The sequence below is a fragment of the Phalacrocorax aristotelis genome, chromosome 8 (genome assembly GCF_949628215.1).
Source record: "Phalacrocorax aristotelis chromosome 8, bGulAri2.1, whole genome shotgun sequence".
Taxonomy (NCBI): domain Eukaryota; kingdom Metazoa; phylum Chordata; class Aves; order Suliformes; family Phalacrocoracidae; genus Phalacrocorax; species Phalacrocorax aristotelis.
This window is the reverse complement of record NC_134283.1, coordinates 33,818,368-33,879,315: the sequence shown is the minus strand read 5'-3', so window position 1 is coordinate 33,879,315 and position 60,948 is coordinate 33,818,368. Positions and strand designations below refer to the sequence as shown.

Below are 60,948 nucleotides of genomic sequence, written 5' to 3'. Positions count from 1 at the left end.
CCAAGTCCTGATTTGGGTGACATTTGCCATGTAACCTTTGGACACATCATGTCCCACTTCTGCGCAGCCCCAAGCCTTGCTGGATGAAAGAAGCAGCACCGTGCAGCTCTTCACCCTCCTGTTAGTCTTGGGACAGGCTGTGACTCCCCATTGCCTTTGGTCCCCCAGCGTATCTCCTCCAACAGCTCCTGGAGTGTGGTAAGAGGGGCAGGAATGGGCAGAGAGCACCTGATGCCCTGGAAGGGATATGCGTGGGAGGTCATGAAGGGTGAGGATCCCTGGGGAAACCAGCCACGTAGAAAAGAGAGATAGGAGGTCTTTGGGTTCCCAAAGCAACCCCGTCCCCCTGCCTGGCTCTCCTCAGCATCTGTGAGCTGGTGAGCTCTGTTCATGAAGAAGGTGACCTGGGGTTGGCACACCAGCATCTGCATTATAAGAAGGATGCAGCTTTTGGGCCTCCTGCTGCCACGCTCTGAGCTGGGGTGCAGAGCAACAGTGTGGCCAAACCTCAGGGTGTGCTCAGTGCAGCTGATCCACACTAGGCATCACTGTCACAGTCTGCTCTCCAGGTCCCTCGGAAAGGAGCTGCAGGTTTGCACAGTGCTGCCCTGTGCAGGGGGATGTTTTACTGCTCCATTGTCTGTGATGCTCTGCATCTGCTGAGACACTGCTAGCTCTGAGTCATGGCAGCCTTGTAGTTTCTTGTGGTGATTTCTTGTTCAACATGCCCCTTGATTCCCATAATTGTGTTCTATATTTGGAGGCAGCTACACTACTTCAATTTTCTCTCCAATTGCCTCTTAAGAAAGCCTATATCTCTCTCCTTTTCCCTGGCTGGCTTATTTTTAGACCCCTCATATCCAGCCATGTGCATTCTTAGGTTTGGCCATAAATATTTTACAGCAGTTTTCACAGGTGGGATGGAGCTGCCAAAGTGTCCTGCCAGCTCTGCTCCACATGTATGATGCCTTTGCCACCCTTCCCAGAGGGGATGAAATTGCTCTGCTGACACACATGTCACGGTGACACAAACAGGAGAGGAGCATCAGATCCCAGCTTTGGGATTGCAAAGCCTCTCCCCAAAAGAGTCACTCTAAAATGAATTTGGTGTCAGGTTGTGTCCAGGAGAAGGGGCCTGGCAGGAAGGCCAGGCTGAACCAGCACTGTCAGGGGATGCTGTCTGAGACCCAGAGCAGCCGTGCTGCCTGCTGGATGGCTTGGCACAGGCTGGGGCTGTGCCAGAAAGTGCATTTGGGTACCTCCAGGAGGAGAAGAAGATGTGGCTACATAATTCCTCTGAGAGGCTGCTCTTCTCTCTTAGTGGTGGGTGGCTGAATCCTTCACCTCCAGGGAGGGAGAGGGTGAAAAAAAGAATTTTCTTCCTGGTCACAAGCTGAGGCTGTGCATTGGTCAAACAAAGCATTTTTGGGTGTTCTCAATGCCCTCTTGTAGGTAAGATGCTCACCACATCTGCACCCAGATCAGTACTTGCACATCAGGGCAAACTGCTGGTTGTCAATACATGCAAGTTTAACCCTCTTAGTTGTCTTGCCAAGGGCTGTTTAATGCCAGCTGCCGCCCCTTTCCACATCCATTGGGTGGTGAGTCTTGTGGCTCTGAGGCCCTTCCCTGGTGCCCAGAGAAGACTTTGTAAGATCCTGGTTTTTCCTGCAGATTACTCCTGGTTGAGGATGGCAGGCTGGCACCTTCAACATGGGGGACTGAACTCCTCTTGGTGGCTTCCTCAAATGCACTGGAGATGTCACTGTCTGCTGGAGGGGAGAGTCAGAAAGGACAGGCTGAGGTACAAAATATTACCTGGGATTTTGGAGAGCAAAAGTCAGGCCTGGCTTTCCCCTGGGCTTCCACTTTGTGAGTCTGGACACCAGGTGTTTCATGTGAGTAGCAGTATCTTGGAGGTCTTCAGTGCAAGGTATGTCTTTACAGTACCTGACACAGCAAAGAATGTGATGCCTTGGCGAAACAGCAGTGAAACTCAGTGGAGCCATGGACTCCTCTAAGACCAGTTCCCAGAACATCTCCAAGCACCACTGCAGATGGTGGTATCTTTCTCCTCCCACATGCCTCTGGGCCGCACGTGGACAGACAGACCTGGGATGCACCAGATGAAGGTAAATGTTACCTGAATGTGTTCCCAGAGCAGCCCATCTGTCCACACCTGCTCCATGGGCGAGTCATCCATTCAAAGCATGGGCAGGCCACTGCTTTCAGCACCAAGAAGGATGGGTGGGCTAGTACCCCAGTCGTGGAAAGGCACTGCAATTTTCTGGTGCTGTCTGCCCACAGGAACCTGGCTTTCATGCAGCAGGTGCTGGTGGAGATCTGTGTCAGCCTGGCTATCTAGTGCTGTGAAGTCTGGGACGAATCCAGCACACAGTGGAACTGTACTTCAGACTAATTCTCTTTACCAACAGATTCAGCTTTATTGTTAATCTTTTTTTACATGATTCTTAGTGCATCATTTCAAATAAACTATCAAACTGTACAAAGAAACAGAGATAAAAGAAGAGGTGACAAAGTTGGGCAGAGGTTTTTAGTGTCATGAACTGTCATGGAAAACAGTAGTCCATAGGCTCTCAAAACATTGAAGGTCCAAATAAATCTTATTTTGTTTGTTTAAAAAATGCTGCAAAATATAAACAATAAATGAATGTAATTAGCAGCTACAAGATCCTTCAAAACTGGAACTTGATTACTGTGTATTCACCTAGGGGAAAGAAAAGCAATCTGATATAAAGGACCAAAACAAATTGTGAAATAAATAAATAAAGTGTGGGAGGACAGTCGTGGCATTGAAATGCAGAGTAATCACTTCTAGCACAACAGTAAATCATTGGACCACAGGCAGCAGAAAGGAACAGAAACACAATTCCCCACTTAAAAGAGTATAGCATGTGCACCACAAAATGGAGGAAGTACAACACTGATGAGCAGGTGGAATCATTCCTGCACACAAAGGTTCAGCTGAATCTGAAGCATGGCTCCAGTTGTGCCTTGAACCCAAAGTGGCGGATGCCATGGATGCTAAATAAGCAGCAAAGCAAGGCCACAGGAAAGCCAGGTGGGATTTCCATTCAAGTGAAAAAAGGAGAAAAGAAAATACATAGGCTACTGCATTTTTTAAAACATCCTGGTGGGCTGGTCAGACCCTCCATGGTCCTTAGTGCCTTCCCCAGGCAGCTTGCCTTCACTTGCACACTGAGGTTAAAAACCCACATTAAAGTTTCCTTATATATATTTATTTATATATATTCATATGTATATATATATATATAAAAAGGATAAGGTGACAGAGGGCTCTCCTGCCATGGGCAGATGACACTCCCACATGCTGTGCTGGAGACGCTTCTCACTCCGTCAGTGACTAGCTCATGACACCCTTCCTATCATGAAGTGCTGAACGGTGCTCCTCTCAGGGGAGGGATGTGCTCCCTATTACTCTGTGCCCTTCTTTGGGAGAGCTGGTGGTGCCACAGACCATCATCTCGACTGAGTTTCCTGCACTGCTGGTAACTGTGGCCATGAACCGGTGGGGACTCCAGGGAGAGAAGGAGGAGGAAAAAGAGGGCTGGTGGAGAAAAGAGCAGCCTGGCCCTTGGAGAACCAGCATATCCCTTTGTTGTGCAGGCTGTGATACGAGGGAAAGGAAAGCCACTGGTGCTGTTGGCAATGAAGAAGAGATGGCATGTCTATGATGCTGAAATGCCAGAGCGTTGCCAGAGAGTGTCAACTAAAGCTGCTTTGATTTCTTTCACTAGAGCAATCACCGTGTCATACACGTCTACAGTTCTGCTCATGTAATTTCCTAGGTAAAATTGTGCTCATTGGTCTAGTCCAGGAGCGCAAAGCATCGCTGGTTCGTCCTCCCTGTGCATGCATTCCTTGTTAAGTGTTCTGCTCTAAAATGTCCTTTTCTGCCTTGCAGCTGATAGACATGTGCCCTTGGCTCAAGGAAGGGCTTGAATGTGTCTTCCGCAAAGCAATGTCATCAGCTTCCACCTTGAAGAAACTGGTTTCAATTCTCTCCAGGTCATCTGTCCCGACTTTTATCTTCATGCACAGCAGGTTGATGTACGTCTCATAGCGACTCTTCTGCAGGGAAAGAGGGAACAGAGAGCCTGGGAACAGGGACATGCCATGGCATGCATGGAAAGCAGAGGAAATGCCATCTGCTACTGCAGGAAAACCCATCCTGTATCATCAGAATCCCACTAATCACATCCAACAAGTACTGTTTGACAACAGCACAATGCCTGGTCTATGCAAAACCTGCAAAGGAGAAAGGGGAGGGTTGTACAAGACTCTCCAGTTGCTCTTACAGGTCTTGACTGCCACTCTGATTGTGTAAGGCAGATACTGGAGGCAAAAACAGATCAATAGCTCCTTCTTGATTTAGGAGTTCCCCTCAATTGGTTCAAATACTTCTGCTTGCCATTGTTTCCACCCAATGATTCACTTTTTACTGCTGAGTTGTGGCCCCATTGCTCCTCACAGAGCACAGCATAAGGGGAGGCATCTCCTCTCTGCCTGGCACCTTTATTCCAAGGCTAGATGGGTCCTCTTTTTACAGACTTGTGTAATACTTGTCCTTTCCCCTAACATCTCAGAGGCAGCCTATACTTGTTTCTTTGTCAGCACAGAGAAAGAAGCATTTCTGGAGCACATGTCATAAGACAAATGAGATGAATTATGCTCTGGAAGTGCCAGCTTCTCCTTGCAGACAGAAAAGGCAGCTTAGAGAAAATGCTCAGGTGGAGACTTCTCTGCAGGCATCCAAAACAAGATGTCTGGAAAACAGGAGGCAGAAACAAGAAACTATTTGAAGGGTTGGTACAAAGACAGGGGAACCAGCAGCCAGAAACTGTGGCTTTGGAGAGTCAGGCTGGGCATCACGCAAAAGTGTGGTGCAGCCCTGGTATGGGGGAGGTGGGACATTTCCATCCTTGGACATTTCTGAGACTTGATCACAAAATGACACACTCAGTCTGGGCTAATACTGGGAATAATCCAAGCTCCTGCTCAAAGCAGGACTAGGTGCCTCCAGCAGTCCCTTCCCACTGACACCTATGTGGCAGGAATCACATCTTCTGCTCAGCTCTTACTGGAACAAAATAACCCATTTCTCCCACAATTAAATGCTTCTTAGACTTTGGAGAGAGTTTAAACTTAGCTACATGCATCCTCAAAAAGTCTGTAATCAGCTGTGATGCTGGTTTTGACTATATTTACAGAAACAGTTGCAGGAAAACAAGATTAATTCTCCCAGGGATTACCTTAGCTTTTTATTAATGTTGCTGAAAAAGACATGCACACAGAACTGAACCACTTTCTTACTTGGGACCTGAGGAATTGTCAAGTTTTGGTATGGTAAAGGAAGATTTTATTTCTCTCATCAGTTTTCCCCTTCTCTGGTTAGGAATCACAGAGGGGAGGAAATGTCTGCTATTTCTTTTTTTAGCTTCAGTTGAAAACAGTGAGGCTTGCTTCTGCCCCAAGACACCCATCCAGCTTGTGATCCCTCATCCTCCTCTCTCCTTTCATGCTCTCCTAGGCTCACAGCGTCCACTCCAGAGTTCTTAGTTCTCCTCAATCAGCCAAGGTATCATTTATCACAGAAAAGATGAAAGTTCCTTTACCTCAAATATTAGGTAATGTTCTTTGAGTCTGTATTCCTCAGCCTCTTTTGACTTGAGGCTCTTCTCTACAGGATGTAATTTATGCTCTGCTAATTCATCTGCAATCTGCTTCATTTTATTTTCATGAGACTTCAGCTGTTCCTCCTGCCGAGAGAAGTGTGTCAGGTATTAAAATGTAGGAGCGCAACACCCAAGTGCACCACCTGCCTGTTGATGTGGGATCTGTCTCTGCAAGGATGTAAGAGTAGCTACTGTGCTGGAGCCAAAGGTGTGAGTACATTTGCAAATTAATCTGATAAGGAGCAGCTGAAACACAGGTATTTGAATAAGAACAAAACTCACGTGTCACAAGTGCCAAGAGTGGATTTCTCTGGCACCTGAGCTTCTTTAGCATCATAAACATGAAATGCTCTGCATCTTTTAACAGCCAGGCAGAACAACCAGTGACCCAAGAGCTGCTCATCCTGCTCTTTTTTGAGATAAAATTACCCTCCCCACCTGGGCTCTGAGAAAGGTGACATCTGGCCACATCTGGTTCAGCAGATAGGAGCTTTATCTCTGCCCTGACATTTCAGGCTGTCCTTCCATTTGCTGGGGACCAGTGGCCGTGTGTTCCTACTTTTTGGAGGTGCTAAGACATGTTAGGCTTTCCTTGGACAGTGCAAACAAAAACTACTCTTTGTATGGCAGCTTCCCATTGCTCTTGGTTAACTGAGCCTTATTCAGCCATGGTCTGGTTCATCGTGTCCCCTTGCTTCCAGAAAACCTTCCCCACTGAGTGGGACTCAGGCTTCCACTTCGTCTTTGGCTTTTCAGCTAGAGAAACAACAGGGTGCCACCTCTGAGTGCCAAGTTATAAAATAAACCAGGGCTGTAGCCAGCTGTTGGGGTCAGTAGCATCAGCTGTTTCAACGCTGCCAACAGAAAGGTTCTGGGATGTGATGGGCAAAGAGCAATAAACAAGCGAGAATCAACAGCCATACAGCCAGGTGTGTGTGCATGGGGTTGCTTTATAGCCATTGCAAAGGAAGCATTGGCTGGACACTAGGATTTGGTCTGTACAAGTCACCCACTCCACTCCCCTGTTCCTGCCCTGAGCACCTGAATGTGATGGGTTTAGCCTGAGCTATGTGCTGATGGGCTGGCTGTGCCAGGCACCCCTCCATTGCATCTTCTCTCACACGTTACCTGGCACAGCTTAGTCATGGATGAAGGCAGAAGTGGGCGGCAGAACTTCTTCATGGAGCAGATTGCAGCTGGGAAGGCTGGGGCAGAGAAAATGGCAGCAACAAGGTTGATTCGCAGGATCCAGGAGAGCATTTCTTCCTTACTTCTGTTATGGAGGAGGGGAGAAGAGACAGGGTGTCTGTAAATGCTCCTGACCCAGGACCAGTCAGCTGAGAACAGCCCTGGAGCTACCTACTCTCAAGAGGGCCATCGGTGGCCTTGCTTTGAAGCCATTTCTGTGCCACTCTGGGTTCTGAACAGCGGAAAACACTGTCTTATTGGCTCCTCCACAGTGCCTTAATTATTTCAGGGCTGTTGTCTGCCTCTTGAAGCCCTGGAAGTCCTGCCTTCCCCATCAGCTGTGATTGCATTCTCTGAGTAGCATGGTGGCAAGGGCCAATGATGCCCGGCTCTTTGGAGAGTGGAAGCCATACAGCAGAGGTCACATGGAGCAGGGTGGACCCTCATTTGTGTCATTCATGGGACACTGCCCAGGGTCCCTCATCAGATCTGTTCAGGCGCTGCTCCCTCCAGTCTGCAAGTGGGTTTTCACTGCACAAATTCAGGTGTCAAGTTTTAGCTTGACATTAGTACCCTAGCCCAACTTACAGACAACGTCAGCTCCCTCAGCAGGAGACAAGAAAAACATCAGCCAGAAGTTGACTCTATCACACTTGACACTCAGTAGCAGAGCAACCTTCCTCTGCAATGGACTAAGGAAGAAAGAAGATATAGCCTGACTGGGGGGACTTCTTTAATGAGCTTTAGACAATTTCCCCATCAAAAGCTGATGAGGGGAACCATCAGCTCCTTAGTTCAATGCACCATACAGATTTTCTCCCTTCCACAGTCTGACAATAGAAGTTAGTAAGGGAAGCCCTTTAGTCAGCCCTTTATATCCCAGCCCATCCTGCTCAGCCCATGTTGGTGACAGATGAGAAAAGAACCTCCAGGACTGACACACAGTCACCAACAGTGACAGAAACTGTGACCCCATGACCAAGTACTTTGCATAGCCCTACAGACCTCACCCTCAGCCCTCCCACTCAGTACCTTCTTCCCTCCCCAGGTTTGTCCCCTAATGTACATGTTGATCTGTCCAGGTCAGAGGAAGTCTAGCGGTGGCTGGAGGTCAAGCTGCCAGTCCAGCCTTTGTGGGAAGAGCTGGTACTTACGGGGCCTGAAAGAGGAAGACTCTCCAGTCAGCTGTCTTCAGCTTGAGCACATTGGACTTCTTGCTGTAGTCTGAGGCTTTCGTGGCTAAGGCGTGGTGCACACGGATGGCGTTTTTCAGATCCACTTCAGAGAGGTCTTTGTCAGGTTTATATTCATCCTGTGAAGAGGAATGTTAATTGGATAATGACAACACTAACATTTACGGGCTACTTTAATGAACCTGCCTTTCTCTCTGTGCTATAATCACAGAGTGCTGAGACTAGGAAAAGCACTGCTTTGTACAGTAAATGCTAGGAGCTGATAATGATAATAATTAACATCTGGCAACTTCTTCCACCATTAAGTTCACTGGGAAGATGTGAAGGAGGAGATGAAAGTTTTATACATAATTATCAATAGTTATCTCTAACATGGCACACACCTGAGGCTTTGGGAACAGGCACAAGGTAGGGCCAGGTTTCTGCAGAGCTTCACCCACAGTGCAGAGCTTAAGCCAAGATGCAACTCCCAGTCATTAGCAGGTATCAGCAAGCGCCTGCCCTGGTGCTGCAGCTTTGTGTGGCAGAGGATCTGGGCTTGGGTTTTGCATCGTCTCAGGCAGCCCTGGAACAGCAGCATTCCTGCAGCCAGTGCACCTCTGTGCAGGTGCAGGGCTTGCTGGGCAGTTGTCAGACTGAGCATGGCCCACCTGAACCATGTTTGGCCTCTCTTTAGTACATGTGCCCCTTTGGCATGGTCTCTCATGTAATTCATTAGACTGGCCCTTGCAAATTGCAGCAGCATTCCCTGTATTCCTTCTTTACTTTCTCCACTGAAGGACAATTTCACACAAGCAGGAAATGTAGCAATAACTATATATGCATATATTTTATAAACAGATAGAAAACACCAAACATGGGATTCTGAAAGTATGACCTTGGCACAGCACTGTGTAGGGAAAAAAGGAGTTCAATCAATCCTGTGTTTACCCTTTGCTTTTCCAGTCACAGAGCTCCCAGCCACTTAAAGCGATGCCCTCCCTCCCACTCTGCACCCTTGCCAGCTCAAAAGCTGGTCTAGACGGGTGGTAGGATGGAAGGATGGACAGGTGGATAGATGCATGCACACATGGATAGGTGGATGTAAGAAAACCTGGCCCTGGCTAAAACAATCAATCACCCTACCACCCCGACCATGTCAGAGGCCATGTCAGGACAGGGTGTCCCTGGAAGGGCCTGCCTTGCCCTACCGATTACAGTGCAAACCTACAGGACTAATTCACTCTTATGTTTTGCTTTCCTTGACTGTCCTTGGCTGTCAGCACAGGGGCAGCTCAGTCTGATGGTGGTGGTCTATGTGTCCCAGACCTTCCTCAGGTTTTAAGCTAGGGCTTGGTCTGTTCTGCAGATTTGCAAAAAGTTGTTGTTTTCCTATGTCATGGTAGTACAAATCCAGCTGTTCACAGAAAAGCCATGCTACAGTCTCCTGGTTGCTAATCCTGGTCAGTAAGGCTGTTCTCTGGTGTAGGGTCAGAAAAGTCTCCCCTCAGTCGCTCTTCAGAGCAGCAGGGACCGGCATTCCCCAGCCCAGGGATGTGGCTCACCCACACCCTTGCTCCTGATGGGAAATACGCTTCTGAAGCCTCTCCTTGCCTCCTTTTTCAAATCATTCATCCCATCCAGGTGTGTGGTTACCATACTGTGTTCACTAGCATGTGATACTTGGCCTTGCTGAAAGGAATGCCATGGGGGCCAGAGCCCAGAAATGTGTGCCATGGGCTCCTGGCTTATGTAACTGCCTTCTTAAGGGTAAACCCCAAAGAAAAGCCCTGGCTTTCCAGTAGGAGAAAGGCTGCGTGCTTCAGGCACCCTGCATTCAGGCTGACATTCAGATGGGCTGTGCTGCAGGGCGGTATAGATAACCTTTCCACAGTTGAGATTTCAATAGGCAGAGGAACGGGCTGTTAGCCTTTTAACAAAGAAAAACAAACGCTTTGCTTTATGAGGACCTAATATATTACTCTACTTGGAGAGAAATAGTTGCTTGAGGAAGACATTGCTGCTCAGGCCTCATATATTGTAGAGAGGCTTCCAGTTCTGGATGTTTTCCCAAGGCTGAAGCTTTTTGGATCTGAATAAGTCTGACTGTGATGCCCGTGATCTCTTATTTCAAGATAAGCTTACTGAAAATACAGTGCAAATAGCTAGGCTTAATGGTATATGACAATGAGAAACTGCCACGGCTACAAACTGGTTTGACTAATGTAGATCTTCACCTCGAATGGTATCATCATGTATTGCCTCTACTGGTTTCAGGCTCACAGGCCTGAATGTAGGTGTACGGAAAAGCCAAATCTTCGTGTTTTTCTAACACTGGGCCCAGTAATCATGCAGGTTGAATCAAGCAGGTTCTCTCTACCTTCTGCCTCCCTGCTGGTGGAAACAGGCTACATTTGCAGGAGTGCATGGTGCTGGAGGCTCACTTCTGCACAGGCCAGACCTGCCAAGAAGTTCATCTTAATGCCCATGCTGCGGTAGTTATGATGATATGTGTGACTGCTGATGCTGGGAGACCTCTGTGTGCTCTTAAATAGGCACCCTCCACAAACAGTGCGAAGGCTGTATGATGCCACGCACACACAGTGGAGCCTTCACAGTGCCCAGCACTTACACCATAGTGTAGGTTATACTGTGTAGCCTTTCCCTGGAGAATAAACTCATTGCCCTTTAGTGAAGCATGTCAGCTCTGCTCCAAAGCCTCCAGCAGCTTCTCTACATTTTGCCTCACTCTGTTTCTGAGCTTTGAGTGTGTGCATAAACTGCTGTTGAGGAAGACACGTATCCAAAAACATAATAGTAGCACAGAGGCTTTTAGTGAAGGGATTCTGGTTTAAATCTCAAAGAAATGGATTGGTACTAAAACATAAGCAGTATTATATTTGGAGGAACTTCAGGCAGTGTTTTGTCCACCCTATAGTACCTCTAACCTCACTCTCACCTTTTTCATGGTGTTACCCTGCCATATATTTCCTGTCAAAGGGGTTAATCTGGTATCACAGGGCTGTTGAATTTTTGCCTTATGTGACCTGCACTGGTCGCACAGGTACTTTCATGTATGCTGTGCTACACCATTCCAGCTAACCTTAGCCCCCAGCCCTTGAATGATGACATGTTTGTTTTTCCCTTGCTCCTTCAGGTGTAGGATGGTGGGGGTCAACAATTTTCAGGGTCTACTTTAGGGATATCTTCTGCAGGAATTGAGCCCAGGTGTGGATGCTTTGTTTCAGAATCCCTCTAAATTAATTTCTTTCACTTTCAGCTTTTAATGTTGATGGTGTAGACAGACTCCCCATTCATGTGCCTCTCCTGCCTGCACAAAGGCTCTGCTTAAACATGCACAACTACCCCCTTGCCTGGGATATTTCTGCCATGGCAGTGCTCCACGGTGTCTTTGGTTTACTCTTCTGATGCCATCTCTCCCCTATAGCCCACCCCTGTAAGCCGGCGGTGGGCGATCACAACTAATATAAGCTCCCCAGCTCAAAGCTTGTTTTGTCAAGAAAAGCCATCTACCTCTTGTGCCTGCCTTCACAAGGCACCTGGATGGGGTGAGAGAGCCCAGTGTCCTGCTGCCCTCTCCTCTGGACTCAATGCCAGCCCTGAGCAATAATGTGAATATGGACGTGGAGCTACAGAGATTTCTCATGCTCTGGCCTGTGAGTGGGTTTTCCTCTTTTTCCTTTTCTTCAGCTTACATCTATCAGCCTAAACAAACCATTTAATGAAAAAAACTAACCACAGTGCCCTTTTCAGTCTGCTCATGAACTTGGCATTCCAAATAGCACTACCATGGCAAAGGCCTGCCTGCAAGTGACAGCATTCGTGGCTTGGGGCTGCACTGGGAACTCCTTCATGGTTGGGGGCTACAACAGAAGACCCTGCAGGAAGACCTGAACCTTTTCCAGTACTTCCATATAAAATCACCTCATGCTTTATAGCTCTCCATCATTCCTCTCAACACCCCTTTATGTGTGATGACTAAGGGTTATTATCCCCATTTCACAGAGGTGAAGTATGTTGCCAAAGCCTATGGAGTGAGTCAGTGCCCAGTGCAGATTAGAGTACAGGAGAGGTGCGCCTTGCTCCCAAGCCTACATTTCTTCCTCAAGACTGTGGTGCATCCCTTTAGGGGATCAAGAAATTCCTTCAGCAGACTATGCTAGAACATGCTAAGCCAGCAATTAACACTGGCAAGTCACTGACATGTGACATCTCTACATCAGCAGGTTTATGGCTGCTGCCTGAATTGCTTCTAACAGACTTACTTCTAACTGTCCACCAACCCACTTTTCTGCCTATCTTATGTACACCTCTCTCCGTATCTGGCCGCTCCTCCTTTCTAGACGTCTATGTCCTCTGGCCCTCCTTCCCCCACTCCTTCCTTATTTCTCTCACCCTTTTTTCTACTCAACTTGCTCCCAAAACCCAATTTGAGCCCAATTTCTTATTAAACATATGGGAATTCCCTATTAAAGCCTAGATCCTTGGTTTGGTCTGAGCAAAAAACTGGAACAAGCTGAACCTGTGCTCCATGGCATCAGGTGTGTCTGGAAGCAGGTACTTTCTCCTCTATCTTCACATCAGAAAATCTTTTCCCAGCAATTTGTGCTCAAGCCAGGCTCTACATTATGTTTATCTGCAGGCACCTTCCACTGGCACACCATTTCCTTCCTGTACTGTGCAATTCTCTTGCTCTGCAAACCACCCCATAGGCATGAAATTGCACTAAGAATTGACAGGGCAGGTGGATGTTTATCGACTTTCTGTTGTGGTGCTGGGAATGTTTGGAAGTGGCAGGGCAAGGACTTTGTCTTCATGGTCTCGTCCTTCTGTCCTGTCTCTGCAGGCCTGATAGACACTGTCTACAGCCAAGCCCAGCCCAAGGAATCCTCTGAAGAGTACAATATACAGTCTGGCAGCAGCTCATGACTAAGAAAATCCTCTGCCGAAATCAGTTGCCTGAACACTCCTCAGGTCAATTTTTGTTGATGTTCCAAATGCTACTTCCTTGGGACACCCTTGAAAATTCCAGACCCTCCTACTAATTACACATCAGTCATGGCTGTTATTTACCAGACACTTTCATTACCTAGCCAAATCTTGGGCATCTTGCTTCTTCAGTCCTTGTCCATAAAGAGAGCCCTCAGTCTCTTAACCTTTTGCTCCTGAATGTCATCTAGATAAGGACATTGGTTTTCTAACTGCCATGTCAATCTCATCCTCACTCTATTTTTAAATTCTAAACACTTAGTACTACCATAACAAACTATGTTGATATAACAGTCTGGACTGTTACTGCTGCTAGACTAGTACAGCAAAGAAAACCCAACCCCTCTGCCCCATCAGCAGCAATGACACTCAGTTTTGGCTTCAAGGCTCCTTCTAATGCTTCCAAGCAGTAAAGAAAATCTTCAGTAAGCTGGATTTTGGTCCAACATGGGAAGAAAATTCTGTCCTGAAAAGTGTATTTCATTCCAAACATATACCCCCTCAACAGACTCATGCCAAGAGACATGCCCTAGAAGTCCTTGGTGAAAAATTAATTTAAATCCAAATGGTTCCTGTGATTTTGATATTTCTTTTTTTTTTTTCATAGGAAAACTGTAATAAAATTAAATGTTTGTGGTAGCTCCGTACAAGTTAAATACTCATGCATCACCTATTGTCAGCATGAAGACCTCTTTGGTGGACTTCTTGTGGAAACTTCTAACAAGACAAGAGACTGAGATGTAAGAAGCATGCCACTGACTTGAAGAATGCCACATACACAGGACTGAAGAAGATCTGGGCTCTCCTATATGCTGCAGCTTCCCTCAGCTGCAGGAGAGTGTGGCAAGGCTGTAAAAATACCACTTGGCTAAGAACAATCCATACTGTAAATTATGATCGGCTGCCAGATTTCTGTTGGCTTTGTGACATATGCCATAGGATCTGGCAAAACACAAGAATCATTGGGGTGTGCTAAGCGCTATGAGTCATAATTCCATGCTGCCCTGAGGATCTTTCTGCCTTTCTTATATAATCCAATGTTTGTTTGCTCTCATCACTTTGGAGATAATACTGCAATACATAAGAACATCTACCCACAGGGAGTGCTGTTCCAGCAAGGTGAGTTCAATGGGTTACCGCACAACATGTACTACTAAGGTAGTTCAGACCTAGTTCAGTGGGTTATGCTGTTGCATGATGAACAGACGTTTGGCATCCCTGGCTGGCTCACCCTGACATTCAAGTGAGCCCCTATCCAGGCTCCTTGGATTTTCCCATGGAAAAGACTATCCATGGAAATCCTCCTAGCATCCAAGTGTCTTGAAAGGCAGAAACCTGAATGCTATAGCATGCAGGGAAGATCTTCCATAGTGACTTTGCCTCCCATAAGGACCTGGGATTTATACTTGTGTTGACTAGGGGTGGCTACAGAATGAACAGAGCTGAAGAGAGGCAGAAAGCGTCACTTGGCAACCCATGGCAAGACCCAGCTCAGCAGGGTCCTGAAGGAGAAGAGAAACTTTAAGCATGGTCCATACCAGACTCAGTGAAGCTGCCCATAATCAGATCTATGCCAGCAAATAAAACAATAGGCAGGTTAAGACTGGTCTGATGTTCTGCCTCTTCAGGTTCCTATTGCATGTCTCACCAACATCCTACTTCACCTATTCCATATCATGTGTTTATTCGTCCTCTGCTGGGACACTTTTGCAGAGATCTTGCCTCAGTGTTCCCTCTTTCATACTTCCAGTACGGCCCTCTTTTGAGGCTGTGAATAGTGCCCTTAGCAGGAACACCACCACCAAAGATGACAGCATCCTCCAGTCCTGTATACTGGTCTCTGGAGGAGCTCTGTGGATGTCTATGCATGCATTAGGATATGGATTCACCTCTACTTGCATCTATGGGTCTCCTGCTTAGGACAGCATGACTCCTTTGGAGACAGCGTGAAACAGCAAATGGGATAGTCCACCATGGTTACCTTTTGTAAATAAAGGATGGTCCCTTTAAGCACGGCATAAAATTTCTTCCAACCTCTTCTTCCTCTGGGAGCTAAAAAAGGAAGAACATTTAATTATACATGTCGTCTTCTGCCAGTGCTGCTTGACCTTCACATTTCTGGCAAAACCAACCCTTCTCCTGACCCACCACAGGCATGCACTGATGCCCAGACCTCATACACCTCCAACCTATTGCTTATGAGTGGCTTGTCTGCAGGGACATGTGTGTGAGAGGCATGGGCTGAGAGATGCAGCCTCCCAGCAGGAACACAAACAGGTCAAAAACAGAGATGAGCTGGTATAGGGGTACTGGTAGACACATGCTGGAAGTCTGCTTCTCCAAACCCAGGTTCCTTGAACAAAATGCTTAAGAAGCAGAAATATTCCCTGAGCTCCTCTGCTTCAGATGAGTTAGGCAGACATACCCTGAGTAAGGCAGCTTCTGTTCCACTGAGGAGGGAGCATTACCACCAGCCATCTTGATGGACTTGGGGAGAGAGAGCTTGCAGGAAGCTGAAAAGGGGCAGGAGGTGAGGAGAGCCATCTACATCACCACGAAACAGCTGATCCTCCAAGCATGGGCTATTAAGAACGTGCTGGAAGCAAGGGAGGCCTTTGGTGGTAATCTCTACTGAAGACTTTTAACTGGCTGCAATGACTGGGCCAATCATATCAATTAGCAAAAGTTTCATTAATCTCTGCTTATTAATAGTTCCCAGATACATTTTCCTTTACCTTTCCTGTTACCCCATATGCTGACAGCAGAGCTATGAGGCATCCTGTTGCCCAGCCAGCACATGGCAGCTTTTTCCAGCACATGGCAGAATACGGACAGGAACAAAGCTCTGAAGACCAGACTGTCCCCAAGGTCAGGGCTGGAGTTGACAACTGCTGTGGAACCAACCTCACCCCATTGCTTAGTGTGTGGGATTCAGGATTATGTCCATGAACAGGATGGAAGACCAGGTCTGTCTGTGTGGGACAGGCATTGTTAGGTTCCTTGACAGTAAAAAGGGAAGAATGAGGCCTCCTGAAAACATTCATGTCTACAAATGGCTCAGAACACCCTCTTTTCCCTGTGCCCTGGCACTTATGGGTATGGGGATCTCTCTTGTGTTCCCTGGGACACAACGAGGAAATGCTTTCAGCAGGAGGGCCAGGCAGAAGGCTAGGGCAAGGCCCTGGTACTGCCTGGGCACATCTCCTGTCCCGTTAACACGTACTTCTTTTCCCATCCATGTCTGCATGGGTTTTACGCGTGAGGACACCGTGCTTGTAGGTGACTGCATTCAGCGCTTGAGGGATGTCCAGGAAGGGGTTGCTGCTGTCAACAATTCTTGTCACTTTCTTCGCACTGGCTCCAAATTTGTCATCTACCAGCTCCGAGAGTGATTTCCTCAACTCGTCCTCATCACTTGGAAGCAAAGTCAGAGAAGAGATTGAGTGGAGAACATGTGGGTTGGGTCACAGTGTGCCCTACCTTCTTTGGTTTTAAAGAAAGTTATTTATTACAAGCTAGTCAGAGAAAGAAAATGAGATGCAGGGATTGTAGCACGCAGAGTGTGCCTATGGTGGTGGTCTGGACATAGCTGCGAGGAGGGCGGGTGGCACGTAACTGTCCCAGTGGTCCCACTGTGAGGTTACTCAAAACAGGTAAGGGAATAGGTGCTTGTCTAAACACCAGGAAACTGCAGACACACCATTGCTGATGACTACAAGCTTTTCACAGGGACAGTCTCCAATTCTGTGCCCTAAAATCAGAGCTTAAATGAGGTCTTTTGCTGAGGACCAGGTATCACCAGGGTTTCTCAACCTCTGAGAGGCAGCCCATAGGCCTTCTAGATACTGAAGGAGCTTGAGGAATGTCCTCTGCATCTCTGAGGAAAAAAAAACTCTACAGACATTAGGGAGATGGGCCACTTGATCAAAAAAACCTGAAACCCTGGAATAGTTATACATCAGCTCCCTATTTGTGTCTTCAGGATGGGCCAGCAGAGAGTAAGAAATGCTGGTCATTTCCATAAAAAATGCTTTACCTCACAGATCTCCTGGTCCTGGACCCTGGACAGCAAAGGTTGAGCAGCTTAGGGAAGTGTCCACTGACTCCACCAAGCCGGCCTCTTTGGAGCAAAACCTACTCTGGAGCATAGAAACTAGAACTTGTATGGGAAGTAGTATTTCCCAGTGTCCCTGGGGCATTAGGGAGGGAGAGCAAACAGGGAATTCCTGCCCTGTGTGATACATGTCAATGTGCAAATGATATAAGTGGTCACCTAAGGTTGCAGATTAGATTGGGACCAAACCTCGGGTAAGAAGTGACCCAGGGATGAATCCACTAGCTGGGATGTGAGCAGTAAAATACCACACTTCCCCATCTGCAGCAAGTAGACAGCCAAAACATCAGACACCTCTTGGAAGAGAAGGATGATTTCTCAGCCCTCAGCACCAACAGGAGTCCTGGGGCTTATGCAGAGCTCAAACACTATGCCTGGATGGGGATTTAGTGGGGCTCAGTTCTCTCAGCTGCACTAGAAGGACCTCTCTGAGCTCCTGTTTGTTGCTGGGATGATGGTCACATACCTGCCTGTCTGGTTGGGGTTTGTGAACAAGGGCATTTCATTCCCTGGTATGGACAAGGACAGAAGGCAGAGCAAGCAGGGAGAAGAGGGTCTTGCCTGTGCAAGGTTACGACTCAGTGCCACTTCTCTGAAAGACAACCGGGTACCCCACATCAGGGATCATCTGTCCCACAGCAGAGGATCTGAGAGGTCTCTTGTGTGGCAGCCTGACCATCTGCAACCAAGCAGGACACCCTGCAGCAAGGCAGGTTCCAGGCCAGTGTGGGGTGAGTAAGGGGGTGCAAGTATACCAGCGAGGTGGGTGGAGGAGGGCAGGAGGGGGACTAGATGCTGCTGACTGCAACTGCACAACTGCAACGGGACCGTAGAGGGCTGACAGCCCTCGGATGTGCCTGAGCCAGGGAGCGTGTGCTGGCAGGCATTGTGTAACCACTGCCCACATCCAGCAGGCAGATGCACTTCTGCTGAACTCATACATAAACCATCCCACCGGCACCTTCTGTGGAACTACAGAGCTCCCTCTTGCGACTATGTTCACCCGCCAGCCCGGCCTCTGCTGCAGAGCAGTCATTGCTGCTTTTCTCTCACACAGATGCCACGCAAGATTATTTTTAAAGTGAAATCAATGCTGCATGATCCACTAAGACACCACTGCTCTTCTAGGGCCACCGGCTGGCTGTGTCCCTCACAAGGGAGACACTGGCCCACAGCAAGCACTGCTGCCATTGGGCCATGACTGACAAAGGAGGCTCCTGCTCTGTAAAGCTTGACCCAAGTAGTTGGGGAGGGATGGGTAGGATCAAACCATCTCCCAACACTTTTCTGGCCAGGACAATATGAGAGGAAGAGCAGGTGATAGAGGTAATGTTCCAGAAGATTCTGCTCAGTCCCATGACCCTCTGGAGATAAGAGAGGTCTAAGGCCAAGGGGAGAAGAGAAGAGAAGAGAAGAGAAGAGAAGAGAAGAGAAGAGAAGAGAAGAGAAGAGAAGAGAAGAGAAGAGAAGAGAAGAGAAGAGAAGAGAAGAGAAGAGAAGAAGAGAAGAGAAGAGAAGAGAAGAGAAGAGAAGAGAAGAAGGAAGAAAGAAATGTCCATAGTGTTAGCTTAAGGCCCCAGGTCTTCCCTGCAGCAAAGTTGGGGAGGCATTGGGACTGGGGATCACAGCGCACCCCTCACTGAGGGTCCTGGCCTGTGCTCTGGGCAGGGGATTGGTAGAAGAGCAGGGGAAGAAGGGCTTGAGGAAGGTGATGCATGAATATGTCGTGGAGACCACAATGCTAGCTGTTCCCAGACTTGTTTCAGGGTAACAAAGGATGATCTAGAGGAGGAGACAGACTGCATCTCATCGGCTTTGGGGATGACATAAACATGAGAGATACAGGGCCGCCGTTCAGAGAGACAGGAGCCTCACTAAATGCAGCACCCCAGTACTGCACTGGGGTGGAGGGGTCTTGCAGAAGGGTCGGTCAGCAGGGGCTGACTGGCTGAGGAGTAGCTCTGCAGAAAAGGCCCTGGGGCTTATGGTGAACAGCAGGATGAACAGGGGCCAGCCAGTGTGACCTGGCAGAAACAGAGGCACAGTCAGGAGGCTAAGAGAACTGATCATCCTCCTCTACTTTGCACTCACTACATCATATCTTGATACAGCAAACAGTATTGGGCCCCCAATACAGGAAAAGGCATCAACAAGGTGGAGAGGTTCAGCAGAGGCCACCAAGATGCCTTAGGACTGGAGCACTTGCAATGTAAGCAGTGACAAAGGGAACTGGACTTGTTCAACCTAAAGAAGAGATGGCTTTGGGGGACCTTATGGCAGCCTTCCAATATGCATAAGGAGGTTATTAAGGGGACAAAGCCAGGGTCTTCACTATGGTGCATGGCAGGAGGACAAGAGACAATGGGCATAAGTCAAAACAACAGTGGTTTTGAATGGATAAGAAAAAAATGTCTCTCTCAGAATAATTAAGGATTGGTTCATGGATCCAGAGGGACTATGGGTTCTCTGTCCTTGGAGGTTTTCAGGATCAAACTGAACAAAGCCCTGAGCATTCTGGTCTGAATTCAATGTTGGCCATACTTTGAGGAGGAAGCTGGACTGGAGATCTTGCAATGTCCCTTCCTGCCTGAGTTATTCTCTGATACTATTTCCAGAAGAAACTCTGGAAAGTCTCAATTACCAGAATAACCCCGGATCTTGAGCTCCTTGTGCAGAGACTTCTGAAGCACCTGGTGAGGGACTAGCATTTTACAGGTGTAATAGTAAGAAAAGAGGCCATTTCCTTCCTTTAGATCATGCCTGTGGACCCTATGTCCACAGTCTACCATCAACTTCCCTGTCTGCTTTTGTGTCTAAGCCATAAATAAACCCAGCTTGCCTACAGGAGGGACTTCAGTGCTTAAGAGCTTGGCAGGAAATGTTCTGGGAGCTTCTGGGGCTAAAAACATGACTCAAGGCCTGTCAGCTAATTTGAAAGACACACTACCTCTCAGATGTTTAACATATACTTACATGGCCCACTCCAGCTTCTCATTCTTGATGGAGTTATATAGTGTCTGAAACAAGAACATGGTATTAGCTGTGTCTCTCATGGAAGACATGCCAGGGTTGTTACCATCTCCTCCATGCCCTGTCTGTGTTCTTGGAGAGATACCTTCCTTGCTGAACTGTCCTGGAGAACTATTCACCAGTGAGCAGGACAATTGCAGTCCTGCTTAGACCCTTTTTTGTCTATGTACCATCCTATGTTTTGGACTGGACACATCAGTAGCAGAGGGACCTGGCAGCCAGTCTTGCTCAGGAGCATGTATATGACACTTTTGACTAATTTTCGGTGCTATGTCTAGTCCTGAGTGAATCCTGGCCTACACAAAGACAGTAGAGGACTCTGGTTTATGCCAAGACACCTCCAGTGTCTTGACTAGGGGAAAGGGACAGTGGAGGCTTGAACACTGCCCTGAGAAGCAGGGGAGGGATGAATGACCTTTGGGATCAGCTTTTCCAGCTCCTTTTGTGCAAAATTCCAGTGGCTTCCTTATGGCACTGGCAGAGAAACAGGAATGGGCTAGGAAAGCAGAATGTGGAGGCAACCCTGACCATACTGAGGTGTGGAGTAAAGTGAGGTCTGCTGGGAGGCAGGGGTGTTGCCTAAAGCACCACATGACACCTATGCTGTGGCACTGGTCATTTCAACCTCCTCCCATACAGAAAAATCCATGTCAGGTTGTTGGACCTGCAGCAGGTACAGAAAACGGTCATGGTATTAAACCATGTGGAAGGAGAAAATACTCACTTTGGGGTGTTTACCCGATAGTCCATTGTACTGAACTAGTTGTGTTGGAGCACTACATATAATTAGATGGACATGAAGGCAGAGAAAAGTATTAGTGCCAGATGGTCATATTTGGGGGTGGGGACATACTTTGTTCTGTGCATTGTCTGGTGCATCACTGAGCTACCATGGGGGAGAGGGACCCCTGGTATGCTCTGAGGGCAGATATGCCACAAATCTGGATAAAACGCCACCAGGGAACAGAAGTCTGGTGGCTCACTGCAAGTTAGCAGAAGCTATCCATGTGGGTTAAAATTCTTCTAATGAAATAACTGTGCACTGGAAAATGCTGATTCAAGGGCTCAGAGTGGCAGAACTAGGTGGCACTACAAAAATAATCACAGTATCCCACTGTCTATTTATATCACGTTACCTTCAGCAAATCCTTTGCAAAGTCCTTCCCATCGTTCAGCCCATCCAGGTTTGCTATGAACTGTTGACACGACATCTTTTTGCCAATATTCTGTAAGTTAAAGAAGCAGCTCATTAAACTTCTGGAGAGCTTTGACTTTAATCAGTGTCTGTTTGTGCTGGTTTTGGCTGGGACAGAGCTAATTTTATCATAGTATCTAGTATGGGTCTATGTTTTGGATTTGTGTTGAAAACAGTGTTGATAATACAGAGATGTTTTAGTTACCGCTGAGCAGTGCTTACACAGTGTCAAGGCCTTTTCTGTTTCTCACACCACCCCATCAGTGAGTAGGCTGGGGGTGCACAAAAATTTGGGAGGGGCACAGCTGGGACAGCTGATCCAAACTGACCAAAGGGATATTCCATACCATATGACCTCACGTTCAGTATATAAATCTGGGGGAAGAAGAAGGAAGGGGGGGACATTCAGAGTGATGGCGTTTGGCTTCCCAAGTTACTGTTACGCGTGATGGAGCCCTGCTTTCTTGGACATGGTTGAACACCTGCCTGCTGATGGGAAGGAGTGAATGAATTCTGTGTTTTGCTTTGCTTGTGTGCATGGCGTTTGATTTACCTGTTAAACTGTCTTTACTCAACCCACGAGTTTTCTCATTTTTACCCTTCCGATTCTCTCCCCCCATCCTGCTGGGGCAGGGAGTCAGTGAGTGGCTGCGTGGTGCTTGGTTTGTGGCTAGGGTTAAGCCACAACAGTTTTTCAGACCAATTTTATATGTAGTGGTGAAGCCTGGTTTTGCCCCAGGAGCTCAAAGCTGAAAGGTCTTCTGCTGTGATTTTCTATTGGACTCTTCGCTTCATTTGCTCATGCTGGGACCTAAACATTTCAAATTACCTGGTTTTTAATGGTGGAAATAAAACACCTGAAAATAACCTCTCCAGCTCTCGCTCCAAACTTTCTAAGTGATGTCACTTCTGGTCTCCAGGTTGGTCCTGGTACAGGGTCTGTGTCTCAAAACTCAAGACAAACACTCAGAATGCCTTGAAACCAATGCCTTGGTTGGGTCTCCAAGCCTGCCACGTGTGAAATTGTGTAAGCATGCAGTGTCAGCATCTGAAGACAGCCAGCATTAGACAATGACTCGTCCTTCACGGAAAATCTTATTTTTGATTGCCATTATGAAGACAGATGATCCAGCTACTGGTACTCTGTGAACTTGAGTGCTGTGGCAAGTGAGGGCAATACACATACACTTGGAGAATCTTGCAACCTGGAACACACTTATCACCAACTAATGCCAAGACTATTTGGTGCTGATGCTGATCTGGCATCCCTGATACCAATCTGTGGCATCTGTCTTCCCAAACCCTTTACCCCTCACAATAGCCAGGTGAATCACTTTCTCAGCCTGCAAGAGTTGAGGGGCTGGAGGCAGGCAGCCTTTTTCCAAGCCTTCCCTTGCAATCTTACCTCTCCAAAGGACTGGTGCAGAGGTGTGGAGTAGTCAGTGGGAATTGTAGGGTTCAGAAAAAGGAGTCTGATACCACAAAGGAAAGATAGGTGTCGCCAGTGCCATGTCATATTGCAGCCTTCACACCCTGGAGTGATGTCCCCAAGGATAGACCCAATGGTGACATCACATGGAGTGGACAATGGAGTTAGTGAGAGAACATGAGCTGCCACCAGTGGTCCTAAGGATCCCAATAGCATCCTGACACTGGGTGAGCTTTGCATCAAGGTATAGACACGATGGCCATCCAGGAGGATGGCCAAGAACAGCAGAGCCAGGACCCTGCTTAGCAACTCAGTGAGGAAGGAGGGCCTCACTGGGTCACCGGGAGGGGATGAAGCTGCAGCAGATGACATAGGAGATGCCCTGCAGGGCAAGCGTGTCCTCTGTTCAAGAAAATAACCTCTTGAAAGAGACTGACACCAGAAACACCTGCCCACAAACATGCACAACAGATGACCTGGAGGTTTCTCCCCGAGTGAAAGCATCAGCAAAGAGTGAGGCCTCGGGATTAGCCCACAATGCCGCCCCCCACCCCCACCCCCATCTGTGTGTGCAGACATACTCTTTGTCTACACAGGGAGCCAGCACTGGTTTTGAGCAGCTCTGTCTGATGCTCTTAATTATGTTGGTGCAAGTTCCAGAAGAGCTGCCACCCATGAGAGATCAAGAAAAAGAGGAATAAAGCAGTGTTACAAATCTGCGGTGCCTGGGGACATGGTGCAGCACAACACAAGGCTCAGCCATCTTTGCTTTTGCAAAGGGAAGCCCCACAGCTGATGCCCATAGCTGCACCCCATAGCTAGAGGCTACTGCCAGCTAGTGCTCAGTGGATACACTAGCTGCAGAAGAGCTACAGGGAAACCTGCAGACATGATAGGCTTTTTCAGCAGAGGGAAGAGAGATTTGTGTACTTGCTGGCCAGTGAATTGCAGGGGGAAAAAAAAAGAAGCCTGAAGCACAATGGCATGTGGATGGATAAAGAAAGGAGGGTGAGAGAGAGCATTAAAATACAGTAATGAACCTCCACGGGGGAAGAAGTTTGGAGGTGAGGTAGGTATGTTGCCTAAGACCTTGATGCACAAAATTACTTTGCACAGAGAGAAGGTGACTACTTCTGCCCCTGCCTTGAGGCAGGAAAGTAGAGTACACAGCACAGGTCTTTCTGCCTGCAGAGACCTTGTTGCAGTGATCCAGCAATGAATGCGGCCAGCAACACATTTTAGGAAGTGAGTGGATACAGTGAGACAAGTGGCACAAGTTACCAGCCCTGAAGGCCCTTCTTTGGGTTTCTCATGTATTGCGTCCACGACATATATTGAACCCAGGGGATGGCTTCTTTTTTATTCTGTGATCTCTCTCTTTCTCTTGCACAAGAAGATATCTGAGCTCAAACTGAGACAGCAGCCACACGGTAGAAAAGCAGCCAATTGCTGAGCAATTGAGAAGGATTTTTCTGATGACCAGAAGAGGTGATGAGAAAGCTCCAGCAAGGATGTTAATACTGTGAATCAACTTGTTGGACAAGGCTGTCGAAACACTGCAGAGTCAGGGGCAGGATTCAGGCTGGCTGTCAGTAGGATTGAGCACAGGATGCTGGCATGGCTCAGATGCAATGCAACCTAAGTCAACAATATCTTAACACTTCAGCTTACTGCCTTGAGAAATGGGCTGGAGCCAGCCACTCAATTACAAAGCCCTGCAAGTTGTCCAAATCAACACCAGATGAATAAAGAAAACAAAAAACCACTTCAGGACATGGACTTTTCAGCTTCACTTGATCAATACTGCAAAGAAACATTTCTGTGATCACAGGTGCCTCATTATCAATGGCACCAGCACCAGGGACTGCCTGAGCTTTCACACACTGCAACAGTAGTTAACAAGTATGGGGAATCCCAGGAACATCTCTGGAAAAGGCCACTATGATGGTGCACTGGGGTACCTTCTTACACAGTAGACCATCTTGCTGAGTCAGCAAGGCCATCACATGTGGATATTATCTTCAGGGGAATGTACCTGCACACCTCAAAGCGCAGTGTTCAAGATGTCCCTTGCTGAACTGGGGCCTCTGGGTAGGGAGGTACATCTTAACTTCTGGCCAGCCACACAGATGGGGCCAGATGTTTTTTGTAGTGCATCAGTCACTTACCAGCAACAGAACAAGGCGGCAAGACTACTTCACAGCCACACATGGCTATTATTCCTGATACGTCCCCCTGGCTTGCTCCAGACGATGCAGCAAAGCATGAGGAATCACTGTCAGACAATCAGCTAGTACCATGGTGTGCTTGGATGAAGAGTGAGTGAGCAAACAGTGGATTAAATAGATGAGAAGGGGTGGATAGTTAGACGAATGGGTAGAGGCAGTATGGGAATGGATGGATGGAGGAGGATGGGTGCAGACAGAGTATGAGAATGGAGAGTTGTGGAGACAAGGTGCACAATGGTGGTTAGAGTGCATAAGAATAAATTAGGAAGGATGAGATTGATCTTATCATGGGTAGACAGGGCTGATCCTCTCATCCCATTGTTTCAACCCAGCCATCCGCTGCTGAGCTGACTCACCCAAGATGATCGCAGACCATCTCCTGAAGTGTCCAGGGTGGTTCTACCCACCTCCAGAAGACTCTGGGCTGTAGCCTGGAATCCCTTGGCTGTTGCCAAGTCCCAGAGTTAGGAGGCTGGGCAGGTGAGTATGGAGCTGGGTGCTGAGTGGGAAAAGCAGGTGCCATGTGAAAGCCCCAGGAGGAGAAGCAATTTCCTGGGGGCCAGAGGCTGTGAAGGGTGGCTATCTAGGGTGCTGTCCCCAGTAATCCCTCTGTGAGGTGTTAAACCACTTGAGGTTCTGGGCTGGAGCCCCAGGCATCAAACATCTCAGCTGCCAAGTGGTGAGTGGAGTACATCACCTGTGAGCTCCCCAGCATGAGCATCACACCCCAGAAGGCCCTGCTTTTACTCAGGCTCTTTTGACCTCTCCCAGAGAGTCATCCTCAGGGGAAGAACCCAAACAACTACATTTATGCTTCAGCATTAAGAAAGGGTCATTGCTCTGATTGGACCAAGGAATCTGGTAGGGAATGTGTTCTAGGCTGCAGAAAAAAGATCACCCCGCTGCAGGGGTGATACTTTAGATATCAGTGACCCCTGGACCACACAAAGCTGCTGTGAGCAGACCGATGTCACTCTTCAGGTGATGCCAGTGGCTGCTTATATCTCAGAGCTCTTCAGCTCTCCCAGTGCTACTGACACAGCAGTATTTCTAACACCAAACCATAAGCTTGGCGTAAGGAGAATATCACAAGGTTTGTAAGATTAATAGCGATGGATATGTGGAGTTAGGAGCTGCCAGTGGTCCCATTTCAGGCTTTGTTCAGTGGCCATGAGAGCTGCTGGCCTGCTTTTTGAACAAATGCTAAAGCTTGTCACATTATAATCTGACTCCAGAAGCTGGTCTTTGCTAAAGTACCAAAATGCAACCACAAGTGCTGGTGATGCACAGGTGTTGATTTGTCACTGTCCTTCCATGGCCAGTAGTTCCGAACAAGGAGGGCTAACTTTGACAGTTGAAAAGGAGACATCCAAAAGCTTTGTCTCCAAGGGGAAGAGATGGAGCAGAGCAGTCTTTGTTATAAGACCTTCTGGAGCTCAAACAGCACCAGCAGAGCAAGGTAGAGAGTTGCAACAACCTGGTTTACACTACAAGGCTTGCAATGTTTGTTGGTGACTGCTGGCTTTTAAACACCAACTCCAGGTGATTCTCTGAAAATGGAGTGTCCCATTTTAAAGACAGTAAGTTTTCTAGACAGTTTGGAAACAGGGTCTGTGGTAGAAAATCAACTGTACTAAGGCAAAACTCCAGTGTGGCCAGGTGCAAATCTCATGTTTTAAAGCCAGTCTCATTACTTTTAAGTCTGAACTCAGTATATAAGATGGTTACTGCTGGAATGGTGAACTAGCCCATTCAAGAGACACTACTGTAGAGAACTGCCCCTTTACGGAGACACATCAACCAACCTTTCCTAATCAAAGGAGTTTCCCACTCCATGCCAACGCACAGTAAAACACTGAAACACAAACACACAATATTAAAAAATGAAACAAATGAAAAAGTGATATGCCTTAGCATGACAGCACTTTAAAGAAAAGGGATGAGAGATCAAGTCACACAATCCCAGGTACACTGCAGTTTATGGAGGTTTCTTTACACAAGAAGAATTTCATGTGATGCGTACCAGCTGCTAATGGGTTACTAAGTAGTGAAGGACACTGCACAACCACTTAGGAATCCAGACAAACAAAAATATTTTTTTTTAACACAGAAAAAAACAAGTCAAATGCCAGTGCTTTAAAGCAAAACACTAGAATGACTGCACTTACCACCTGGTAAAGGGTTAAAGAGTAGAAAGAGAGGTTCCAGGAGCAGAAGGAAGAAAAACAGAAAAAGGAGGAGAAGGAGAAGAATAAATTAATTTTACACATGCAGAAAAATTAATAGAAGGTTTTTCAAAGAAAAGCTCAGGCATTTCTACACCTCACCAAAAGAAAGCTATTGGTTCTTTGCCTAGATAGCATAAGATTGTTTCTTCCTACGAGGCATCTTAGCCAGCTTGTCAATGAAAAACAGAAATGGTAACATTTTGGAGGTTTAGGGGGTCTTTTTTGCCTTTTCAATAATTTCTGTCTTCCCAGAGGCATATTTTGGATATTTTTTTAATTTAAAAAAAATTAGACAAAGCAGACTGAAGTTGCATAGTTTGCCTTCTGCCACAATGCTGCTTTTGCTGTTGCAGGAAATGCTTTAATGAAAATATTTTCTTGGCTCCAAACATTTGGCTGAAAGAAGAATGCTGTATGAGCTGCCCAGAAGCCATCCCCACTGCTGTCCCACTGCCTGCAGAAACACTTTGCCTAGACATGTTACTGGAATCCATGTGGGTGGCCAGTGTAACATTGGTCAGGCTGCCTGTTCCCCAAAGGATGAGGCTGTAGCAGCTGTAACCATCTTGGTGCAGGCCACAGTGCTCATCTGGGAAGGATGCTCTTGCTGAGACCCGTAATCCCCTGGTCTCAGGGAATTACTGAGTTCAGTGTCAACTGCTGTATTCAAACCTTGCCACTGTCATGAAGGCAGTATCTGTGCTGTAATGATGGGGAGGGTCTCCCAGGTGGACTGTCAGGATGGCACGGTGAAGCTGATGGCCTTTGCACCTTTGCCATCATAGGTGAAGAGCACTCATACAGTGTCCTCTTCCTACCCCCCAGAAAATGCCTCCTCTCAAAGGCGATTAGACACCAGTATGCAAAAAAAGAGCTACATTATGGCCTCCTATCCCCTCATTAACAGGCTAATGAAGAGAAAATCAGGGCAAGTCTCTGCAGATGAACAACAAATTGTTACCAGGTGGAGGCAGAAGAGGACTCTGATGATACAGCTTGAAAATCATGGGACTGTGGGGCAGAAAAAGGGTGTGTAGGTTTCATATGCACAGGCCGCTATAATAAATCATTCCCCATGCCCCCTCCATCTTCACACAACCTCTGGGGAGGCTGTGATTCCAGGTCTGAGCTCTCAGAGGGGCTATGAAAGAAGGTACTTCAGTGACCTGAGACTTGAGGAACTCCTCCACCCCTGTAAAGGGGGTACAGCCACCTGAGGCTTACAGCCATGCTCTATGCCTGCACCAAAAGGCTGGAGTGCAGGGAGGAGATCAGAGTCAACAGTGCCTACAGCGCCTACAGCCTTCCACAGCACTAAGCAGGGCGCAGAGTCCATGCATACTCCCAGATGTACACTATGGCAGGGGTCTCCGAGGGTACGCAATGTCACGGTGCTGTCCCCTATGCCTGGTCCCATCTCCTCAATGCAGTTATTTTTTGTCCCACTCTGCTTTCCTTTCTATACTCTGGTTGACCTTTTAGGAACAAATGTTCCTATGTTGCCTGAAAAAGCCTCTAAAAGTTGGTGAGATCTTCTTAACATACTCTGCTGTTTCCCAACCACACCCTTGGGCACTGAGCTCTGCTCACCCTGATCTTTGTCCAGAGGCCTCTCTGATATGAAACTCTCCAGTGGCTGTCTCTTACATCTTGAGGAAAAGGAACAGCTGGGACTTACATCATATTTTGGGAAGAAAAGATCAAACCTAGACCTGTATGAAACCACTGACTCCCTTGCAGCAGTTTCTGGGATGAGGGGAGCCTCAGATATCTGCACCACAAGGAAGAGCAGCACCATTGGTGCTGCTGTTTGCCAGCTCCACAGGGACTGGTGGTGAAGACCTCTCCACGAGAGCTCCTGGGACAGGGCTGATGCATGCAACAGGTCCTGGGAAGAAAGCTGCATTGCCTGTGCCTGTATAAGATAACTGTTGTCAGCAAGAGATATGCCTTTGGCTTGAGTGTGGGGTGACACTAAGAGGACTGTCCCCAAGTATGGGCCTGGCACCCGAAATTCCCCCTGGAGGTGGTCAGAGTTCTTTCTGCCAATTTATCTCTAGTTTCTAGCACCACATCCTGCATAAAGGGACAGACCGCTATACTGGGAAGGAAAAAAGAAAGGATGACCCTCTGAGCACTACTTACATGGCCGTGAAGGTCTGTGTTCAGCAGCATCAGAGCACAGGTGAGCGTATGAATCCCATCTGAAACAGACAATAGTAAGATGGCTATGATTACTCCCCTTCCCATGCAGTTTCAATGTTTGCTGTCTTGGCAGCCCACCCATTGCAAAACCAAGGCTAGTTGGTTTGTCAATGGCTTTCTGAAGACCAGACTTCCACTGAGTCTTCCTCCATAGCCATTTTTTGCCAATGCCAATGCAGAATGGGACAGAGATACTGGCAAACAGAGCTCATTTCCCCCGAGTTGGTCGCAGTCTCCTCAGGGATTTATCCTTAGGTCTGCCTGAGGTAGCCATTATTCCCAGGCAGCCTATAAACTCTTGAGTTGCTCAACAAACATTATTACTGCAAATGAGCGCAACATATTTGGCTCTCTAACTTAACTCACATGAAGTTTTCCTTCCATTTGAGACAGTGCATCACCCTCTTCTGTACCAGGCAGCCTGGTGGCTTGCTTTTATTTAAAAACCCTGCTGTGTCCTGAAGCTGTTCAAGGTCAAGAGACTAGTCTCCACGTACCACCTCACAATAGTGAGATGCAAATGCACTCTGGCACATGAACTGGTCCTTGCAAGGCCCTCACAAAGGGCTAGAGAGCACCAGGGAGGAGGCAGGGACAGAAATACTACAGCCTTGGTCTTTGGCCCTGCTCTTGGCATGACTTGGTGTGCTCACACAGATGGACTGCTCCACAGACCAAGCCAGACGTGACACGATGCTCCTGGCTGCTCTGCAAATTGGTGACTTAGTGTCAGGCTGTAACTTACCCCCAGGCCTGGATGGGGAAGTGACAGTGGTCTCTTCTTGTGGAAGTAGATGTGCAGCCACAGAGAACCAGCTGTGGCCCATCCCCATCCTGGTCAGCCACAAAACAAAGGCACAATTTGTGTGGAATAGGGACAAGCCCTGAGCATTCCATGCTCAAGGCCAAGCTCTGAACACTGCCAGCTAAAGGCAACCAAACACATGAGCCCAGGATGAAGGCAACTGAGCACGAGCTTCTCCCTTTCCTGGAAGAACCATAGTCTCTGAGGAAGGAAGGGTTTCTCTATGAGGTCTGACAATCCTGGGGACATGGTGTGATGGACATCCCCCTTCAAGAGAATCAATTCCTAAGAAAGATGCTTCCTTCAGTTTCACAGGAAGTAGCTTTGGGCTTAGGACAACACGCCTCCCCAGTGCGTATTTTGGGGTCTCTGTGGGAGATTCTGGGCTAACATCTTTGCCTGGCTTTACTGTATCACTTTGGTGAGGTAAATAATGTCCCAAATGGCCCCAAGGTGGAGCTGGTGTCCCAAAACCTGCTATTTTCTTACTGTTGCTCAGCTCAGTTGCATTCACTTTTTTTCTTCGTTCACACAGTGCCACAACACAACCATATAGTTCTTCCATGTCATCTGTACAGGAAAGCACTAATAAAGCGTCCATGACACCACTCTCTGGGGGAAAATCTCAGTGGTCAGTAGGTCAGAGCTTCTGCCACTCTCATCTGCAGCATCCCATCATATAGGCTGAAATGACCCTTGGTGCTGCAACAGCCATGCCTCCATCAATGGAGAAGTTATTGAATCGGCATGCTTTAATGCCCTGAAATGTCTTAGAGGGCTTTAAGACCTTCTCAGACACTTGATTACCTCCAGACAAAACTGCCTTGACTCTATCATGCCTCTATGCCAATAGACTGTCACAGCCAGAGGTGTTTCTTTAGAAATCTAGATACTACACAGTGGCTCAAATTTCATCTTGGTGGAACATCCTTTGCAAATTTAGGCTGGATGCAACAAGAAGGAACTGCTTCCTGAAGAAAGAGCTTGCAATAGCTTTCTCAAATTACCACAGACCTAGTGCACATTTTTGCAGTATCTGCAAAAGATTTGACCTGAAGGAGCCACTTTGCTTCCCTCCATTGCATCAACTTCAAGTAGTACTTGGATTACAATTGTATTTTTCAAGCCCCATTCAATTCCAGTCCTGAGTGCAGCTCTGTCCTGCTTGGGACTCATCCAGTTTACATTGGGTCTGCAGTAAGTGCTCCTGCCCAGCCTTGTGAAATGTGCTGCCATCACCACAGGCAATGCTGTGGCCCTAAACATTAATGACTAGGTCATGACAGCAGCAGCAATAATGTGTTTCAGATCCAGTTTTACTTACTCTTAATAGTTTTGTACTGTTCAGGAGTGTATCATTTTAAAAACAGGTCCTACCAGCAGCAGTGACATCTCCATTGAGGGCCACAAAGTTATGGAGCAGTTTAACTTTCTGGCTTCATTCATGTTTGCATTAGCAAGTACCTTCTCACAGTCTTCAGAACTGGGGTCTAATTCCTCTTCTGAACAGTTGCCGTAGCGTGGCTCCATCAGCAGCTTTGTAACCCATGTTGCCATGGGTTTTGTTTGACTAGTCACTGCCCTCAAAACACCCTCATGCTGAAGGGTGTGGGACAGAGTAGGATCCACTGCACTGACCCTCTGTGCTCCAGCTCAGCCTCTGCTCAAGTTGGTGTGTGTATGTCCTCACAGAGGTTGTTAGACACCTGTGGACCAGAAGGGGAGAAAGGGTCCCAAGACCCTTGTCTGTAGGAGTTGGGGTGGATACAATATGGTTGGGGATCACTTCCAGGGGGATGTGTTGATGAGGGTTCAGGACTTCACATTTGGGATATTTCAGTTGAGGACTGCTGCTGAAAATTCAGCCTGCAGCTTAATGTCTACAGGTGGAGGACCCTTTGCAGGGGAAGGTCCTCTTTGGATCAGTGGGGGAGAATATTGCACAAACACAGGGAAATGAAATCTAAACCTGTACTTTATTGGGATACCACTAATAGAAGCAAAGACGTCATTCTGTTTTGAGAACAACTTCTGTCCAGTTAGCCTTGCAGAGGGACTAGAGGGTTCAGGTGACACTAGGCACTGCTGCTATTTGGGAAGCCTGCAAGATGGAGACAAGCAGGACCTCTCAGACACAGGTGTCATATTGCATGCTGAAGGGGTGGAGGAGGAACAACTGACACTGCTGTCAGGTCAGCAGCCTGATTTCCACCCATGGGGGCATTTCTACATGCCCGTAAGCAGGTGTGTAGAGTCATTCATGTAAGTGCAAACTTGGACATGCTTATGTCTGGATGTGTGCATGTGTACCAGGAATGGCCTTTCCTATTTAAAAAATGTCAGAAGAAACTATATCAGCTTAAAAAAATAATGGGGAGGCGCTGAAAGTAGCTAACAAAATCTGCCACTCCAGTGAGCCCAGAATTTTACCCAGCTGTACTTTCTCCTGCTGCAATTGTAGATGCAAGGAACAAAAACCCTGTGCATGACAAGCCAACAGCATTCCTCAGTCTGCATGGAAATTATTTCATAATTCTTATTCCATTAAATTAGCAAGGTCTTGGGCTGAGCTAGCACCAGCCACTCATTTCCCCACTGCCAGCAACAACTTTGCAAGACATGATTGCAGTAATTTGCAACCCTTGAGAACCACTCACCACCTCCCCTGGTGCTGGGCGAAGTATGGCCACTAATCCAGGCTACAGCTGAGGAGCTTGTCTTCAGCACAGCTTTTATGCACTTGAGAGGACAAGGCTCCCTGGGAGCCCACACTCAGACCCTCAGATCCTGAGGAGACTCATCTGGCTCTCTTGGGGTGGTCTGTACAGCACCTGGTGTCCCAGTCTCTCCTAGGGCAGAGATAATCAGCAGGGCAGGATCCCAGAGAAAAGAAGAAGCTGCAGCCTTGCCTGCCTGGTACTATTCAGACCCGGCTGTGCACGGTCAGTTTTACACTCAGGCTCTGTGACACAGGTGCACTGTGAGTGTGCAATGGACACTAGAGCCAGGGAAGGAAAGTGGTACCTTCAGACGTGTTCTCCTCTGGGTTGCACTGGCAGTATCGCCGGGAGAAATGAATCAGCACCCGCTCCCGCTCCTGTGTCTCTCCCATCAGCGGGAACGCTTTTAAGAACGTCCTGCAAAGAGAAAGTGATACTTAAAGATGTCATGGATCAATCTGTGGGCAGCATCCATGCTAATGCGGGAGATGGAAAGGGGGTCCTCAGAGCAGATAGGAAGGCCTTTGTCCTCCCACCAGCCTGCACATCCTGCAGGTGCAATGTAAAAGGTGTCTATGGAGCCAGCTTTGAGCTGTGTAGGGAAATGTGCTGTCAGCTGAGATCTGACCCACCTCTGGCTTGATGGGACCAGGATGGGTTGTCTGTCCCAAGGGAAGAAGTTGCTTCCACTTGCTCTGATTTTGTACAGGATGGGATACCTAGGAAAACTGCCCTCCACCATGGGGAAGCAGATTGTGGGCCCTCCTGTCAAAGCTTATTTTTGGTGGCAGTAGCTTGTGCCAAACGTGACATCAAAGCAAAGATTAAATGACAACGACTCCCCCCAGTCCCTGCTCCTTTCATACAGACAGCCTCCATGGTGTCAGGAAGCCCAGATGAGAAACCCACCGCGCTGCTCCGCTCTGTCCAGCCCAGGCCTTACGCGGGAGTGCCAGAGACCAGCTCACCTGAGTGCTTTGTCAAGGGTCAGGCCAGTGAAGTCAAAGAAGCTGAGATACTCCTCTGCTACCAACTTGCTAAATTCGTTACTGTAATTAAAGAGTGAGTAGTCAGCCCTTTCATCAGGGAAGAAGACACTGTCTACAAGAGGAACAGCAGACTGCTGCCTCCTGGCCAGCCCAGTCTCCCAGCAAGACACTGCAGACGTGATCCCAGACCCAGGGGGACTTTATTCTATCTTGAAATGCTGCTAGAAGACCTCCAAAGGGTGCTAACATGTCCACAGCCTAGCACTGCAGCTACCAGACCTAGGCACCTCAGAATGAGAGATGTGGGCCCCCAGTGCCCCCCTCTGCTGTGCTGCTGCCAAACCAGCCAGTAGAAGGAGGAGGCCATAAGGATGTCCTGTGCTCATCAGGCACCTTCTCTCTTACCTAGTCCTCTCCCACTGCTGGACGTGCCTCCTCCTTCTACTGCAATATTCTTGGTCTCCACTCCACATTGGCTCCCATCCCACCCTCTCACCACAGGACCTTATTACTTGCATGTCGGGTGCCCCTGGGAACTGGAGCAGGAGAGCTCAGCTGAGCTTCTGGCCTGCTCATTGCTGAATGCTTCCCCAGAAACTATTTCCCTGCCACATTTCTGAAAGATGCTTGGAGATGTGTTGCCAAGATGGGCGGTTGTGGAGCTCGACTCAATCAGTCAACTCTAGCTCTCTCAACCAAGCAATAATGAATGCTGTTAAGTTCATCTACACAACTCAGGTAGCAGAGTGCAAGAATAATCAGTGAATACTGGCAAGAAAAGGTAGATGATCTCAATATGTTCAGCCTTTGCCATATACAATTCCCTTTCCTTCTCCCCACAAAATGAAAAACATATGGATGTGCTAAGCATTGCACATCCAGTTTCACCCCAGGACATGTTACTGGCAGAACTCATTGTTTTTCCTACAGCATTGTTTCATCTTCTGCAGTGAGGTGGATGCTGTAAAGCCTCTGGCATGCATGCTGTTTGGAAGCACGACACACAGTGGGATCAGGCAAAGCAGAGGGACAGCTTCAGGGGAGAGGTCCAGGCTGAGTTTTGAGAGGCAGGACGTAAGTAGTGCTGCTGGAGTTTGCTCAGGTGACTGTTTCAAAGCCATATGAAGCCACTAGGCCTCACATTCATAAAACAATCTTATAATTTTGGATTGTTAGCTCTGGGAAAGAATATGTCCTTATGGCCCCATGGCCCCTGGGTTAGTCTGTCTGAAGCAGTGCAACAATGATTGGCACGCAGATTCCTGCCAGCTTGCCAGGGATACTTCTCCAGTTGTCCTGGAACTTCACAGCAAGGTGATGTGAGATGCAGATGATGACCACACATTTGTGAAAGGAGATGTTACCACATCTTCACCCCTGTGCCAAAGAACGAGCAGAATCAAGTAAGCCCCAGGTCTCCTCTGGGATCCTCTTGGCTCTACATCTGCAGAAGACCTCATGCATTGGCTGTGCCTGTGCTGGGAACTAGCCAGCACTCTCCCTTCCACAGGTCAGGTTCCACCTCACACATGCAGTTGTAGTCTCCCAGAAGAAAAGGTTTGATTCTTTCTGTTTGGGCACCTATTTGCCAGGTCTCCTGAGAACCTGCTTGGGCACTCTGGGCACTGGGCACACAGCAAAAACTGCCATCTACAGCAGCACTGCAGCGATCAACAGGGGAAAACAGTGTCTGACTCCCCCCACTTAAGTCAAGCTGGGCTTGAAGGTCCAGCCTTACCCAAGGCTGCCTAAAGCCAAAAGACTTGGCATGTCAGCACAGATATGGGTGGGCCGAATTGCTCTTGAGATGTCTCCATGGCCTACACTGGGAGCTACACCCTAATTTACATTCCTAACTAGATCTATAGTCAGGCAGGATGAAGGTGGGTAGGAGTTTGTCTTCACCTCACTGTCCCACCAGGGCAGCCTGGAAAGGTAGGCAAGCCTTGCTGCCTGTCCTTCAGCTCTTGATGAAGGTCAGGAGTCCTTAGGGAATTTGTGACCCCCAGGACAAATGGTCTATGCCAGCTGCTGTGGTACCAACAGTCCCCAGCCTGGGTGCCCATCATGCTTTCCTGTGTGCCTCACTTGATTCCTCTCTGCTTGGAAAATCTGCAGGCAGGGACCGTCAGCTCTGCTGAGGGAACCAGACAATGTTGCAGGGCACTTGAAGGCAGACAGCCCCCAGGAAACAGCTTAACTCCTATGTCTGCCAGGGGCTCAGTGACACTGATGGGACCCTTCTCCCTGAGCTCGAGAGCCAGTTAACAAGCCCCAGGTGTGCCTGGGACACAGAGCTCCAACACTGGCCAGGGCAGGACCGTGGCCTACACTAAGGTGGGCTTAGCTGCTTGCTCTGGTTTCCCCATTGAAGAATTGCCCTTCTCTTTCTCTGTGCCAGTCCCAGCTCCTCCTGCAGGAACAGGTAGCACTTCCACCACACAGCTCAGACACGACAGAAACATCCCCACAAGAACAGCAAAGCGTTTGCCATGGGGGACATATCCGGCATGCTTTGGCTGGTGGCCTTGCCACACAGCCAGCCTCTACAGACCTCCTCTCTCCTTACACCCCAGCTTGACGATTTTTCTGCCTGGCTGGGGAAGGTCCAGGCACCAAGAGTGCTTACTGGCCTGTCTGAGTCACAAGCCACCCCATGAGCAACACAGGAGCCCTAGCCTTTTCTCCCAGTTTCATTCCTGCATGGCTCGATGCAGACAGATATGTGCTGTTTTACAGCCTGAATCACACTGTCCTACAGAGCTAAGCCTGTACTGTCCAGGATCCTTTTTGTGCCACAGTCATCTGGATCAAAAAAAGACTGTCCATAAGAAGTTTAGCTAAGTAAAATTCACCTAGTCTCCAGGGGAGAAAAATACACTGTGTGCCCTTGCCATACCGCCCATGGGACTCTGACAGACACCCAGTTCTCAGTGCACTGCAATGCTGAAACTGTGCTCTGCTGCCTGCTCTGTTGCTGCCTGCATGGTTTTGTGAACACAGTGCTCTCTTAGGAAACTTTGCGAGGAAGTGCCTGGCACTACCATCTTCATGGTCTGGCAGCTGAGACAGTTCAACCTCCAGCAAGAGACATGCGATCGTGGGTAGTGACAGAGCTGAGACAATGCCACAGACAAATCCAGGAACAAAAATTGTCCATGGAGAGTTCAGTTGCCAAAACATGTGCTCTTCAGAGAGGCAAAGGTAATTTCTGGATTTGAGGTTAACCTCACAGAATTGTGTCAGCTGGAAAGAAACTATCTGGAGATATCCAACCTCCATTCCCTTGTTCATCAAGCCTTTTCTACTTGGTTGCAATGATGAATGTGTTTGGGTTTGTTTTGTTTTTCGCTTTTTTGAGAAAATTGCCACTATTCACAAAGAAAATAAAGGGTTAAAATGAGTTACAAAGCTTTTAAAATTAAATTTTTTCCTTTTTGAACAACCCTCCTAGCCAGTCCACCTCCTACAGGGAGCCGGCCTGAAAGCATCACTTAACCTGCTCCCACCACCGTAGATTGGCCTTACATTGTCTAAGTGAGCAAGACCAACTTAAGACACACCTGTCCTCATCCTTCTTCCTTTCCTGCTCTGCAAATCCACCTGCTTGGTCCAAGAGCCTGCAGCTCTATCCAGTTTTTGTGCTGGGAAATTATTCAGATGTCAAAACCCAGATGATCAAAACAAAGATTTTCTTTTAAAGGCTGTGTCAATTCCCAAATGTGGCTCACCAAACAGCTTTCCAAGGTGTAAGGATTGCAGGTGTGAGTGAGGACTGCAGGAACTAGCAAAGGGACACACTCGGATGCACCCCCAGAGGCCAACTGCTTGAAACTTCCCTCACTCAGTGAGCTGGCATGGCAAATTTGCAAGAAAGGAGAAGGATGCTAGACCTGAGGCAGCAGCAACCAGCAATGCACGTGCTACAAGAACCACAGCAAAAAAGAAGAATGAGGATGCTGCCAGGTGATACAAAAAGCCTCTCTAGGAGATCATTCTGGGGCTCATTCTGTCCCAGGACTAAGCTGGGAGTCACAGACAATCCTTGGAACTGAAAGCTTGGGTATTTGCTGAGGGAAGGTTGTGTCCTGCTGATCTGGATGGGAGTGAGACATTTCAAGGACATAAAAAACGCCCCAGCAACACAGGTTATATCTGATCCAGGAGAAGGATGATGGGGATTGGTGTCCTCACACCCACTGTCATCCTAAAATAAGCTGTTACTGCTGCACTTGTTACTGTTGCTGTCTCTTAGAAATCTCTGTAACTCTCCCACTTTTGAGTAAACACTTCTTGTTTCCCTTCTGCCTTACCCAGGCAAATCTACCAGCTGAGGTGCTTGGACCTCCAGTGTGTACCTGGCTCTCCACCAAACCCTTCATGGCATCTATACAGACTGGGTCGGGGGGCACTGCAGCAAGAAGATTTTGGGGTGCAGACATTAAAAACCTGGGGACAGACAGGGAGCACAGACCAGATCCAGGTCTCGAACCCAAACCCTTCAGCCTGGGGATTGCTTTACAGGAGGTCTTGCTGGGCCCTCACCAAACACAGGAAGCTCTTGGTTCTGACAGGCAGCAGCTTGTGGCAGTCAATGCCCAATACATACAAACAACTTGTAGGCTTCAGGTTGCAAGGGCATTGGTCTTGGACCAGTTTCATCTGGAAGGATCTCCAACTCCATCCAGCAAGCCCTTGTAACAGCAGGCTTTGTCCCTTCCTGGCTTTGTCCTATCCTCCCAGCATGACCAGTCCTCCCCCAGACCCTCCCCACCACAGCTGTGTTTCTTCTGGTCATGTTCAATGCTGCCATGTCAGTCAACCCCCTCATAGGGTTGGCTGCAACCCTAAGCCCCACTTACTTTTTACCAAGCTGGCGTGCCACATCGCAGCGCTTGAACCCTTCAAGGTTGTAGAGGCGCTTGGCCAGCCTCTTGGCAGCCTCGCTATCTGCCCTGCATCCATTTGCCAAGGTGTCTGTGCTGCCCTGATCGAGCTGCTCCGTGCTGCCCATGTCGGAGTCAGAGTCTGACAGTGCATCCTTCAAACTGGCATCACTACAGAAACAAGAAACAATTCAAGGAGCAGCAATGTAACTTGACGAAACCCACAGAAAGTTCCACATTTTGATTTCTTCTTGTCCTAGCCAAAAATATGAAAAAAACCAACAACACGTTTGTGAACTGAACATTAGACAAAGCCTCTTTCAGGTCAAATGAAATAGTACAGTTTAATTTCAATTTTGTAGAAAAAGATTGAAGAGAAGGTGACTTCTCCCTGAGAAATCAAAGCAAGCAGCCCCAAGCCCTTTTTAAGCTTCCTCTCTCTCTGCTGGTATGGAAAGGGATACCAAGCTCTTTCAGAACTGTGGACATTCAGGAAATCTTAGGGATAGATGGTATGCTTTTCAGTTCAGATTATTTGCCAAGGATGAGAAACAGCACTTGTACAAATTGTGCCAATGGGACTGACAGCAGACCTGCTGTTGCTGGTGGGCTGCTCCTCTCCCAGCTGCTGGCTGGCATTGTGGCCAGCTGTTCCCACAGACAACACATTGAGCAGCCCCATTGGCACCATGTAGGCGGGGCTGTGTCTCTTTATTTTCTTGACCAAGGCCAGTTGTGGCATTATGGCACCTATTTGCACATTTTTGGGCAGTGTAACTTATTGAAGGCCTGATAGCTAGGTGGACATACACCCTTGCTCCAGCTCTCCCATGGCTGCTCATCACCTGTCTTCCTCATGCAAGGAACTGCCCTGCAGATGAGCTGCTGCCTCCCAGGGTCAATGGTTGGTCTGAGCTGGTCCAGGGGATGAAGCCCATAGAATAGCCTTTGGGGAGGCCTCTACAGGGGCACCCAGTCCTAAGTGAAACCCTGAGGTTTTCCTGCACTTCAGAGCACACTTGAGAGTGTGCCTGACTACCTCCAACCTGCCCTCCAGAGCAAATGTGAACACAAAGTGCTGAGCCTTGGCTTTTTCTTGGGCTCACAGAGCTCCTACAGGACCCTGCAGCTCACCTGCAGTTTGGGGTCCTGAATTTGAGAACAGGGAGGACTCAGACAGAGGCCCGCTGGCGTCTGGCTGGTTTAATGACATGAGACCTTGGCCCCCAGCTGCAGTTCTAACCTACAGGTAGGAAAGTTTTTCACGTTAGTGTTTGGCCTCTCTGCCATGATGGCACATGAGAGGAAGCACAAGGGGAAAAAAAGCAGCTCCATCTTTAACTGTCCTCTGAGCTTTGCTCCTGGACTGGGACCCAATGAGACAAGGAGCCCTTTGCCTGAGGAATTCCAAGCCTGCCTTACCTGATGGAGTTAATGATCTTGGTGGCATCTTCCTCTGACCCTTCCATGTGGAACCCATTTGGGATATTCTTCAAGGACAACCGGCTCAGCACATTTTCCGACCTGCTGCTGGTAATTGAGTGCCTGAGAGGGCTCCCGAAATCCCCCTCTGCTGGCTTTGCTGCTGCCTGCTCTTGCTTATCAGCAGCCATGTGGTGAAGGGCTTCTCTCTGCTGGGCTACCAGTTTCTGTTCCAAGAGCTCTGGGCTTTCCTTGACCCTTTGCTGGATCAATGGGGTGAGTGGGGCTTCAAAACTGACACAGCTGTCTGTCTCATCTGTGAGAGAGAGGACGTCCAAAGAATCCAAGCTGCTGTAGTATGTACCCTTCATAAGGTCAGACTCAACAATCTTCTCAAAGGTTGAGCTGAACCCATCTCTGATGTCTTTGAATTGAAAATGTTCCTTGTCATCCTCACTGCAGCTCAGCTTACCATCTCCAGAAGCAAACCTGGACCAGAAGGGGAAATGTAGAAAATACTGTCAAGGTAATTGCTTGCACTGTTCTCTTGGAGCTAGGAGTCAAGAGAAGGGGCAGAAACGGATGCTATGATTACAGGTCCTGGGGACCTTTCTGTGGTACAGCCTGCCTGGTTGCCAATTTTACAAGCTTGTAGAAGCAAATTTACAAGCTTCTAGAGCTGAAAAGGCAGAGTTTTATGATGAGCAATCCTAGGGGCCCAGCCAACCCCTAATTTGGTCATGCCCCAGTGAAAAGCCAGACCTCTGAACTGGAGATGTTTGCATCTCACACCTGCTACTGGATCCACTGCCAGAATGAATTTTATCTGCAGGTTATCTCTCCCTTCAAGCACTCCAATTATAGGTACTTCAAAAGCATGAAAATCCTTAGGATCGAGGCCATTTCATTTAACTTTGGATGTCAGCAACAAATGTCCTTGATCCCTTTTATAGCAGAGAAAAAGCAGAAGCTTTTAGGGAGCAATTCATACGCTGTAATTTAAGCCTTTTTTCTTAGATGACACACCCTAGAAGCGCAAGGCACCCTACAAATAATTTTCCCACCACTGAGGGGGATGTAAAAAGTGGTGGACACACATCCAGGCAGGGGAGGCTCCATGCTTCTTTACAGCTAGACTGTGGGATTCAGGCACAGCAATACAGTCATGACAGGAGGCTGAGAAATGCATGAACCTACAAGCCTAGCTTCCAGGTAAGCATGGATGACTCTCAGCAGGCTGAACTCCGATTGGCTTTGCATGCAGGGACATCCATTTGGTCATACATCTCCATAATGGGAGAATTCACCTGAGTCCAATCCAGCAATACCCACTGTGCTGGGAGCCCTGGAGAGCTGGGGGGGCTCAGTCCCCCCTGGAATAGACCGGACTGCAAGGACTTGCCTAAATTAGCCCAGGGTTTCTCAGGTGAAGCCTGCCACCCCACTTCCAGCAGATGCTGCTGTCCTTTGCTTTGTCAGAACTTGGCGTTTCATGCTGTGATACAGGTGAAAGCTAGGGGAACAGTAAGCTGCTTTTCCTCCGCCTGTGCTGGAGTTAACTTTCTGCATAGCAGCACATATGGTGCTGTGGTTTGGATTTGTGCTAAAACAGTGTTGATAATGCACTGATGTTTTATCTATTGCTGAACATGCCTGCAGAGCATCAAGGTTTTCTCTATTTTTTTCTCCCCAGCAAGTAGGCTGGGGCTGGGCAAGAGGTTTTGGAGGAGACAGAGTTGGGACAGCTGACTTTAATTAACCAAAGGGATATTCCCTTTCATATAATGTCATTCTCATTAAAAGAAAAAAAAAAAGAAAAAGTGGGTTTGGTCTTTCAACATAGTCATTGCTCAGAGACTGGCTGGGCATCAGTCTGCTGCTGGGAGGTGGTGAGTGATTGCTTTTGCATCACTTGGTGTTTTTTTCTTTTTCTCTTTCATTCACTTATTAAACTGTTTTTATATTGACCCACAAGTCTTCTGCCTTTTGCTCTTCTGATTCTCTCCTCCATCCACAGAGGAGGGTGGTGAGCAAGTGCAAGGATAAGGGCTTAGTTGCTGGTTGGAGTCAACCCACTGCACCTCTTCACTATGGTTGTCTCAGTTTGTAAACCCTGTGTTAATGTCATGGCTGTGCCGTGTGCCTCTCCTAATGAGCACAGCATCACTTTGCTGCAGACTACGTTTCCCTGAGATTAATTCTGGGGGTGAATCAGGGATAAGCAAGTTTCTTGTGTCAGCTAAGGAGATGCTGTACCTGTGCACACCCAAATCCAGCTATTTTTAGTAACGCTTCCTACTGGGTGCCAGTGACAGCCCACTCCCAGCCTTGCAGAACATCACCTGTCACAGAAGGGATTGGAAATGGACCTTGGGAGGTAGTTCCTCTAGCATAGAGGCAGCAAAGCACTTGTGAGCCAGACATGGCAGAGCTATGAAAGTGTCTCCTAGGAGTCTGGACACTTCTCAACACACTTTACAAAACAGCTCAGTCTTTTTAGTTGGACAAACGGAGGCACACACCGCACTCCAAGGAATTGCTCATAGCAAAAGAGAGAGAGGTAGAGATACAGCCTTGTATCCCATCTCCACCAGCAGATGGCAGAGAACAGGGAAAGCAAAGTGACCACCCCCTGGCAGCCTCCACAGCCAACCACGTTTCCAGCTCCCAGCTATCTGCAGCTTACAGCCCCGATCCAGAGATATTCAGCCCATTTCGTCCAACAGACACAGGCTCCCTGGTTTCACAGTGGAGACTGACCCCTGAACATCACTGTCATGCCTGGGCAGAGGCTCAGTGGAGCCCTGAAGCCCTGAAGGTCTACGCATAACATTGCAGGGTCTGGGGTGCATCCTTATTTCTCTCAAGGCAGGAGGGATTTGCCTATATTTTCACTACATAGCTAAGAAAGTAGCAAGGAAGGAAGGCTGTCTCTTGAGCAGGGAGCAGATTAATAAGGCCCTGAATATACTGGCCCAGGTATACTAATGTAGTCTTATCCATTCCTGGAAACTGTAGCCCTTCAAAATGCCTCAGGCAGGGTGGAAGATGGCTGGCCATTTCAGGCCACACTGGCCCTAAGGGCTAGGGAATGTACACCTTGCCACTGATGATAAAACACCCATCTGGGAACCACCATCATAATTTTTGTGGAGCAGCCAGTTCTCATGGTCAGCACAGGATACACCGTGCCTGAGCGGTGATGGGCACATGGACTGGTTGTCCTCCAACACCCTCATCAGCATGGGAAGCAAGAACTCACCATTTGCATGAGCACTAATTCCAGGTAGTAAAATGGTACCTGGCATCCCTTCACATAGATAATCCTCAAGGTTATCACCCTTGTTTTCTACAGCCAGTGTGTTTAAAGACCCAAGCCTGCAGGATAGGAGGTTCTCTGCACTTTCCAGCACTTTATTTATTCCCTTGAGCCCAAACTTATACAGCCTGCAACAAAGTGAGAAAGTCTGTGTCCCTACAAATGCCCCAGCAAAGGCTGCATGGACCGACTGCAGAGACCAGGGCAGGAGCCGTGGTCCTGGATGGGTCAGTAAGCACCAACAAGTCAGGCACATCACATCTCTTCTTGCGTGGTCCCAGAGAACATGGAGGACAAAGAGACTTTCTACAGCTTACTCCAGCTCAGGAGCACTGTCTGCATCTGATTCAAGCAAAACCAGGCTAAGGTGGGACATAGTAAAAGACCTGGCTCATATGAATGAACCTGACATAGCCTCCCCACAGACAAGTGGCATGTACTTATTACACAGCAGGGAAAGCAACTCCTTTACTTAAATAAGGAGCCGTATATTTATTTGCATTGTAATCACAAGGTTTTGTAAGCATGCTGAAGTAACACTGTATCTAATTGCCTGTGCTGCTTTCCCCAGTCACCTCTGAAATGCTGTTTTATTGCTTAGAGCAAGGCATGCAAAGCAATGCACTTGGTTATTATTGCAGCTGAACTGTACTAGATTTTTATGCACTGAGTTGTTTACATTTCACTTCTCACTGGTTAATTAGTTGTAATAAAGCAGAACCTAGTTTGCTGTGTTGGAGGAGTGGGGAGGCCTGTCAGAGAAGGACAGGAAGGAAATCAGGACTTTCTTGCCTGTGCACTGCAGGCTTTCTGCAAAGTTTTTCTGAACCTTATTCAATGGAATTTGAATTGCTCAATGGCTCTGAGTTGCCATGGGAAGAAAAGTGTGGGAAAAGGCAGCAGTCCCAAACCTACAGGTACTAAGTGTGTCTATAAGCCAAAGGGGGGATCACTCTATTAACAAGTTTGATATTTTTGTGTGATTTTGTGGGGCTGAAAGCAGAGAATATCATTCACTGGTGAAGCTCTCAGTTTTGGCTGCAAAGCTGCAACCTCCCTGAGATGAGCAGGGCCAAAGCTGGAGGCTTCTGGGAAGGTGAAAGACCTCTAGGCAACATAGCCACATTGATTGAAAAATGGGGGTTTGGCAAATGGTATATTGGCATGCCAATAGATGCCATGGAATAAACTAGAAAGGGGGTAAAAGGGATTCAGTTAACACAAACTGCAGCACAAGCACTAAAGATTTGGACTTATTTCCCTGACTTTTTTAACAACCATTCCCTGCATAGACACACTAATCTACCTTCAGCGGGGCAATCATGGTTTCTTTCTCCAGCTCCACGATGAAGTCAATGACCTTGGATGACTTTTTCCCCTTTAATTCTCCATTGGTTCAGTGGGAAGAGCAAGACTCAATCCCTTCTTGTAAAGTACTTTAAGATCCAGGGTCAAAATGCATGATATGATCACCAGCACGCATATGATGACAAGTGATTTTTTTCCCCCAGGAGTGAATAGTTGACTGCTTATTGGTGAAGCATTAGGCCAGAGACAGAATAACCCCAGGTTCTCCTATATCCAGAATGGGTCATAACAGAAACAGTAATATACCAGAGGGGAGTAAAGAATGAACTGAGAATCTCAAAGATGATGCAGAATGACAGTGACTTCTCAGTGTCTTGGTCTATCTGTCAGCTTTGTTACTCCTGACCCACATTGATCTAAGAGAGCGAGACAGTCAGCTCCCATCAGGAAAGACCAGCTCCACGCTGTGTTTGGCCCAGCCACATCTTTCTGCCTTTTAGCATACAGGTAGGTGGTTAAAGTATTAAGGAGCTCAAACACAGCGTGCTGACCCAATCCCTAGGCAATAAGTGGTTTCCCAGCTTTCAGCTGTTTCCCTGAAGTTTTCCAGCTGCCCTTCTGCCTTTGAATATAGTGTGTCAATGTCCCTTGTGCATTCAGATTTCCAAAAGACTTATTTGCTATCCAAGTGAATATGTTTAGAGCATAAAATCATGGGCTGTGCATGCAGAGCCTAGTCAGGTTGCATCATCTCCAAATCCTCAGCCTGCCACTTCTCCCAGTTCATGCCCTAGTACCTTAAAATAATTGCACTTCCAGTGATTGCAGCAGCATTCACTGACCACCCTTAGCTTTGTCTTGAACTCACAGTCTCTGCCAAGGAGCCACATACCAAACAAATATGATTCCATTGCAACCTGAGAGACTTGCAGACATATAAGACCTGACTGCATAGGTTCCAGGGCTCGTGAGACCTGCCTGGGGGTGGACTCCCCTAGCTGTCTGGACATCAGCAGCCTGCACTCTTCCTCTTCAATATCTTCAACTGTGCTTGTTGAAATAGTGCTGCTCCTTCTCGCTGGTGGCCTTGGGTAAATCAAACCACCAACTTTTTATAGGGGAGCCTGTTCAACACTAGAGATGCAATGAATTAGGGACGCCTGTCATCAGCCCACATGCTGTGTGGCTTCCCAGCTCTGCTGACACTCCTGCCTACGCTCCAGACAGCACTCTGAACAAACGACTCAGCCCGAAGCCTGCACTGGGCTAAAACCAGGAGGTGATTCACAGGCCCCACTTGACCACCCTGTCCCTTCCACACCTTCTCTTAAGAAGGCCATGCTTCTCTGTGACAACTTCTGCTGCTCTTCTCCAGCCCCCTTCTGCTTGCAGCAACCCTCCCATGCTGGGGTACGTACATAGGCAGGGCCACAAGATTCACAGCGGCCATAAACCCCAGCTGGCTGCAATACAGACTCCTAGATTATTTCTGATGGCAAAGTGAAGCATCTGTACTCCTCCCACAGGGATGGCATGGGAAGTACCCCACCTCATCCCTGTGACCAGTCATTTCCCTTCAGCCCCCAACATGCAGAGCCCCAGGGAGTCTAGGCACTTGCAGAGGCATAAAATCTGCTGTGGACACTGCACCAGTATGAGTGTCCCCCAGCCTGGGGAGTTCTCCTTGACCTCTCTTACTAATTGTACAGTCCTTTGGATGAAAAGCTGTAACCTGCTTCCCCAGCGACTGCCAGAGCAAGCCACACTGCCAGGGACTTCTAGGGCATATCAGGCTCCTGGTCAAGCCCCGCTCCTTATTGTCCCCCAGCTGCTGTTCTTGTCCTAAGTAATTTTGAGTAACTCTGCCATAAGCGCTGCAGCTGAATCACCAATGTGCAAGTGGGACAACCCCAAAGTGAGCACAGCCAGCACCCAGCACTCTTGAGATCCCTAAAGCTTCTCCCTCACTTTAGTGACTCTGTGGGCAGACACTGGCTCTCATCACAGCTTTTCTGCATTTATAACAGGGAAAAGCAATGGGAAAAGCAGAGAGAAAAAGAGTGAAAAGCCACAGTCAGCCATGAGAGCAGCTGCAGCTTTTTAAACACACAGAGCAGAGTAACTTGAACCAAAGAGGATTCAGAAACAAAACACGCAAACTAGCACTGAGCTGAGGTTACAATGGCTTCACACTCACCCGAGCTGCTCCTCCAGCTCATCGGCACTTAGAGCTTCTGAGGAGCCCAGGATGCCGTGACACCGCTCCTTGCTGAGGGCCTTGCTAGGTATTTCCTGGGTGGGGGATCCCTTCTCCCCCGAATCCGTGCTGCTTCGTCTGGGCACGCCGCCGTCCCACTGCTGCAGCTGCCTCTGCTCCTGCCCAACGGTGAGCTCTGCATCCACACCGTTCACCAGCACTGGCCCGTCCTTACGGCTGCTCTCACTGGCTCTGTCTGTCCCCAGTCCCTGCTCACCCTGCCTCTCACCCAGCTCTGCTGCCGCTTCCAGATGTTCATCCCCCTGGCCCCCACGCTCCCCCTCTGCTCCTTGGGAGGGTTGAGCATCATCCTGGGGGCTGGCTCTCCTGCTGGCAGGCTCCAGAGGCTGGCTGAGCTGCTTGTCCCCATCGTTGCAGGCCAGCGCGGCCGGCTGTGAGCCCGAGGAATGCAGCTCTTGGCGGTCTGCAGCAGCCCATGGAAAGTGGTTGTTCTCGCTCATATTCCGCTTGTTCTCCCAGCGCTTACAGGCTCCCTCCCCGCACTCAGATCAGGCTCAGTACTACCTACAATGGGAAAGAAACCACAACACAAGCACCCATGAGAGCTATCAGAAAGGCACAGACTTGCTGATAGCAGCTCAGAAGGGCAACAGTTTGAAGCAGAGCCAAAGAAAATTTCCCCCACCCCTCTCAACCCCTCAGTATAAAAGCAAGGAAGGACCATACTTGGGTTTGCTGCTTTTGCAGAGATGTGCTCGTTACCCAGCACAGTGAGGTCTGGGGAGTTCACACTCTCCACAGTGTGTCCACAGACAGAGAGGGTCTGGAGGAACAGAAGTCTGTTGTTGTGGTCCTGGGCACCCACCTTCTCCTCCCCCTTTCATAACACCCAACAGTCCCAGCCTGAAGCACAGGGGACCCGTACCATGGGTGCCCCAGCTGCAGCAGGCAGCTGCTCAGGGCTGGGGACAGGAACGTGGCATGGCTGCTTTCCCCAGGCTGGCTACTGGGGTGCTATTCTGAAGTACTGCCTGCCTGCCTGCCTGCCAGAAATAGGAGAAATAGGGGAAATAGGAGATACTTGTGAATTTTTTTAAACACTTCTAAGGAGTTGTAAAGTGCCAACCTGTGCGATTCTCCCTGCTGACTTCACATTTGTGCAGAGCCTCTTGCCTGCCAGAGTAACACTTTTCCTAACATACAAGTACTGCTGAAGGGTGTCATAAGTTGCCAGCTAATCTCTGGCACAAGTGTCCTTATTGAATATACCCTGAGTTGCTCTCTCTATAGGGCAAGGGAAGGATGCTGTGTTGCATCAAATGAGACAAGTGGCTTTCTGATAAAAAGGCACCTTATTGGTGAACACGCCTATCAATGCAAAGTGTACCAGTCTTGCAAGCACCATCCTGAGCCATGGGCTATAGCCCCATGGTGCTGTGCAAGCTTTTCTCCATTGTAAACCCTGCAGCTGCAGTCAAGTGACCATGGTGCCACAAGAAATGATCTCTTTTGGAAGCAGGAGTTTCTGTGTGGGGCTCAGGCTGGGGCATGATTACAGCTGATTTGGTTTTAAAACAATATTTGTCTTCACCTGCACAGGAAGCATGGCTAATCAATTACAACAGGTAGATGAGACCCCTGGGTTCTCCCGCTAATTCTCTTTGTACCTCACATCTCAAGCAGATCATTTAAATTCCCTGCCTCAGCTTCCCTCTCTGTAAACCAGGGATATACATCACCTCTGAGAAGCTGTGAGGATGCCCAGATGTCATCAATGGGCTCTGGGTGCTCTGACTTGCTGAGCTGCAGTTCTCATTAGCAGTAAAATCATTAATGGCTTTCCTAGTGCAGGGCTTTACTAGTTCTTGGTAACAAGAGGTGTCGGGCTGCAGCTGCCTCTGCTTTTACAACCCCTCACTTTGAGGAGGTCATGGAGATGTCAGCAGTCTCCCTCTTGCTGATGATTCCTCTGCACCTGGGCAAGGAGTAAGGGAGAGGTGGGATTCAACCTCAAACACCCCTCTATGGCCTGTGTATGGACAGATTCACATGGGTACGTGTTGAGCTGGTGGCTGAGCAGGACAGATGCCGAGGGGAACCCCAGTCCTGGGCTGACTTTGCTCCAGTCCCACAGCCCAGGCAATCTTGGACCCAGGATCTGGCCTACTCTCCATGTTCTCCTCCCCATAGCTGGGAGATGTGGTGGGCTGAGGAGTTCAGAGCCCCGCATGGGACAGATTTGGGAAGAAATGCTCCTCAAGGGTTACACATGAGATGTGAGATGGGCTAGGTCCCTCCTTGAGGCAATGCTGGTAGTTTTACCTCTTCTCCACGTGCATCCATGTGATCCCCCGCTGTCACAGATCATGCAGCATCCCTGCACCTATCACGCTAGTGGCAGCCAGGTGCTTCCGACAGATGCACAATCCCTGCCTGTAACAAGGGACCAGAGAAAGTAAGACCCAGGCCAGAGAGGAGAACCCCACTGATCTCCTGCCACCCTTCCACTGCTCCGTATCAGGCTGCTTCCTAGACCCATCCCATGGCCCATTCTTTGCACAGCACTGCAAGTGGTCTTCCCTCTGCACACCCTGGTCCCCCCTGGTTTTCAGTCATGGCAGTGCAACAGCTGAGTGCAGGAGTAATCCTTAGAAAGGGTTTCTGACTTCTTTCTTCATGAATTCCCCCCCGATGAATTAAAGCAGAGAAAAGGGTCTATGTGGTTGCAGGTTTCAAGAGAAACTTGACGAAGATCCCACTGAATCTCCAATTTCAACCACCAGATCCATAGAGGGAGACAGCTCTCTTGTAGATGGATGTCCCCCAACAGTCCTCCCCAGCCACACCAACAAAGCAAGGGCCAGGTTAGAGGTCTTTGACCTAATTGTAAACAAATCTGACCTACCAGATTCATTGATGTAGTGACATTCCCCTTGTAGAGTGTATAGTACAATGCAGGCTGGCAAGGGGTCAGTGTTGCTTCTACATGAAGTCACTCTAGGCTGGAGAAGCATATCTTGTCACTGTAGAAAGTGCCAGGTTGCTATAGAGTTGCTGGAGACTGACAGATAAGGCACCATTGCCTGTGCACTGTTAGAGGTCTACCTCAGGCTGGGTGGATCAGGCCTTAGACATGCCACCTGCTTTCCAATGGCTGGAAAGAGCCCATGGAGGAGCTTGGTAGCAAATATCTGTGTCAAGTCCCTGTGGAGGGATCAGCTCCCACCCTTTCTTGGGCTTGGCCCCACAGGCATTCAGCCTCTCTCTCAGACAGTTTGCCTTTCCCTGACAAGAGAAAGGCCATCCTAGACTTCGTGGGACACCAGCACATCAGCCTCCTGCAGCCCAACATCCCACCCACAGGAGCTGAGATCTCCCAGGGGAGGCTGAAACAAGCCCCTGGGACAGTGCTGAGGTTTGCACATGTGGGCCAGGTCTCCCCTTGCTTGTTCTTCTGCCATCCCAAATGAAGAGGAAAGACCTGAAAACCTTTTTCCCACCGAATCCAGGACAGAAAATTAGTCCCAGGCACTTGGTCTTCCCATGCACCGATAGCAGGGCCAAGCTAATGCAACATCTTCAAGGAATTTACCTGCAAAACTCTTCTGTGTATGACCACATTGTAATCTTGAGTAATACTAAAAACCTAACACGGGCCAAATTTTTACTTTCCCAGAGTGAAGGCATAACGCAGACATGCAACACAGAGCCAATGCGCAACTATTTGGAGGAAACTTTCCAGCATAGCTTTGCTGGCCTTTTTCTTAACATGAGATGAATAATGTGGCTTTTTCAAGTCCAATTTTTTTAAAGCCAGCCAGAGGGTTTGGGCTGAAATTTCCCACCTCACTGCCATTCATCCAAAAACTCCAGTAGGAACCAGACACCACCCAAGCTAAATTCCAGCCAAAGAACTAAAGCTTGGCACAGCTATATGCAACCAGAAAACAGGAAGCTAAATGCAGTTAGGAGACGGGCCTGAGTAAGACATGTTGGCAAAACTTAGTAACTAAGTCCCATCCTTCCCTCCTAACTTTAACTGACTTATTTTATTAATATATATTTAAAAAATCTGTTATTATATATAAACTACTGCATTATGACTACTCTGTTTTACCCTTTGTGAAGTCTAACTGGGATGTTTATAGTCTGGAAGAAGGTCTGAGGAGTCAATAGTTAAACTCTTAGGCATGCTCTTCCTTGGCCTGAGTTCCCACTGAAGAAGAGGCACTAAGGAAGCTCTGGGAAGATGCATGCACAGACTATTGCTGAGCCAGGAAGACCATCAGCTCCCAGCTTCCAGTGTACTGGTCTGCGCAGAGCCAGAAGGAGAGGTCCAGGCTTCTTGCAGCCTCCTGACTCCTCTGAGACTTGTATGTCTCCTGTTGCATCCATACTCCATTGCACACACATAGATGGAGGCTGTCATGTGCACCTGAGGTCTGCAGGCAAGTTGAGTGTATATCAACCCATGACAAATTACCCAACAAGTCACTAGCTACTTGATTTATGCTGTGGTGACGGTCACTTCAAGCTCACCCAGGTTACGGGTGGTTGAGTCTTCCCAGAAGATCCAGAGGAACTGGTAGGTTGGGTTGTAATGTGCTGTGGCTCTGTTCCCAGCTGCCCATGGTGATGCCTTGTACTGAAGTCATGCAGCTGACTCCTGTCACACTCAACCATGCAGGCTGGCCAGCGTGTCCCACATTAGCTGAAGAGGCTCTCTCCCACTTTATAACCCCATGAGAAAGCCGTGTGTGGTAGGGCTCATCTGTGAACTGCTACCTTCCCCAGTTGTGTGGGGTAGGTACATGGGCAAAGGGAGGAGGAGACGGGCTGTGATGCCACAACTTGGAATCAAAAGAAGACAGCTGAGGGTGGAGCAGCTGGTTGCAGCTGTCCACACCTTCCTCCAGCAAATAGCTGGAAGATTACCAGTGATGGACAGAGTCCAAAGATGGACTCTTAATGCCCTTCTGTTAGCTCTGAGAAAGCACCAAAGTGCAGATCCACCTCTGACCCAAAGCAGCCACAGCTTCAACCTGGGTGTTGGGAGAGGGCACACTGCAGCAGTCCGGGAAGGGGTGGGGTGGAGCTGGTTTTCAGAGATCCCCCTCTGAAAGGAGGCTTAGTTGGACCTCAGGCTGATATTCCCCATGTCCCTCCATGTTTCTTCTTGTTTCTGCTTTGCAAAGCGCTCTCCAGCACAGGTAAGAGCTGGAAGGTGATATCTGGGTTCCCAGTGGTGGATTTTCACATGATCAAAAGTCCTGCCATTCTGCGGGCTCAGGCATCCTCTCAAGTCACTACTACTTCCCTAGGTCCTGTAGGTAGGGTGGGCACCCCATGCATGTCCACTGCTCCCACCCTCCAGCAAATGTAACATAGGTTAGCATACAAAAAAAAGAGGGTCTGGCAAGAAAAGGGAATAACCTGGCCAGGACCAATCACACCAATGGCTACTGTGGTCCTGCTGAGTTGTAGACAATTGTTAAGCTGCAGTTCCATGATTTGGACCAGACCAGCTCTGTAAGGCCCATGAAAGCAGAAGAACATGGATTCATACTGGAATGAGGCTACTACTGCTGTAGGAACTCTAAAGGAAGCCAAGGCATCCATGATCCAGTGCTAACCATAGCTTTTCCATCTCCTACCCAGTCCTGGGGCTTGGTGCTCCCACCACAAGATGGGAGAGAGGCAGAAGGGACTGAGTATCCCATTTGATGCTGCCCTTTCTTGCAGGCCAGATCCAAGCAAGCCAACTGCTATTAGCTTCATTTATCAGAATCCCAGGAACACAAGCCCACCACGTCATGTGCCTGGTGCCATAGGACAGTGATGCAGGACAGCCACCAACTTGCCTGCTCCAGCTCTCCTCTGGCCCTGGGGTCCTGCACCACCCCTGGATCACAAGGAGAAAGGGCAGGACTGGTTAGGGGGTAAAGGAGAGCAGAAATACCCTGTCACCTACTTTGGGATGATGGCTGGATTTGCAGTGGGGCCAGCAAAGCCGGGCAGGCATCCACTGCAGGAAAGCACCAGTTCTGAAGAGGCTGGGCAGAATGCAGCAAAGTTTGCCCGGATTGTGTGAGGGGTTGGAAACCACACAGCAGTTCTTTCAGCAACTAGCTCTGGAAGTCTCCCAGCTTTTGTTGAAGCTGAATGGCTGGTGGGAAATTATTTATTTTTAATTTTCTTCCCTGTATTAGGAACTGGAAAGGCTCCCACTTCAGTTTTGAATAACTGCTTGGCTGCTCCAACACAGGAATTCTTGGAGAAGAATCCTGCTGCTTAGTCAAGCATGAGCTTTTCCTCAAGCTCACACCGAGCTGGGCTGCTTCATGCTGCAGCCCTCCTTTGCCTCCCTGCTCCGCATCCTGTTCCTTTGGGTTTGGCGGAGATGGGGCAGCAGCTCTTTCATGAGGCTCTGTCCTCACCCTGGTGTTGCAAGTATGCCCAGGGCATGAGCAGGAGGTACAAGGGATGACACGGATCAGAAGGGTGCATTCTGATGAGGCTCCCATAGTGCTGGAAGTGAAGGAGAAAGTGAGCAGATCCTGCGCTTGTCTGACAACCTCAGAGTAGAAAGCAGAAAGAGAGAGGAGGTGTCAGGAAGGGGAAGGGATGGCAACGCAGGCTGCCCTGCTCTGAGATATGATGGGTACAGACCTCATGGGAAGGAGGGTGCTGGGATGTTGTGCCTGCTTGTTGTGCAGCCTGTAAGTTTGGAAGATGCAGGGCAGAGGAGGACTGATCCTTCTGGGCCTTTCAGCAAAATTGTAGAAGGCCTCACCCAGAACATTACCATGCTCCACCTAGACCTAAGTTGGTGGCAGTGCCAGGAAGGGTGTTGCAAGGTCCTGATGTTAACTGACTGCTAGTCAGTTCCCATGAGTGTGCTCAAAGCAGGCTGGGGGACACAGTGGCAGCTTGGCCCCCATTTTCTCCTGATGCATGCAAGTGAAGGCTGTCATGAAGGGAAAGACAGAAGATGTCTGTGCTGCCACTCAGGTGCCACCAGCACCTTGACCCACGCTGACACCTGGAGGCATGTGTAATCCCATGACCAGCATCAGTTTGTAAATTTCTAGTACTTTGAAGTCCAATACCAGGCATGATGCCCAGATGTGGTCTCACAAGCTCTGGATAGAGGGGAAGACTCTCTTGCCATAAGCTGCTGGCTGTGCCCTTGCTAACACAGCCTGGTAAGGAATTGACTTGCATTGTACACTGCTGACATGGTGATTTTCACCAGAGCAGAGAATGCAACAGTCAGTCCTTAGCCTATACCAATGCCTGGGTTTACTTCAGACCAGGCTTATTTCTGTCTCATGATGCTACAGGGGCTGGGGGACACCTTCAATCTGAGAAAAACCCACAGGATGGGATTCGCTCAGTGCAATGTGAATACAGCATAGACATACTCAATGAGGACCATCTCATGATCTCCATCCTCTAAGCAGCCTCCTGTCCCACGCACTCAGACAATCAGGTCAGGAACCCTTAATCCTGCTCTTTCTAAGTTATTTTAATCCTCAAGGTAGGAGGCACCCCCCCACACCTCATCTGCTGACCATCACAAAATGCAGACATCTGCAGTGCTCTCTGTGCCCCAGGACCCCTTTCCAGGCCATTGCAAAGTGGCTGCAGAGTTCTCAAGATATCGGTTTCTGAAAGACACCTTCCATCCTCTTTTTGCAAGAGTGAAAAGCAATTTTAGGCATCAGCTTTCATGACAGGAAGAGTTCTTCAGCAGAATTCAGAAAGACATGACAGGCAGATGTTTCCTGCTTGGCCCTTTTCCTTGATGCAAACCATGCCATGCAGACACGCAGACACCACTGACACACAGCTACAGCTGGGCCTTGTCCCCGTTTGCCTTAAAATCAGCCTCTGCTTTTCTTGGAGAGGGAAACATTAATAAAACAAAGGTGTTTACTGGGCATCTGGATTGGGTTTTATAAGAACCTAAAAATTCCTTTGGTCACTCTTGTTGGAGAGAGCCTTGTGCTAAAGCACCTACAGTAACAGCCTCTGCTGTGATAAACCACATGCTCTGAGTTCCCATCCCCTTTGAGCAGGAATGAAATGTTCCATACAGCTATTTGATCTACATGCTGTTGATCCCATCCACAATGTGGCTTGTGAACAGTAATGGATGTGCTTTTATGACCCAACTCACCCATGAATTTAGAAAATGCAGGTGCAACATATTACCCTGGGCAGAGGGTGTGTGTGTGTGCGTGGGCACAATGAGGCTTCTTTGAGGAGGCAAACCCATACAGAGATGGAGAAATCATAGCCATGGTTCTTCGTTTTGAAATATGCCTCCTCCATCTTATGTCTCTGCTTTGACCTCTGCCCTTTCAACACAACTGAAAATAAAAACCTTTTACCATTTTCACTGTGAAAACCCTCATTTGTTTCTCCCATGGGCTGGAGGCTTGGTTTTATATGATTTTGAAGAACTTAATCATGTCACTTGTCAGCCTCTCCTCTCCAGATTGCAGTCCCTGCCTTCTTAGACTGTTCTCATAAGACAGCTTCTCCACCACCCCTGAGCATTTTGACTACCTTTCTCTGGATTTTCTCTAACTTTATTACTTCTATTACTCAATTCAATCTGGAGATGGGGAAAGCAGCACTGCATAGTGAACTCAAGATGTGGGCACCCAAAGATTTATACAGCACCAACCTCATGCCCTCTGTTCTGTACCAGACTCCTTCCCTGATGACACTGAGCTCTAGCTCACTTGCAACAACTCTGCTGGAGACTAGGGTCTTAGGAGCAGGGCTGGGCTGGGGTCTCAGCCAGACACTGATTATTTCAAAGGTGCTACTCCAAGACAGGATAAAGAGGAAAGTGGGCGGAGCTTGAGGGACGCAGTACTTCACCACTTTCTGTTCTCTCCTTACTGATCTTCTGACCATGCCACCTCAACATTACTCTGTAAAGTCCTTCTCTATGCTCCCCGCACCTGCTGGACCCACCAGAAGAGGTCCTCCAACATCTAGTGGAGAGTCTCTGTGACTACATTAACCATCTTGTGTAACAACTAAGAGTTTATATGTGCAACTGCTCATAGCCCACATAGTGTCCTGGTTCAGGTGGGGCTGTGTCCCCTTCCAGTGTCCATGGGTCCTTGAAGATATCCTTCCCTCTGAAGATCCAGATAGGATCCAACTGCCTGTGGTAGTCTAAGAGGGATCTGGCATTTTTGGTTATAGCCTCAGCTTGTGACTTGAGAAACCGATCCCATCCTTCAGTTCCCTGCTTCACAACAGCCTTTCTGAGACAAGGCAAATCATTCAACCTTGTACTTCTCTTGCTTCTGGAAACCTGGCAGAAGAGCACTGCTCTGTGCCCAGGGAATGGAGGGCTGGAAGGAGTGAGAGATGTGCTCCAGACAGGGAGGGACTGGACACCCACCATGGGGTTCAGGTCTGTGGACTCTCCACTCCAACCCATATCGCCAAGCCTTCCTGTCTGGGAGGGACTTGGGGTGGACAAGGATCAGTGCTGTGCTGTGGGAGCCCCAAACCAAGCTTCAGGGAGCCACCTGTGACTGACCAGGGCCAGCCGTCCAATGCCAGAGCCAGGCTGCCTGTCATCCTGGTTGGGTGCCACTGCATGCCAGCACTCACCTGGGTGAAAGAAAGCGGGCTCAACAAGGAATTATGAGCACTGACTGCTGCTAGTGTTATATTTTATAGAACCCCTGGGGTATTGATGGTCATTCTCATAGGCAATATACTGTCCCAGTGGTTTCCATCCATCACTAACAGTTTAAGCTGCAGGTCCTATACCCTTCTCTTCTAATGTAGAAAAAAGGCTGTGGATAAAACATATCCCACAGACTAAAATAAACCAGCTACATGCTAAAAAAAGAGCCTTTGGGTAATCAGAAATCACTGTGCATGGAACATACTTTTTCTTTAAGCTAAATCTTATAGCTCCTTATTTTGAATTTTTATTAGAATCCCCAGAGCAATTAGGACACATTCCGATCCAAACGACCTATGCAAAACTTCATCTTGGGAAAACAATGGCAGATTTTTGCTTATAGAAAACAATAAGACTGAGTCTTAAAATCCTTAACAGCTTTCCAGTTTGCCCTCTTTTGCAGTTACTCAAAGGGGGAAAATAAAACAATATACCTAGTATTTTTCATGTATTCCTCTCCTTGTACTGACACCTTGGCTCCACAGCACTTTGTGCACTGAGCCTCCCTCTAGCCCTGTGCATGCATTATGCAAACCTGACTGTTCTTTTCACAGGGGAAACAGAGTCACAGTCTCAGGATTAAAGAGGTGAAAGCCTGGACGGCACCATCACTTGGTGAGGTGGGAGGAGTTGCTTAAGCCTCCACAAAAAAAAGGGGAAAAATCATAGAGATGTTGAGCTTATGTGTTCCCCAGGAGAAGCATGAGCTTGAGACGGAAGGTCCAGGAGACTGATGAACATGGACCTGAACGTGTCTCTATTCTAGACAGCATGTTGGGTCTGTAATCTTCTTGGAATAGGCTCCTTTAAAACCCTATCTGGGGCTTACAGTTTTGACTACAGGAGGAAAAAAATCCCACCAGCGACAGAGCAGACAGCGGGGTCTGTCCGTACCTTAGAGCCCACTCCTGCAGGAGCAAGCCTTGACCCCCTTGGAGACATTCCAAGGCTACCAGCAGGCTCCACCTGTAGAAAACCACAAGAATCCTGTGGCTCAGAGAGAAACAGGAGCCTCCAGAGAGGGAACACCAAAGAAGGGCAAATTTTTACTGCACCCTGGGGGAAGGAGGGGATGGGCAGCTCCCATAGGGCTGTCATTCCTGCCCCCCCAAGATGATGCTCCCCACTAAGTGGATCTGGCCAAGGTGATGGTTTGCTGCAGGATCTCAAGGCCATGATCCTGCAGCAGTAGAGGTAAAGTCTGCAGCTGTAAAAGCAGGTCAAGGAACACCAAAAGACTCCTGCATGTGCAAGGATCCCTAACTCCACTTCCCCGGTGTGGGAGCAAAGGTGGGGGAAAGGGGGCAGAGGCTTTCTTTGCTCAGGCATCCCATCTTCAGGCAGCTCCCACAGCTCAGAGAAAAGCTTGAGAGCAAGGTGCCTATCCGGGCAGCAGGTGGGTCCCAGTGCCTCAAACCCTGCTTTAGTGCAGAAAAAAACAGCTTGTAATCAGTCCATGTTGTTCAAGATGGAAGTTTTCAAAGGGTACTTCCAGACAAACCTTATCCCTCTTTCATTGCGAACAGCAGCATTTCTTAGCTCAGCTCAGAGCTGACTCCATCCTCACCTCTGCCTATTTGCTCTGGTGCTCGCTTTCTCTTGAGGGGGAGCTTTATAGTTCGTGTGGCTGTAAACTGGGCTTCTGTCCTGATTGTCTGTAGGTTGCATTATAAAAATGGGCTGTTTATGGGGCCTTTCCACTCAGTTCCATGCAGCATGGCAACTGAATTCATTAAACCCCAGTTTTCTCTACAACCAGGGTTACTTTCTATAAAAGTCCTCAAGAGCTGTAACTGCTTCTTATAATCCATAAATGGAAACAGCCTTCTTCCCTCATTTTTCCTCTCTTTGCTTTGATCCTTCCTCCCCGCATTCTCCCAGTATCCAAAATAATAAAACAGGGCTGGCAGTTGACTCAGACCCCAGAAAAAGAAATTCCTGCCATGCCCTCTACACTAAACCTATGCAATTCTTTGCTGCAAGACCTTAGAAAGATTTCAGGAGGCAGCGGGCAAGCCCACCCTGCTTGCCCACTAGGAGAAACATCCAGCATGATGGAGACCAGTATTGCAGAATGAACTAGAGTTTTGAGAGGGAGGTAAATTTCCCTTCACACACCAACACACCAATAAAACTCTAATTTGGGGATACAGGAGAAATCCTTTCCTCATACAGAATTAGTAAAACACTATCTCTTTACAGAGATGCTCTGTCCAAGGGAGTTGGTAGACAAGCTGTTTGAAGACAAACGGACTCCAGCCCAAGGGACATGGAGTCCAGCAGCACCAGGAGTCCAGATGCACAGAAATGTGCAGAGGTGGCTGGGCAGTGACTTTGGGCTCCCTGAGAGCTCAGTGTGATCCAGAGAGCACTTCAGGGAACAAGGTCTTCCTGAGCATCTCCCAAATCTGTTGGGAAAGCTGGAAGAGAGCAATCAGATATTTGTGGATGCTTACATCAGACAGCTGTTTCAAACCCAGTTGCTGGTGCCCAAAGCTGACATGCAGCACCCTGCAACACCAGATAACTCCTCACTTGTTGGTGTGAGCATGAAATCTCCTTTCTCCCCACATAGTGCTCACCTGTGAAGGGCAAGGTGTATATTCATGAAGGCAGACTGGCAAGTCCTTCACCCATAAAGAATCACCAGGAACAACCTGATGGCATTAGTGTGAATGGGACAGACACTCTGGAAGCCAGAGGACCAGGGAGAGGGTCCTCCTTCGAGGACAAGAATAACAAGCATTGGGGATGTCATTATATACATTTACAGACATCTCAAAAGGTCTGTATTTCCATCATGGACCATCTCCAGAGAAAAAGGAATAACCTTCAGCCTCTTCTTTATGAGGAGGGGAACCAGGATCCCTTGGTAGAGAGGAACAGTCCTTGTTTTGCCCAGTAGTGACTCAGCCCTGGCCTCTAAAGGGCTATCCCTGCTCTATCAATCAGGCATGTTTTCCTCTTGCCAACATTGCTTTGCACTTTTCAGGCCACAGCAGCACACCACTTTGGTCCCCATGTCCTTGAGACTCCCATGTAGACAGACAACTGGTTCAAGACTCTTGGATGCTACTGAGTGCCACCATGTCAAGCTGGCCAACTTGCATTTCCAGCTGGCCTCCAAACCAAGAGCATTGGTACCAAGGTATCCATGACTAGGTAGCACATGTCTTGACTGCTGAAGATGTTCAGGCCCAGAAGGCATCAAGTCTAGAAAAGACTGCTAGAGGAGGCCAGAAGATTGTCCAGAAAGGACTAAGCCCTCCAACTGTCTTAGAAAGCAAAGCCTAAAATGGTATCATCTAGTGTCCACGGTGGCCCTAAGGTGAGACAACCAGGCTCATCTCTGAGGGAAACAGTTGGGTAACTCTCACACCAATGAGGATTTTCTATTCTCATCTCTGTGAAGGAAAGGAAGAACAGCTTCTCTCACTCCTCCCACCCCAATCAGACTGCGATGATGGAGAACACAGACTCAGCCAAGATTTGTAAACAGGCAACAGGGCTGGAACTTCAGTGCCTAACATTACAGGGTGTCAGGGCACAAAACATGGCATATTCACTGAAGTTAGCAGCTCTGCTTGGGCATAAAGCTGTTTGCTCAGAGGACCTGCAAGAAACAGCCTGAGAAAATAAGATCTGATATGAAGGGACTTTAATACATCATCAGGACCAAATCAAGACACTTGGGAGGCAAACCAGAGACAGCAAGCCACTACAGGGGAACAGACAGGACAGTGCTCTAGGAAAATCATCTCTTCTCAGACCAGGAGTGAACAACAGCCTTTTTCCTAAATACTCTACCTATAAGCTCACTAGTTCTGCAGTCCACCATTTTCTCTTTAGTTTAGATCCTTTCTCTTTTGTTTATTCCCTTTCAAAACTGCAGTTCCTACAAAGGAAGTGTGGGTTAAGTAAATCCTCATTTTCCAAAGAAAAACAGATGATCACTGAACTTCTGAAAGCTGCCTATTGGCTGTAGAACACCAAGGAGGTGTGATGAACTGACAGTTAATCATTCTTCCATGTTGGAGTCAT

General features: G+C 48.3%; 1 protein-coding gene across 1 annotated transcript; it reads right to left on the bottom strand.

Moving 5' to 3' along the window:
• Positions 1 to 2,427: 2,427 nt before the first annotated feature.
• Positions 2,428 to 49,611, bottom strand: PSD2 (pleckstrin and Sec7 domain containing 2). Its single transcript, XM_075102372.1, has 15 exons — positions 49,506 to 49,611; positions 47,163 to 47,747; positions 40,339 to 40,827; positions 38,893 to 39,087; positions 34,010 to 34,090; positions 33,346 to 33,458; positions 29,457 to 29,515; positions 21,368 to 21,457; positions 20,175 to 20,218; positions 16,311 to 16,501; positions 15,069 to 15,139; positions 8,060 to 8,217; positions 6,846 to 6,990; positions 5,658 to 5,801; positions 2,428 to 4,113 (listed from the first exon to the last, which is right to left on the bottom strand). The coding sequence occupies exons 2-15, from the start codon at positions 47,681 to 47,683 to the stop codon at positions 3,907 to 3,909; spliced, it is 2,508 nt and encodes an 835-aa protein (XP_074958473.1). The 5' UTR covers positions 47,684 to 47,747; positions 49,506 to 49,611; the 3' UTR covers positions 2,428 to 3,906.
• Positions 49,612 to 60,948: the final 11,337 nt, after the last annotated feature.

Coding starts and splice junctions, on each gene's coding strand:
- PSD2 (XM_075102372.1), bottom strand. CDS start 47,683: ATGAGCGAGAACAACCACTTTCCATGGGCTGCTGCAGACCGCCAAGAG. Junction 34,091..38,892: donor GCACGCCAGCTTGGTAAAAA/GTAAGTGGGGCT, acceptor CTTTAATTACAG/TAACGAATTTAGCAAGTTGG. Junction 15,140..16,310: donor AGACATGGATGGGAAAAGAA/GTACGTGTTAAC, acceptor TTCCTTTTTTAG/CTCCCAGAGGAAGAAGAGGT.